The sequence below is a fragment of the Crocodylus porosus genome, unplaced genomic scaffold (genome assembly GCF_001723895.1).
Source record: "Crocodylus porosus isolate Cpor-Errol unplaced genomic scaffold, CroPor_comp1, whole genome shotgun sequence".
Classification (NCBI taxonomy): domain Eukaryota; kingdom Metazoa; phylum Chordata; order Crocodylia; family Crocodylidae; genus Crocodylus; species Crocodylus porosus.
The window spans coordinates 9,061,121-9,128,558 of NW_017728912.1; the positions used below are offsets into that span (position 1 = coordinate 9,061,121).

The 67,438-nt window shown below is 42.5% G+C and overlaps 1 long non-coding RNA gene across 1 annotated transcript; it reads right to left on the reverse strand.

Annotated features, from left to right (window-relative positions):
- Nucleotides 1-34,192: 34,192 nt before the first annotated feature.
- On the reverse strand, nucleotides 34,193-38,051 carry LOC109309549. Its single transcript, XR_002100955.1, has 2 exons — nucleotides 37,892-38,051; nucleotides 34,193-34,306 (listed from the first exon to the last, which is right to left on the reverse strand). It is a non-coding gene; the product is annotated as an uncharacterized LOC109309549 (long non-coding RNA).
- Nucleotides 38,052-67,438: the final 29,387 nt, after the last annotated feature.

The following is a 67,438-nucleotide window of genomic DNA, read 5'->3' on the forward strand; positions in this document are numbered from 1 at the left end:
AGATAAACTCCTTGAAGATTTGCTGGGGGATGGGAGACAAAAGTGATAAAAAATAAATGAAAAATCTCTTTCAAGGAAATGAGAATGAGGTCCAAATCAGAATGTCTTAGGAGAACATTCTCTAGAATGAGTTCCCCAAAGTGCCAAAGTTTTCACATTTCAGTCTGACACAATTAAGTCATAGCATTCAACATGTCTAAACTAAAAAGCCAAAGTAGCACAGCTCTATCTACTGATACAAACCATCTTGCAAAAATAATTCAGTATATTTGCCCTTGGTCTAACTCACAAGATAAAATTAGATTACACAATGATGTCATGATTAGTATAGCCAAAGAAAAAAAATCCCAGAAAAATATGTGAGCTATATTCAGCTTGGAAGCTTTCTTTCCCTATGGCCTATTACATAGAACTGCATGTCTGAGAAACACAAAAAGGCCAGCCAAGTGTATGGCCACCCGTGCAGATCTGTGACAGTTTATGCAGAAGGAACAGGAGGCACTAACATTTGTACGTTCCTGTCATCTTCACCTGCAAAACCTACCTCACTGTGAAAGCATTAGGCAGCAGTGTAAGTAATTTTATATCATTTTTGGCTATTTGTGTTCCTGCACCTGCAAGCCAAGATGAAGACATCAAAGGCAATATATGAAGGAAAAAAGCAGTAAATTTAGGGACTTACTTATTCATGTAAATCATCCGAGATGTGGCCTTGCTCTTTGATGTAGCCACCACAGCAAAGAGTTGTGAGGTCATTTTAAACTGTTCCCCATATCACTATGTTGGTCCTTGTTCAGAACAAGATGTTTGTAAAATACCACTATTTATCCCTTCAGTATTTTGTATATTCAGCATTTGTTAACCCATTATTTCTGTGTTCAGTGAAGTGAACTATATGATTTTGAAAGATTTTAGTGCACAATAAGCTGAAAAAAGGTTGAAAAACTGATCTCCTGAGCTCTTCAAACTGTATCCATGATGAGGGCTATAGTTTCCAGAGCTCAAGAACCAAAATTATTTATCAGATTTTTGATGATGCTCAGCACAATGTGTACTAAAATGTGTTGTTTTTTAAATCTGGCCATAAGCATCATTATGGAAAGGTGCGGAGATTGATTTTTTTTAATCGGGGTGTAGATGTGGTACTGAGAATTTGAAAATGGGCTATTGATGTACATGGATGCAGATTCTATTTTGTACACAGCAGTAACACTGAATAATATACACTTCTACAATGATTAATATTCATTAATCAACATTAAAAGTCTTGCTTTGTTAACTGGACTACATGCTTATGTCTTTGCTAGCTGTTGGTCCAGTTCTACAGCCCTTCTTTCTGAGAAATACCTTGATATATAAGTAGTTCTGTTAACTTTCTTGTGGGCAGGGTAGTAGGCTAGAACCAGATTTAAATAAATGTCATAATCCATCTACTAGCAGAAAGCAGGTCTAGCTCAGAAATGTTGCTCTCAGGTTTGTAGTAAGATGGGAAGAAGTGCTTTCTTGTGCAGTGAGTGCTCCTAAAATATTGTTACAGAGTCAGGCACAGAATCTCCAGGCATACTGAGGAGATACAAATCAGAGTAATCTGGCCTGTGACAAGCTCTTGATACATACTTCTTTGTCTGACTCCTTTGAAAACTACTGCTCCTGTTGGTACTTAACCTTGAAAAGTTTTAGGGGCTCAAGAACAGTGACTGTGATATGTTTGCACACATGATTCTAGTGTACATGCACAGAACGTAAAACGCTGGGTGTGGCCACATTGAAGTCTAGGTGTGACTTCAGTTTACAGGCTTTAACAACAAGAAATTGACATTGACTGCACAGTGGTGCAATAGGATGCTTGAGCATTCTAGGTAGGAACTCATGGGGCAGTGGTGGCTCTGCTGGCAGTGTAGGGGCAGCCATATTGGCAGCATAGATGCTGCTGGTTTTTGTCAAATCCCCTCCCAACCCAGGGTTGGCAGCAAGGGCTGCTGCCCCAGTTGCTTCCCCAACTGTGTTGCACTACTGTGGCTGCAAAACTTACTTAGTCTAGGCTAAGCTTTATCCTGATCTGGATATATTGCTAGCAGTACCCAAGCTAACCAACTGAAATTGAGAGAACATTGTGGGCCATGTTAATACAACTACAGGTCAGTGCACGTACAAATCATACGAATGCCCTGCTAATAGCATGAACCAAAGTAGGCCTCAGTGAATTAAAAACTAGGCATACTATATGGTTAGGGACAGACATTACACATAAACCTGATTAAGTGATTAGAAACTGGTTTAAACCTGTAATAGAACAGATGTTCAGTGTGCATAAATCAGTTTGAAAATGGCTGAAACCAGTTTGAGATAAATCTGGTTAAAAGTAGTATCTGATTTGACTCAAATCTGTTTATGTAATGTCTGTTCCAGACCCCTTCCTGGTTTAAGATAAATCAGACTTCCCCAGCACCCTGGCAGGCTCTCTGGGCTGGGTGGAGCTCTCTGCTCCACAGCAGGGTTGGCTCCTTCCCTCTGCTCCCTCACTGGAGCTCCAGCAGAGACTTGCAGTCACAGAGTGTCTACCTGGCTTCTCCCAGCTAAGCAGGGATTATTCCCCCCACCCCTCTGCCTTATGCAAACACCTCAGCATTATCTAGCAGACCACATGCTGGCTATGGTCCCTGCTGTCGGAGATGACAAAGTTAGACAGGCTTTTTGAAACTAATCAACAGGTAGCTTAATATCCTTCCTTGGAAAAGCTATTTAGGAAGAGCTTGGAGACTGGCTTTGTTTTCTTAATGGGTTGATAAACACTGACTTAGGAGTAATAAATGTTCCCTGCTGGCCTGCTCAGGAGCGGGGGAATAATAAGAGGATCCTGCCAGGGCCTGGCCATGACCCCTCAGCTTAGTCCTGTGGAAGGAAACGGAGAACTGCTCTAGAGCCCCCCACTTCCCCCCAGCTTCTAGCCTGAGCCACTGCAGTGATGTGCCTGCATTATTTTTGGAATGAAACGGGAATGTCTGTCAATCTCAAAATTGTTTTAAGCTTTGCAGGTTAGACTAAACTGCAAATTCAGGCTCAGGCTTTTTGAACGTCTGTCCCTAGCCTATATGACCTGCACAATGAGCTACTTAGAGGTGCCTGCAAGTGCTAGAAAAGTAACTCATTAGTTTTAGAGGTGCCTCAAAGGCCAACAGATAAGGAGTCAGTTAATAAGACCAGTACAGAACAGAGTGATCTGGCAAACAGGTTTCCCTCTCTAGTGGGAAGGCTGTACTAATTGGCGAGATTCATAGATTGTAAGGGCTGGAAGGGACCTTGCAAGACCATCAGGTTCAGCCCCTCTGCACTAGGCAGGAAAGACAACTGGAGTCAGGTGACACCAGCAAGGTGACCATCCAGTATCCTCTTGAAGATTTCTCGGACAGGTGATTGCACCACCCTTGGAAGGAGCCTATTTCACAGGCTGGACACCCTAACTGTAAAGAAGTTTTTTCCTATCGTTAAGCCTGAAATGATCTTCCAAGAGTTTGTGGCCGTTACTCCTGATTCTCCCCAAGGGTGTACTGGTAAACAGTTATTTGTTGAGCCCCTGAAGTGTTCCTCTGATGTAGTGGTAAGCTGCTACCAAGTCCCTTCTCAGCCCTGTCTTTCTTAAGCTGAAGAGGCCCAGGTCCCTCAGTCTTTCTTTGTATGGCTTGCTATGCAAGTCTCTGATCATATGGGTGGCTCTTCTCTGGACTGTCTCAAGCTTTACCTCATCCTTGTTGAAGCTCAGTGCCCAGAACTGGATGCAGTATTCCAGTTGCAGTCTCACCAATGCTGAGTAAAGTGGAAGAATAACTTCCTTGGTTTTACTTGAGATGCATCAATTGATGCATGCCAGAGTATTATTTGCCCTGCTGGCTACAGCTGTTGCACTGACGGCTCATATTTATATTGTGGTCTATTATTACCCCTAGGCCCCTTTCAGTCGTGGTGCTGGTCAGTTTGGTGCTGCCAAGCCTGTAGGTATGTTGGGGATTGTTCATCCTCAGGTGGAGCACTTTACATTTCTTGATGTTGAACTTCATCTGGTTCTGATCCACCCAACTTGTTAGCCTGTCTAGATCCACCTGTATCTGCAGCCTATCTTCAAGTATGACCATGCTCCCCCATAACCTGGTGTCATCTGCAAACTTGGCCAGTGAGCTCTTCACCCCCACTTCCAAATCATTGATAAAGATGTTGAAAATAACTGATGTTGAAAATAACTGGACACCACTGGCCACTTCTCACCAGGATGACACAGATCTATTCATTAGGATTCTCTGGGTCCTACCCCACAGCCAGCTTCCTACCCATCTGACTGTCATGTAGTTAAGCCCTCAATCCTCCAATTTTCCCATGCTTAACATTATGGGATATCAGATCAAAGACCTTTTGGAAGTCTAGGTATACAATGTTGACCCTCCTCCAGGTGGTGAGTTACCTGGTCATAGAAGGAGATAAGATTGGTAAGACAAGACCAGCTTGCAATGAAGCCATGCTGGCTATTGTTCAGAATCCTACCTTCTGCAAGCCTACTGCACATAGACTCCTTAATGAATTTTTTCCAGGATTTTCCAAGGGATAGAAGTTAGCCTCATTAGCCTATAGTTACCTGGGTCCTCTCTCCTCCCCTTCTTGAAGATGGCACAACATTGGCCCTCTTCCGGTCCTCAAGGACCTCTCTGGAGCACCACAAGTTCTGAAAGAGTTTCACCAGGGTTCTGCGATGATTTTCGACAGCTCTTTCAGCACTCTCGGATGAAGTTCATCTGGTTCTGCTGACTTATATATGTCTATTTTTTTAACTGATTACCAGTTCAATGCCAATAGTAGAAAGGTGGTCATTCCCACCATGCCCAGTCTGTGCCTTATCTGACATGATTTTCCCCTGGGCCTGGTGAAATACCCAAGCAAAGTAGTCATTCAGGAGTTCAGTGTTCTCCTGAGTGTCAATAACCAGCTGTCCTGCGTTGTTGAACAACAGCCCCAAACTCCCGTTTTTCTTCCTGTTCACTACATCCCTAAAGAAGGCTTTCTTGTTGTCCTTTATTTAAGTTTTTAATTTAAGTTCAGTCACCACTTTAGCCTTCCTAATCTGCTCCCTACAAATGCAGGCTGTTGTTGTATAGTCCTCCTTGGGGGATGTCTCAAGCTTCCATTGTTTGTACACCTCTTGCTTCTTTTTTACCTTTGGTTAGCCTTGTACTTCCTGAGTCAGGAAGAGCTCTTTGATGTAGGTCAGAAAGAAATGTGACTGATCTGACTTGGCCAAGTGTTTCTCCCAAGAAATGTCTGAAAAAATTGAAGTTGCCCATGACAACCATGTCCTGTGCACTAATGGCCTCTGTCAGTTCCTGTGACAATTCCAAATCAAGGTCCTCCCCTCCCCCTGATTTAGTGGTCTGTAGTATACACTTACAATTAGGTCTGTCTTGCCATGCCTCATCCCCGCTCTCCCCCCTCCCCAGTTTGACCCAGAGGGTTTCAAGCCATTCTTCTTTGGAGCTGACGTCGGCCTCCAAGGAGGAGTACTGCTCCCTCACATAGAGAGATAGACCTCCACCTTTCTTCCCTACTCAGTCCCTTCTGTGCAGGAGGTAGCCCTCTATGGCTACATTGCAATCATGTAAGGAGGCCCACCAGGTCTCCGTAATCCCTACTAGATCATAATGCCCACTGGACAGTAGGAGGGATAGCTCTTCCTGCTTGTTCCTCATGCTCCTAGTATTAGTGTACAGGCACCTGACTCCTCCACTTGAGACAATCAACTTCCTGTCATGCTGAAGGAGAACTATCCCTTCAGCTCCTGTGAGAGTGGATCTCCTAGTGTGCCCATCTATGGAGCTTTCTTGTATGCTGGTCCCTGGGCATGCTCCAGCATTTCCCTGTCCTCTAGCAATCTTAGTTTAAAGCCCTATCTAGATGATCGGCCATCCTGGCCAAGAACAGGGCCTTACCTTTCTGCATGAAGTGGGTACCATCCCTTCCCAGGAGTCTTGTCTCCCTGAAGTGTACACTGTGGTCAAGGGAACTGAAGCCCTCTCTGTGGTACCACCATCGGAGTCATCAGTTCACTTCCTTGATGCATCCTTCCCTCCCAGAACAATGGCCCACAACTGGTAGCACAGAGGAAAAGACTACCTGAACCCCCAACCTCTTGAGTCCAGCCCCCAGAGCCCTGTGGTCACTCATGACCAAGTCTTGATTACTCCTGGCTGTGTCATTTGTTCCTACATAGATGAGGAGCATGGGGTAGTAGTCAGAGGGCCAGATGAGCCTAGGGATCCTCTCTACAACATCCCAGATGCAGGCCCAAGAGAGGCAGCAGACCTGTTAGGCTAGGGGGTCCAGATGGGAGATGGGTCCTTTGGTGTCCTGCAGGAGGGAGTCCCCCCCCACCACCACCTTGCACTTCCTTTTGAGGGTGGCAGCACACTGCTTACCCCCTCCTCCTCCTCCCCCAGTGTCACCATTGGAGCCTCCTCATTCATGGGGAGGGGAGCATAGCTGTTGTGCAGTACCAGGGGAGGAACAGCTCTGGCCCTGCATTTCTTGGAGCATGAGGTGACTGTCTTCCAGGTAGTTCTGTGTGGGTCTTTATGGTCAGCCTTCTTTATGGTCAGTAAGAAGTAGGATACAGATGATGTCACCTAAAGATGTTTTAGTAATTGGTGAGAATTAGGATAAGTAAACTGTAAATGAAGTTGTTTAGATGAGAGTATAAAAAAGGGCCTTGAAACCCTCAGTATTTGTGCTAGGCTTAGGGGTTAGGTTCATGTTTTTACCATGCCTGCAAAGTACCCAGCTGGTACCATGACTCATGGATGTTAGTGTCTAGGTTTGTTTGTAAACAAATAAACCTATCTAAGTGTAACCCTTCTGTTGGGCACTGATTGGCAACAACAAGGGGCAGGGTCATATTTCAGGGTACCCAATAAGTTTTCACTGTGGCTCAAGCCCCCACCCAGAAATCTGGGATTACTGAATTTGGCTGGGGTGTCTTGCATAAACAAAACCCCTCTTTGCAAGCAGTGTAAGCACAGAGGACAGGTTTATTACAGAAAACAAAGGCAAGGAAAACACCAAAAGCAATTTACAGCACTACCAACTACAAAATACAGTCTCTAATTTGCACTCCTTTTGGGGAGACTCCATCCATTCTGTGACATGGGGGGTGGGTGATCACCCATAGGTTAATTCTGGGGGACCTGTGCTACTCAACAGGAGACTACTAAAAGCTGCTCTTTGGATCTCGCTGTGTCTCAGGGAGCTGCTAATGAGTATGGGTCCTTCTGCAATGCAATGGGCTCCTCATTGCTCTCTGGGAAGCTATAGAGCAGCAATCTCCACTTCTACATAATCATATTTAACTGAAATCATATACAAGAATGCACATTGCAATATAAGATGGCTTGTATCTTTTGTATGAGTTCTATAAGCTTTTTGTCACTAAGAACTGAAGCCTTCTGTCTCTTTCTTGTAATAGCGAGATCATTAGGGACACAACATTATCAATGGTATCTTACAGCACGCACACAAATTATCCAAAGTGAGGGATCCTAACACCTCACCCACAAACAGCATTAATGAAGTCAGATAACAACCCTGATGGATTCTGCCCTGACAACACCAATGACTTACAGACATATGTCTATGTGAGATGAATTTCCAAAAATATTGACTGCTGTTTAGCCATATCCTCTGACTTGGACTAGGTTCCACAATCTTGGATCAAGGATACTAAATAGACTCTGTGCCAAGGGATTTCAGATAACAGCTCAGGCAAATTAAGGTTGCATTGAAGTCAGCAGGAAAATTTCACAGGAGTAAGGACTATTCACTGTTCACATCTGCAGCTTTTTAGTATTGCCCCTAAGAAATCAACATTCTGAAATCTCAGAGAATGTAACCCTGAAGTCTGTTTTTTATGCTTTTTATGGTTTTATTCTTGAATGAACAATGCAGTTTGTATCTGCCTGTTCACCAGGGGTAAATAAAAATTAAAGACTGTCAAAGCAAACAGATGGCAACAAACAAAGAAGGAGTTTGTCCAGGGAGTTTACCCAGGAGGGAGCCAGGAAGCAGGAGAGTGTGGGTGGGTGGGAGCATGGGCGAGGACACTCGTGTGGATGCTTAGCATGCAAGTTCTTGTAGTGTTCCTTTTTCCCCCCTTCCCTCCTCTCTCTCTCTTTTTTTTATCTTTACAACATAGTTTCATAGTTTCATACTTGGTAGGATTGGAAGGGACCTGAGCAGATCATCAAGTCCAACCCCCTGCTGTGGCAGGAAAGCGTACTGAGGTCAAATGATCCCGGCCAGGTGTTTATCCAGCCTCCTTTTAAAGACCCCCAGGGTAGGAGCCACCACCACTTCTCTTGGAAGTTGATTCCAGATCCTAGCCGCCCTGACAGTGATGTAGCGCCTCCTGATGTCTAGCCTGAATCTACCCTCTACCAGCTTGTGACCGTTATTTCTTGTCACTCCTGGTAGTGCTTGGGGGAACAGGGACTCCCCCAGTGCCTGCTGATCCCCCCTGACTAGTTTGTAAAATGCCTGCTGGTCCCCCCTCAGCCTTCTCTTGTGGAGGCTGAACAGGTTCAGATCCCATAGCCTCTCATCTGGACCCGATCATGCACAAGGCTCTCCTCTGCACCCTCTCAAGCTTCTCCACATCCTTTTTGAATTGTGGAGCCCAAAACTGGTCCCAGTGCTTCAGCTGCTGCCTCATGAAGGCGGAGTACAATGGGAGAATGACATCCTGGGATTTGCTTGAGAAGCATCTATGGATGTAAGCCAGCGTTTTGCTTGCTTTACTAGCTGAAGCATCATATTGAAGGCTTATGTTCATCCTGTAGTCAATCATGACCCCCAAGTCCCTTTCATCTGTAGCGCTAACCAGAGTAGCACTACTGAGCCCATAAGCATGCTGCAGGTTTTTCCTCCCAAGGTGGAGAAACTTGCATTTTTCAGTGTTAAACACTCTGAGGTTCTCCTCTGCCCATTTCATGAGCCTGTCAAGATCTGCCTGGATCACCCTCTTGTCCTCCCGTTTGGATGCTTTACCCCAAAGTTTGGTGTCAGTGGCAAACTTGGCCATCCCGCTTCTGACACCAATGTCTACATCACTGATGAAGATGTTAAACAGTATAGGCCCTAGGATAGAGCCTTGAGGGACCCCACTGGAGACTGCGCACCAAGAGATTGGTTGTCCACCACCACCCTCTGGGTCCTACAGCGGAGCCAATTCCCCAGCCAGTGGATCATGGTCAGGTTGAGGCTGCAGTTTTGCCAATTACCAGTTTTGATCATGGGATACTAAATCAAAGGCTTTTTTAAAGTCAAGATATATGACATCAATCCCTTCCCTCTTATCCAGGTGATAGGTCAACTGGTCCTAAAAGAAAATGAGGTTGGTCAAGCAAGACCTACCTGTAACAAACGCATGCTGGATATTGCCGTCAGCTAGTCTGTTAAGGGTGGCCTCTTTGATAATCTGTTCTAAGACCTTCCCCAGGATAGAGGTCAGGGTAATTGATGGGCCTGTAGTTTGCTGGATTTACTTTCCTCCCTTTCTTGAAGATAGGCACCACATTGTCCTTCTTCCAATCTTCAGGCACTTCACCAGAGTGCCAAGAGCTCTCAAAGATCTGTGCCAGGGGATGAGCTATGATGCTTGCCAGCTCCTTGAGTACCCTTGGCTTCAAACCATCAGGGCTGGCTGACTTGAAGGTATCCAGCCTCTCAAGGTGTTCCTTTCACAAGGTCAGATTTAATGGAGGGTAAGGAATCTCTCTTACCCAGGCCTCCCTGTCCCACAGTGGGCAAGAGCGTCCCATGGGACTGGTGGAAAACTGCCACAAAGTACTCATCTAGCAAGTTTGCTTTTCCTGGACATCGGCTGTCAGTTGTCCCATCTGGTTTAGCAGGGGTCCAATGTTGCACTTGCTTTTCGTCCAGCTCCCCACATATCTGAAAAAGGACTTTTTATTATCCTTGATATTTGTAGCTATCTGGAGTTCCATTGCAGCCTTGGCTTTCTTGCTCTCTGCAGGTCCAGACCAGAGCAGAGTATTCCTCCTTGGTGGTGATTCCAGTCCTCCGTTCTTTATAGGTCTTCCTTTTAAGATGTAGGAGGTCCACTAGTTCCCTGGAGAGCCAAGGGGGCTACTGTGCCCTTTTGCTGCCTTTCCTCCAAGATGGGATAGACTTTGCTTGCGCATCCAGGATTGCTCCCTTGAGGAGCAACCACTTCTCCTGAACTCCCTTCCCATTTGGGTTGTGGCTCTTTAGGGCCTCACTGACAAGCCTCCTTAGCTTGTCAAAATCAGCTTTCCTGAAGTCAAGGACTTCTGTATTACTGACTGACTTGCCGGCTTTACAACGGTTGGTGAAGGTGATCAGCTTGTGGTCACTGTCACCCAGCTTCCCTTCAATCATTAGGTCACTGACTAGGTCACCCCCAGTTGCCAGTACCAGGTAGATCAGTGCTTTACCTCTTGTAGGCCTGTAGACTTCCTGCATCAGATAGAGGTCATCCACGCACGATAGGAAGCTTTGCAGCCGCTCGGATTTGGCTGAGCACTTCTCCCATGCGATGTCTGGGTAGTTAAAGTCTTCCATGACAACAATACACTGGAAGCACATGGCCTCAGCCAATTCCCTGGTAAACTCTTGGTCAAGGTCTTGACCCTGGATAGGGGATCTGTGGTAGAAATCCACCATAGTATCCCCTGTGCTGTGTTCCCCTTGGATTTTAACTCAGAGGGTCTCAAGTCATCCACCGTGGGTGCCAGTGGTGGCTTGCAGGGATTTGTAGCTTTCCTTGGCATAGAGACCTAGACCCTGCCCCTTTTGTCCACTTGATCCCTCCTGTACAGGGTATAACCATCTATACCTGTGGTCCAGTCATGGGTGGAGTCCCACCAGGTCTCTGTTATCCCAAGATATCATAGTTATTTGTGTTTAGCAGGAGGAAAAGTTCCTCCTGTTTATTCCCCAAGCTTCTGGCATTTGTGTATAAGCATGCAACTCTCCCCTTGGGGGCCCTTGCCTTACCTACGGTTCATTCCAGGGCTGGGGCAGGGGTGGGGTCCCTTAAGTGCCTTGGCCGGCTGGTTTTGCAAGGGTTGCTCAGTTGGCCAGCAGTGGTGGTAGTCCCCCCATCCCCTGGCAGCCTTAGTTTAAACCCCAGTGGAGCAGGTCAGCCAGTCTGGCTGAGAAGAGCCTCCTCCCCAGCAGAGAGAGGTGGAGGCCATCCCTTCCCAGCAACTCACTGCCTTGCTTTCCAAAGAGTGGACTGCGGTCATGGAAGCCAAAGCCTTCCCTATGACACCAGCGCTGCAGTCTTTAGTTCACTACCTAGATCCTCCTCTCCCTCCTTAGCCCGTGGGAGGATCGATGAGAACACCACCTGCACCCCCAACCCCTTAAGCCCCACTCCCAAATCCTTGTAGCACTTCAGGACCTGTCTGGGAGCACTCCAAGCCATGTCATTTGTGCTCACATGGATGAGAAGCATAAGGTAGTGGTCAGTGGGCTGGAGGAGTTCAGAGATCTTCTCCACAATGTCTCAGATCTGGGCTCCTGGGAAGCAACAGACTACCCGGCCTAAGAGGCCAGGGTGGCAGATTGCCCCCTCAGTCTCCCTCGGGATGGAGTCTCCCACGACAAACTCTTTGCATTTTGTCTTAGAGAGAGTGGGGGTGGTAGCTACAGTCAAGCCTGTGTTGCCTGCAGGAGATAGCAATTTAGCAGGCTCTGCTGGGGCTGCAAGAGGTTTATACCAGTTGCAAAGCTTCAGCGGTGGGGGGCCCTTGGTGCAGTGGGCCTTGGGGCCCTTGACCATCTTGGTCCAACCCCTGGACTGGACAGCAGGGGAGGTCCTTGAGTCCTCCCCAGTCCTGGAAGGCGACCGTGGTTGACCCTCTGTCTCCTGAGGGAGAAGGGCCTGGCAGTAGGAGTTGATCTCCTGCTCACAGTACCTGATGGCATGTAGTCTCTGGATTGTGGCCTGGAGCTCCTCCGGCTGGTGTGACAGAGACCCCAGTAGGGAGCAGATCTCACAAGGGGAGGTGGCCATGCTCCCAGGCCCCAGAGCCTGAAAAAGTGAAAGGCAGCCCCTGCAGCTGAGAGCCAGAGGCTCCGTCTGCATGGAGCCTGGAACCATGGGCTCCATCTTGGTGGCAGTCTCTGAGGTGCTGGGTGGGTGGGGGGCTGCAGACCCTGACAAGACCCTTGGGGTGTGGCACATGCCCATCCATGGCATGCTGTTAGTAGGCCGCTTGTGGCTGGGACTGTCTACCCTGGGGGGCTCACAGGCAGGGCCGTGGGCCCTCCTGTGCACCCTCCTGAGCAAACTCCTATGCTAACTCACTCACTGGGCCCAGGAGCATGCCTGTTTGCATGGCCTGTTTGCAAGGCTCCGGTTGTGCGTCTCCCTGGGGGGCTGGGCCAGGTAGAAGCTGGGGGGGTATGACCCTCCTCAGCCCCACTCAGTTTAGGTTCCTCCCTCCATGGGCCCTTGCTTACCTGTGGGTATGCTGGGGCTCGTGAGGGGTCCTGGGGTCTCTGCTGGTGTCTGTATGCTGATGGGAGTGCAGTGGGCTTACACCGGCACGTCCCGCACTGGAGCTGGGGAACAGAATGAGGCTTTTGTTGTTGCTGGGCCCTTTTTAAACTGTGTGCATGTGCAGAAGGGCTGGCCAGTGCCTCACTGCTCTTAGGGTGGGGACTACAGGGTCTCTCCCTGCCACCGATGGAAAGGGACAGGCAAAAACTCACCCCCTAGCCTGGTTTGTGTGCCAACAGCCAGTTGCACAGCTCCCTAGGGGGCTGGGCCAAGTAGGAGCTGTCAGGTGTAACCCTCCTTGGCACCGCTCAACCCGCTTCCAGCTGTTTAGGGCCTTCCCTCCATGGGCCGCTGCTTACCTGCGGGCAGGCTGGGGCTCGTTGGGGGTCCTGGGGTCTCTGCTGGGGTCCCTAGGCTCACGGGGGCACAGAGGGCTTACACCCATGCGTCTTGCACTGGAGTTGGGGACTAGAATGGTACTGATGGGAGACTTCAATTTTCCAGACATCTGCTGGAAGAACAGTACAGCCAAACACAAAATGTCAAGCTGGTTCCTAACTTGTGATGAGGACAACTTTCTCTTCCAGAAAGTGGAGGATACAACTAGGGGATCTTGTCCTGTCCTTGTCTTGGATCTTGGTGGGCTGGGAGCTTCTAAGGGGCACACAGTATTAGAAGCATAACAAGAAACTGTCCCAACAAGATGAAAGCACAAGAAGAATGGCAAGAGGCATATGTGGCTGTACAAGTATTCCTAGAATGCCTCAAAAGCAGAAGGAAAGCATACAGGCAATAGCAGAACAGGCAGGTCATCAAGGACACACACCAGGAAATAGCAAGAATCTTCAGGGACAAAATCAGGAAGGCAAAGATAAAGAATGAGCTGCACCTAGCAAAGAAGGTTAAGAACAACAAGAAGAGGGTCTGTAAGTATGCTGGCCAGAAAAGAAGGACCAAGAAAACTGTGGGTCCACTGTTAATTCATCTGAGAAAACTCTTAACAGAAGATGCAAAGAAGGTGAAGTGGCATCGGGGTAACATGAAAGGAGATGCTACACACTCTACTTCCACCATCTATTTGCTAGGTCTCTAGGGATGATCTAGGCATAGCTATGCCTATGTTCTACCATGGGTATTTCCCATGCTTCTGGGCTTTGCTGGTTGTTCCTCTCTGCCTCCCCCCCCCCCCCAATATCTCTTTTTTCTGCTATGTGTCAGGGTGCTTTTAAGCCTCCCCAGAGGCATTGAGTATTGGCTACAGTTTCTGGCTAAACAGCCCTGTCCCTCCACTCAATGTCAGACCAATTGCCATATCTGGGGTCAAGAAGGAATTTTATTCTATGGTCAGATTGGTATGGACTGTGAGGATTTTTGCCTTCCTCTGTAGGGCACTGTAGAGTTCCAGGGCTCTGAATCTGAGACAGCAATGAAATTCTAGTATTAAAAGACTTTAGATGAGGTGAAGTTATTCTTGGAAGTATCCTTTTGATTTGAAAGGAACTCTCATTTTTGGAAAGTATTATTCCAAGGTTGTTTCTGTAGATTGGACAGAAAATGAAAATGTAGAAATAGAATGGGAAATTGTTAATGTAAGGCTTTCTACCTCTAAGTGTTCTTGCACAGATAATTAATAGAGATGTACAAATATTTTTAATTAATAATATAGTCAATTAATGTTTATTCTCTTCTTGCTCATGAAATACAGCATGAAACCTATGAATTTTTTAAAATTGCCTTTGTTAATTAGCATTACATTCTACCTGGGCCACAAGTGGATGCACAGCAAGGAAAAGTTCCCTACTGCATTGCCAAATAAGGGCCATACAGATTTGAAGTCTCAAAAAAGTGACAAAGAATTTGAGTCATGGTGTGCCCTTCTCCTCCTCTCATACTTGCACTAGCTTGCAGAATTGAATGGGTGATCAGCTTAAGAAGTGTGAATTTCATCTGTGTACTGGGAGTTTCAAGGGATGTCTCCCAGATAACCAGTCATCCACCTTGAAGAGATTGTCATGCATAGGTGGCAGAAGGAGGTGGCTAATGGTGTTTATCCCCCCAAATGTAGGGCAGTGGTAGGGCCACAAGGCAGCCTGGCTGCAGGCTTCCAATGGCTGCAGCAGAAGTGGGGAGGGGTGCACACACAGTGGTGAAAGAAGGAGTAGGGCTTAAGGCTGGGTTAGGTATTGCACAGCCAGGGTGGAGCATGGGACTGAGCCATGAGAGGCTTGTCTGGGGGGGAGCAGCTCCTGCTGCTGAGCTCACTCCAGAAGGCATGGAGGCCATGTGCTGGGGACCTGCACTTGGGGTGAGGGCAGGCTGTGCTGGGGCTGGGGCTGCACTGGGCTCTTCCCACTGTGGGCTCTGGGCCACACTGAGCTTGGAATGGGCAACAGTGGTGCTGGGAGATAGGGTTATAGGGGGGCAGCTGTAGCCACCCCAAACTTCACCGTAGCTCCTTGAACCCTGCTTCCAGCACTGCCGCCACCCACCCCAAGCACAACAAGGCCCAACCCTGCCCCACTGCCGGGAAAAGCCCAGCCCCAGCCCACAGCATGCCGTCACTCCACACACAGATCCCAGACACACAACCCCCACCACCGGGTGTGTGCAGTGGCAGGACACACCACCCCCCTGCATGCTAGGTGCCCTACAGACAAGCCATTCATGACTGCATCTCACGCCTTGCCCTAGCTGTGCAGGGCTTTCCCTACCCTAGCCCCACTCCCTCCCTCACTACAGTGGTGAGGGAGGGAGAAGGGCACAGGCAGGAACAGGGACTAGGGTGAGTGCGTCCAGCCTGTGTCCCGCTGTCTCCCTCACCATGGAGGCCTCAGTCTATGGTCCCCCCCACCCCACAGCCCTGGGGCTCACAGACTTAGCTGCTGGGGGGTACATGCACACACATGCTCATCCCCCCCAAATAATTCTTTCTCCATCTGCCTATGTTGTCATGCCAAACTCCATCCTGTCACCCCTCCAATCAGGGAGCTGGTAATAGAATTCTGTCTGATGTGGCACACAGATACAACTTTGTTTTCATTGTATCAGTCACAAACAATATGGTAAACAGGATTTTCTGACATTTGACTCAATGAAAGCACCATGGTTGAAAATTATCCATAAAAAAAATCCAGGGTGATTCTGGTTATCTGAGGAAATCAACCTGATGGACATGACATTTGCTCCTCTATGACTCAGGGGAATTAACCTTCTTTTAGCCCATCACATTTGCATTTTAGAAGTTTCCTCTGGAACTCCTGGCATCAGCAGATGAAAGTATTATTTCCTATTTTTGTCAAAAACTGTTCACATATGACTAATTCTGTTTAAAATTATTTTAAACACATCCAGATCCACAGACATTATGCCCATGCCTTGAATTTAAATGAACACAAATTGCATAAAAAAGGTTTAAAACATTGACATTTACAGTTGCTGTAATATCTCTTTTAGGAAACAAACAGATTTCTGAACTCTCCAGATCCTAATTTTCATTGCTTTGGGTATATTGTGGCTAGTACACACGACTTTTACATGAAAGTCTATTACACTCTTGTGTGATATACAAAAATAAGTTTGGTCTCAACTTGTGTGGCTTTAAAGAATAGTAATAAAAAATAAAATAGTTGTTGGATAACTGGTCTGGACACAGGGGGATTCGTTCTACATCAGCTTTTATATTTCAGAGCAGAAGGCAGTGACTTTCTGTTATTCATTCCAGTGACCTGCTTCATGCAGAGAAGGGGTAGATTAACTAATACGCATCAAAGTGAAATAGAGCAATAACTTTTGGTATTACTTTAAAAAAATATCCCTTGATGCCTAGAAAGGAACCAGACTGTGTAACACCTATGCAGAAAAAAAAGTAAAGATATCAAAGGAGTCAAGTAGCGAGGATTAAATTTAAATTCCATCAAAATTACAACTAGGAGAAATATGATATGGCATTTTTATTCCCACATTTATTTATTTATTTGTTCCAAATCCTTTTATTCTCATGTGAGCATCTCATTAAAGTTAAAATCTAGATATAATCCCTAACAGATTGAAATGGAATCATCAGCAGGTAAACTCCCCTCATTCACAACCCTCTGACAACCCTAGAGAATAGAAAGGCAGTGTTGAAAGCATACCTGTTGAAACCTTTCTCTTCTTCGTAGAGAATTGTCTGATTAAATTCATCACAAGATTAAGGGGTTATGTTAGTAAAGCCCACCATAATATAAAAGTGATGAAGTCTTTTCTGAAGTGCTGCGAGAGAGTGAGTGTGTGTGTGTGTGTGTGTGTGTGTGTGTGTCAGAGAGAAGAGAGAGAGCATCATTTTTCAACAGCAATTTACAAGAAATCATAGCTGATTTTTTTCAGTGACCAAACTTGCTGAATTTGTCTACTTTAGATCTGAACTTCTGTTCTGAGATCTTACAAAACTCAACAGGCTATAAGTTTGTTGTAATACTAACTGTGAGAAAATTCAGAGCTGGCTCAGATTGTAGTGACTGACTGTTTCAACGGTTGGTTTTCCATACATCTGTTGTGTTACCCTCTTTTTCTACTGATTGGTGCTTCTGGATGAGCTGATTTAGATAAAATATTTTATGTGATCAAACTCAGAGTGAATCTTTGCATTTCCATATTATCAATAGCTTAATTAAATAGAGGTGAGTTTATGAGCATAATTAAACTTGATCCTCCTTTGTAACTGGAATTTAAAAAGGAGGGGGGAAAGTCTGTAAGGTAACTCAGAACTCCCATTGTGCAATTCTTAGGGTGCAGATTTTGGAACTACTTTTGCTTTATTATATTGTACTAATCTTAAGGGGTTGACAATACAGAACAGAGTATTTACAGTTACATTATATTGACTCTACATTGATGTTTTTCATATTTAATAACTGATTGTATAAAGTTCAAAAACTATTTTGCCTTTCTCACTATTATTTTTGCTAATAATAATGTCTAATAAATATGTTTTAATAAGCCATAAAAGACGAGACAGCTATTTTGGAATATTCATGCATTTAAGGCTGTTCAGATGGAAAAATATTATCGTTTTTAAAGATTTGGATTATTTGTACTCCTACAGTAAAAGAAATTGATACACTACCCAAATAATTGGCTTCATGTAAATGTCTCACATGTGCCATGGAACAGACGCAGTCAGTCCTTCCAGAAAGCCCCAGGGCAGGCTTTGGGGATTCAGTACTGCCACTTTGCGTCTGCTTTTTCAGCCATTGGGCTAGAGTAGCAGCTGTTACCTTTGGCATCACCACAGAAGACTTTCCCAGCCAGTTGTTTTGCATACTCACAAATACAAAGGGCTTCTCCTTGAAATCTCCCCTCAAAGCCGCCTGTTAAGATCTGGCTGGAAGCCCACCTCTCCATTCAGAATATATTGGGATGCCTTCCTTCTATTTCTACTAGGCTACTGGGAAGCTTTCACAGTCCTGAAAGTCTTGTATAGATGCTCTGTAGCGGGGGGAGATTTCACTAACATTACTTACTTATCTCCCTCACTCTGATTTTACACAGTGTAACTGACTCCCAACCCAAATTAGTGAGCAATATCAAGTTTAGGGATATTCTCAATAATTAGCATTTTAATTTTTATTCCAGCAAGGCAATTCTCTACTAAGTCATTGGACAAAAGCTCTACCATTTCTGCTGTACTTTGAGTAAAGTTTGACACTATTTGTGGCAAGCCACTTAGGTGCTGTAGGACTGTCAAAGTATAACAATATTACATCTGGCATTTGTGTATCTACTTGCAAATAGCAAATGGTAATATACCAAATATGTGCGTATAAAAATATCACAAATTGTCTTATACCTATACTTTGTATATTCATTCCAGTACCAATATGGGTAAGTTGGTTTTGCCTTTGTTCAGATATGGAAAACTGCTAGTCTCTGGATGAGTATAAACTCACGTTCCTGAATATCTGTCTCATGTAAATCCTGTGATATTTTTCTCAAGTGGGGTAGTAAAATAGTTGTGTTATCCCAACTAGCGTGTGCAATTAAATTTTGTCTGCAAAACCCCAAAATCACTACAATTCACTTTATTTGTCAGGCCAGTGTGCAGTGTTCTTGACAGATAATGTCTGCTGCTTTCCACCAGCAAAGGTCTGTTTGTAGCTCATTGTTACTCTACAGCATTTGGGAATTCTTTAGGAAGATAATATGAAATATTATTATTTGCATCTTATGTAATGGGTATGATCTTCATAGTTCCTCATTTTATTTGGTTGAAGGAAGTTAGTATATGTGCGTATATATAACTGATGTATAATTTACCACATATTCATTTAGGTCAGTCTTGATTTACAATAGCAACATATGGAGATAAAACCCTTCCAAAAATATAAGTATGTATAATGAGAGAGAAGAAAATCTTAATCAGAATATATTAAAACCTGTGTTGGAGCATGAATGTATTCCAACGTTTCAATAGGAATAAATAGCATTATGTTTTAAACATAATTGACCAGATGTTACTCTGAAGATTCTTTTTCAAGAAAGAAAATGTTCACAGAAAAAAGTGAATTTTATGGCAAAAATTGAAACATTATAGAACCAGAGACTCGGCATGCATTAAGTCCTCTTTGTGCTGCTCCTCCTCATCCAGAAGCTCATCTGTATGAATGTAATTCTGTGCCATGGTGGCAGTACACCTTTGGGTGCCTACCACTTTAAGGGCTGGAGGCAGCCAGCCAGCCAGTGCTTGATTAAGGTGGCCATTTCAAACTTTGGCAAGGCAGACAGAAGCAGCAGTTTGCTGGCAGCCACCGCAGGAGTAACACTACCTGGCTGTGCTACTGCTCAGGAACATCTTGGAGAAGAGGACAGGAGCTACAGAGAGGTTTGGAGGCTCCTGTCCTGGGCATGACCTTTAAAACTGCACCCTGCCAGAGAAGTGGGGTCTGGCAGAACTGTCTGTGGTGGGACACCCCCCAGGAAATACCAGACTGATTACTGCTCCCAGTGAAAGGCGGGTAGGGGTGCCTTAACCCTAGCCCCCACCATCTGGTGGGTGAGTGTTGAGAATGAGAAGGGCCAGGCACACCTGGAGACGCACCTAAGCCCTGCAGGGGTATGAGACCCCCGAGGCCCCAGAGGGGGTAGTGGTGATATGGGGGCCTGCTCAGAGTAGGGCACAGTGAGAGGCACCTGAAGGACTGAGTATGTCAGGTGCAGAGTGGGGCTGCTGAGGGTGGCCTGATGGGCTGCACCAGGACTGTACTGAGTACAGCTGCAAGGGCAGTTTTAAGGGCTGTACATGGGCCAACCCCATGAGTGAGAACAGGAACAAATTGTCCGGTGAAGGGCTAGGGGCAGAATCAGCCTGGTGTTCAGCACAAAGTCAGGCCATGTGGAGTAGGGGAGCACAACCAAACCGAAGGTGCTTCATGTGCTGTGCCAGAGAGTTAGTAGGCAAGCTTGATGACTGAGAGAGATTGCTCAAGTAAGCAGGGCAGGTTGTATGTGGCCCAGTGAGGGGTGGAGTGCAAGAGGCCCTAGTGAGAAGGGGACAGTGAGTGTGACTGTAGAAGAGGCCCGACAATGGATTGAGTCTGGCCCGGTGTGAAGGAGTGAGACAGAACTTACAACATGGAGGGCCAGCAGGGCTGCAGGTGCAGCCCGGAAAGGAAGGAAAATACCCACCCAATTTCCAGAGTGGCATCTCGCTCAGGATTGGCGGAGGGAGGCTGCTCAAAGGTATTTCTGGCCTCAGAGAGGGGTCAGTTCCCTACAGGAGGCAGGGAGAGAGGAGCAGCTGAGTAGCTCGGCAGGCAGAAACTGCAGAAGGTGCCTGAGGAACACTGCAGGAGTGACCCTGAGGCAGGCAGAGGCCTGCAAACAAGTGGCTAGTGGTAATCTCCGGAGCGGAGCTGCAGCTGAGGATCCAGAGCGAGGGAGTCCACAAGGCCTGAGAGAATCTCCAGACTGGAATTTTCCAACTGAAGATCTGAAGGAGGGCCTGAAGGAAAATCTACAGTCACAGGTAGAGGCTTCCTGCACAGGGGAGAAACCCCAAAGAGACTGTGAACATTTGTAGGGGTGTAGGGCAGGCTAGCACACAGCAAAAAATGGACTAAGGGATTGTTTGCCTGAATTATAGTGATTGAGAGGTTGAGCACCTGATCAGGAGAAAAGGGGACATTGCCAGAGCCTAACAAGAAGGCTGAGAAGCAGCCAGGGTTTTCTGTGATTTCTTTTTTGCTGTCTATTTTGATTTTTTTGAGGACAGGCCAAGACTGGCCCCTGGTGTACCCAAAAGAGGCACTAGGACACCCTGGGGTAGGAGCAAATAAGGTTACAACAGGCAGCACTGGAACCTGGCTGCGGAAGAATATCGTAAAACACCATCTGGAGAGGCTAGGCTGGGGTAAAGGGGAGGTTTGGAGCCCCGCAGAAGACACAGGGATCAAGACCAGGCAGGATCACCGTGGGCATTGCCTCCCGGGAATATATAGGTTATCAAAGCCATGGCAGGTGAGAAAAACATAAGATCCACTCCCTGGCAGACCTGGTGATCCAGAGCCAAGGTCTACCCTGTCACCACCTGTAAACAGACGAGCGTAGGGTAGTACTAGCAAGCCCTATAATACCTACAGGCATCACACCCGGCCTAAAGCTGGGAAGCAATAATATATTCTGGATGCCGAGTACGAGGCAGGGGCCACAGTTTAGGGCAGGTTCAAAGCTCTACATAGTGCACCCTGGCATTGGGGTAGTGAATTGGCAGCCTCCCACTTAATATATTATGAAAACATTCAAGTCGTGGTAGACGAGTTAGGGTAGACTGCACTAGGCAGGTGGGCAGGCTAACTGATGATCTAGCCCTGGGAAGGCCCCCTGTTACAGCCACCTTTCCCAATGTTTTGGTATATGGATTATGTCAGAGGTTTTTCCCAAGCAGAAGAGATGGACCTCTCATCTCTTTTGTGCTCCAACTACCTCACTATCCTGGCAACCCCAAAAGGGCTATAAGAACAACCTTGTAAGTGTTCTAAATTGTGTCTTAGCTCATACTGGTCCCCGGAAGTCCCAAGGTTGGAAAGGCATACAAAGATATCAGAAAGACACCCATCTCTGAGTTACGTCTAGTTCTGCTTTGCCATACCTACAGATCTGTCCTTATAGTAACAGTGTAGCCTAAAGCTCTCTACTTTCACTTTATGTTCTTTATAAAAAGGAATTTCTATTACAATTAAAATTAACAAAATGCAGAACTATCCATCTGGCATCAATCTTGGCCAAGAATCATGCTACATTACTTGTATCCTCACATATGCACTGAAAAAATAGTCATGCCCATGCGAGCCACAGGTACATGGTACCCAACTTGAGCAAGTAGGGTTTTTTTATTCTACACACAATATTATTTGCACTGAAATTGGCCACTTATCCAATTACTATGTTTATGATCAAACCTCAAAATAGCAATTTAAAAGTATCAGGTACACATATCCAGTTAATCTGATAAACTGTCAGTATACCTTTGTGTACAAGATAGTCATCCTATGACTGCTTCCTATGACTGCTCTCTATGAACAATGGTACCCTTGTTTGGCGAAAATATCTTGACAATACAGTACTTTGAGGCAGGTAATCTTTAAGGAAGGTATTCTGACATAACAAGCTATGTATTAGATTGAAGCTGTAGCTTTATTGTTCCACTAGAATTTTACATGGATGGATATGGAAAGAAGATTTGCATGCTTGCAAAAAAAAATGATGGGCCAGTTCTTTAGCTCTAGTAAATTGATATGGTTTCATTGTCAATTTAAACCAGATGAGTTTATGATCTAACCATATTCAAACTTATGCAAAAATACCATAAGTTATGTTATAGGTAGTTAGCCAATACTACATATTATTAATGCTACCCATGTTAAAACCTTGTTTTTAGTTGTGCATGAGGTTACCAAAAGTAAACCATCTTCTCTGAAGTCATCCACGCTGGGTATTACTCTCAAACAGAATAATTTAGGAAAAAAATAACAACAAAAAAGACAAGGAAAGATACAGCATTTTGCCTATATTAAATTGTTTTGGCAACCTATTCTATGAAAAGTTCTAGCCTACCCATGCTTTGGGAGACAGATTTGATTGAAATCTGATGTAGAGGGGGAGAGAGGCTTTGTCAAGAATCTTCCCGTCATTGACACTATGAAAATCTGCCTAAAATCTGCTAAATTATAAGGCTTTGAAAAATTACAGTTTGCACATACCTATTAGAGACCTGCTAGAGACAATTCCCCAAAATTTAGTCCATGCAGGATTTCGATAGAGTTTTATTACAGCTCCTAGCCCTAGGCAGATTATCATGCACTATCCATAAGTTGAATTAACATCTTCACGTCTTATCTGTAACCAAACCCCCAGACCAACTGGATATTAGCCTTCAGCTGGGACTGCTTCACCAGCACATTTCTGGGTTGTAGGTGTACAGGAAACATGTTATGAGTGGGCACCCCTGGCAGTGCTCGGGAAGTTGTGCAGTTATGTCCTTAGTAGCATAGAAAAGGAAGCCATCTGATTTGCAAAGGGGACTAAATCTAGATCATGAAGGAGGGAAAGGAAGTAATAGGGACTGGTGTGGCAGAGACTTGGAACTGAGGGGAGGCTAGGATTAGTTGGGTAGAGAAGCTGGGATTGGGAGCTGCTGATGAAAATTGAGGGGAGAGGGTTTAAAGCTAGCTGAGTGAGGATAAGAATACTGAGATCAGATGAGCAACTGTCAGAGCAGAAAGACTGAGACTGAGAAACACTATACCAGGAGTCTAGGGCTAACAACCAATGTGGAGAGAAACAAGCAAAGAGGATAGAAAATACATCTGATATCTGGGATACTTGGAAAATTGGTACTGGTCAAACAAAGAGACTGGAACCAGGGGCAAGAGCTAAGGGTGAGAGAGAAGCAAAATTAGAAACAATGTCTAGAAAAGGAAAGTATAATTAAGTGCCTGAGATGTGGCACTGAGGAAAGAAAAGAGGATTGAATGAACAGTTTAGAGGACTGGCTGGGCAAGGACACTGCATGGTGAGGGGATGGAAAGAAACTGTGTGGGCGGTGGTCTTGGTTGCTGGACAGCAAGCCCAAAGATGCAACTCAGACCCAAATAAGATGGCAGAGGTGAGGAAGAGAAAGTATTGGGACAGGAACTGGTTGAAAGGGACAGGGCACAAACAGTCAATCAGGTTTAGGGGAATTGGCAGAAGAGTCTGTACCCATTAAAACATATTCCCCTTCCGAGAGCCTGGGAAATCATATGAAAAAGGCTATATTAGAAGACTATTGGTTTTGAACCTGTTCTTTGAACATAGTTTATTGCCAGCAGCCTTTAAATATTGGAAGACTGTCCAGTTTTCTCTTTTGTATGCTGCACAAAACCAATTCCTTCACACTTACCTCTTAAAGACTCTTGGAGGTTTTCTAAACCTCTTATCATGCTTGTTGCTTTCCTTTGGACCCTCTACAATTTGTCTATATGCATTTTTGAAGCATGGCATTCTATTAAAAATGCCTCATTCTTCCAATCTCTTCTTAAAAATGAAGTTTCTTTTACTTCTATAGAATTTTTTCCACTCTCAAAACTGTGTGACACAAAACTGGACACAGTGCTCAAAACTGGACACAGTATTCTACGTGAAGCCTCACAAGTGCTGATTAGAATAGTTCTGAATATTTCTTGGCTTGCAGGTGATATTCTTGTCAATATAACACAGTATGCTATTGATTTTTTTTTTTCAGAAAGAGCACATAGTTGACTCATATTCACCTTGTCATCAGCTATAACCTCCCAGTTGTCTTCTGTAGTACAGCAGCCTTACCAATCATTTCGCAATTTGTAATTGTGCATTTGATTTTTCTGTCCCAGGTACACAAATTTGCACTTGTCCTCAATAATTTTATTTTGTTAATTCTGGAATACTTATATGGTTTATCAAAGTCATTCTGGATCCTAGTACTCTCCTCCAAAGTGTCTGCAATTCTACCCAGCCTGGGGTCATCTGCAAATTTGCTAACTGCATGCTCAATCCCATCCTCTAAATCATTAAGGAAAGGTTTTGGCAGTACCTAACCTAAGACACATACATGGATAACTCTACTTAATACCTCCTCTCAGAAAGAATTTGAGGCCTCAGTGGCCATGTTTTGAGCACAATGATCCAAACAATGATGTACCCACTTTACATCATTTTAATTTAGAAGGTATTTCCTTAACTTGCTAATGCAAATATAATGGGAGACAGAGTTGAAAACCTTTCTAAAAAGTCCATCTACTGTTCTCTCCTCATCTACAAAGCCTATCACCTTGTTGTTAAAGGAAGTCAGGTTGGTGAAGCATGACTTGATCTTGATGAATCTATATTGGCTTTTCCTCATTACGTTGTTGCCCTCTAGGTGCCTAGAAATAGATTCTTTGATATCAGGGTCCATAATTTCTTGATAGTAAAGTACTGACTTCTTTACTGAATTTTAACCAGTTATGAACCTATCTTGTATGAACCTAATTTAAACCTTGTTTGCTTAGTTTGTAGTTTCTTCTGAAATAAGGAGAAGGGAATGAAGCGTTTCGTTTTTTCAAACGAGCAGAGCTCTTGTTATGCAGGTTAGATTCAGATCTGATTATTGCAAAGTTTAGGAGTACTAAATTCTAGAGTTCCAGTTGGGTCCATCTCCATAAAAAGTTTCTATAGAGCTGCAACAAAAACAAATGAAAAACATGGTAAAAGACACAAACTTTTTTGTTTTGGGACAGATACAAGTTAACTGTTTTGATTTTGTTTTTTATTAAATCCATCATAGTCATCTTATAATTGCCTAAATTGCCTATTGAAGGATTTATTACAGCTTCTCTCAACTAGTTCCTGTCAGACACTGCATAGAGAATAAAGAAGAAAAATTATCGGAAATAGTACAATATTTTTCCATTTTTCTGTGATTCCATAATCCTATGATTGTTTTATTATTCCTGTGCATACCAACTTTATTTTGAATATATACGGAAAGCTTTGAGTTTTGACAAATTCTGAATTGAAAGTGAGGTTTCTGTTTAATTCTCATTGTATTAAAACCAATTCAACTCATAGCTTCAAAGACCCATCTGGTAAAACTCAGACTTGAATTTAAGATCTGGTTTGTTATCCTGGCATAGCCTGAATTGTCACTAATTTTTGTTTAAATAACAGTATAAAATTATAACTTTTAGTACATCATAAAAATACTCAAAAGAAGATTCCTCTATTTCAAAATTTACTGCTTGGAAAGAAAACCTGCTTTTCCAATGCTGAAGTTATTTTTCTAATTTAAAAGAAAGCTCCCTCTAAATCCTTGAGGATTATTGCTATAGTTCATCATATGGGAGAATTGCATTTATTTAGTATTGTAGCAGCACCTGCAAGCATAGGGTAATAAGCAACAAACTAGTTGAGTCTAGCATCTCTGTTATTAAATCTCCTAGACTAGTGGCAGTGAATAAAATTAAAAAATCCTCACTTGAAGCTGAGATTCCAGAAATATTTGTTTAGGTTTAACTCTCTCTTTTTTGGAACAGCTTGCAATTGCTCCTATGGCTAAAAAGTGAGAGAGAGAGAGTTCAGCTTAGTTTTGCTCTATTTCCTTTCTGTATCCAAGATTTCCTAATTACTCCCTTTGAGCATACACTTCCTTTTCACAATCCCATCTTTCTTCTGCATCCTTTTTCTGTTTCCCTAATAGTATGCTTTCTGGTTCAGCCCTGTGTCTGCTGCTTGATGTCCTTGTCCTGATTTATTTTCTGGACTGAATTCATTTCCTTTCCTGGCCACATTTTTTCTGACTCTTCCAAGGTTTCTTACACCTGCCCAAAGGTATTTTCTTGCCAAGTGCAAAATACTGTAATTGCACTTGAAAGCCTCTTAGTAATGACAAAACTGGAAGACACAGAAAGTAAAGGTACTTTCCTTTATGCGCTTTGCTGCTTTCCATTGCATAGCTTCTGGTTATAAAAGGTCATTTGCCAATGCTGTCTATTATCCCATGCATCAAATGAAGGGTAGCTTGGACACCATAAACATTCATAGACACCTGGAGCCAGATCCTTCACTTGTGTAAATTGTCACAGCTTGACTGAGTCAATGAAGTGGTGATATTTTCCTCTAGCTGACAGTCTGGCCCCTGAAATTCGCAGTGCAGTAGGGATTATGAAAGAAAATTTCTTTTCACCAAACTCAATCTAATAACTTTTCTGAAACCCTTTTTTTCCATGTCAGATAATGTTACTAGCAATTATGAGTCTTCTAGTCCATTGAAATATGATCCCAGTTGGTAATTTTTTTCTGATTTAGATCTACTTTGGGTTTTTGCACTATTCCTATTTGCTTTATTTGCAGACCTTTCATTTATTTAGACCCCTTCCTTATTCTACTCGTGAAGATCACTTAAGGTGAAAAGAAGATCACTTAAGGTGAAAACAAGCATTCACCACAGCTAGTCTAGGTATAGGTGGCTTAAAGTACTTTAAGTTGCCTACACCTAGACAGGGAGTGGGAACATGTGGCAGTTCACTATTCCTAGGAGCTGCATACAGGCATTTGCCATTTCTAGGAGCTGTGGGACAAAGCCAGTGTAAACAAGTCAGGGTAAGAGGAGGGGTGGATAGGTCCAGAGAGAGTTTGGGATTGCAGGGGGGTGGAGTGATGGTCAGGATGAGGAAAGGGCCAGGGGACTAAAAGTAGCCCACTTGGGGTTTATGTTCAGGGGAGGGAAGTATTAGCACAGCCCTGGGCCTGAGGCAAGCAGTTGGGCTTTCCCAGCCCTCAGACTGTGCTGTGAACACATGCAGGTATTTGAGATTGGGTTGTCCCGATCTAGGAAAGGGTTAACACAGTCCTGATCTAAGTTAGTGCACCTACTCAGGTGAATTAAATTTAGATTGGGCATGTCATTTTTTTACCTGAATGAATGCCTCTGAACATCTGCATGCTTGGCCATTTAGATCAACCAAATCCTGCTTAGCTTGTTTTAAACGTAACAGTGTAGTGAGTTCAGGGTTATTGCTTAGCTCACTGAGTCTTTAAATATGATATAGTTCTTAAACACAGTTCATAAAGGGGTGACTTGCAGTCCCAGAGTCCCTTCCCAGGCCCCAAGAAGGTGCTGCTGACTGTGCTGCTTTCTTAGCATGGCAGCACACTCTTCCTTTTCTCTCTCAGGTGAGCTCCCTCTCCTGGTCTCCTTGCAGGCCTGGCTCTTTTGCCAGACCCTGGGAGAGGTATTGCAGTCACCAGCCAAATTCCCTTACTCTATCAGCTTGATCCCAAGCCCCCTTCCCTAGGAGCCTTTAGTTTCCTGTGGCCAGCTACTAATCTGCATCAGCTGCTCAGTCCTCCAAGGCAGCCTGCAATCCGACTTTACTGCCCACAGATGGGCTGTAGTCCCTTCCAATCTGCAGGCTACAGCCAGGAGTGTGCAGGCTGCTACAAATGGCTGTATGTACCCTCAGTCATCTGTCTTCTTTCTATCCTTTCTATCCCAGTTCCAGCTTCTCCAGTAATTCTGAAGTTTGCTTATTCTGAATCTGCTTTTTATTTTTATGGATTAGCCCTTGCAGTACCTCCTATTTTGCCTGCTACGAACAGGTTAATCATCAGATATTAGATTCAGTTTATAGTTTCAGTTAAATATCATAAAGTCAAAGATTAAACCTTTGTCTATTTTAACCAGATTTAAAAGAAACAGAGAGAATGTCACAAAGGTAACAACCTTTCATGGCCTAACAAGCTGTACTATATTTATAATGTAATGTGTGATGATGATTGCTGATAGTAACATGTGTTTCAGCTATATGGTCTGAGGCTATGAACTTTCAAATATTTAAGTTATGCATCACCAGGACTGATCTGTACTGGGGAGACACTAAAATATTTGGGTTTTCTTTGGCAAAGTGAAGTTGGTGACTTAGTAGGCGGCATTTTCCTTTCTGAACAAATCTTAATCCAATGCCCCAGCATGATGTTGGGGAGAATTATGTTACTTAAGGCATTATGTCTTGGAGAAGATGCAAAAATCAAGATCCTTAACTCATGTCTTTAGTATTAATACATGCAGCATTTTTATTCTGTTCCATTCACCAAATATTTAAGAATAAGCATTGAAGAGTTAGTCCTCACAATGCCTCTAGTATGGAAAGAAGTGTTATGCCCAGCTTATAGACAGAAGAACAGAGAAACTGGGGGCACATCTATACTGCATCCCTGGCACCATCATGAAGGCACATTCTTGTGGACACCCAGTTTACCTGCCATATCTGGAAATGAGCTGTGAAGCCACTCAGAGGGTGCCCCCTATAGTTGCTCTCAAGACCTATGTTTGTGACATGCATCAGGAGACAGTGGGCTCTACCATGTACAGATGGCTATATGATTATAGTGGGAATGATTTTATTTATTTATTGCACTGATGTTTGAAAAATAAAGCCTCTTATGCCCTATGGGAATAAATCTTTGAAAATGGTGTCTGTCCTGCTAGAAACAGGTAATAAATTATGCAAAAAAACCCAAGGCAGACACCTATTTAAAGGGTCTAAAAATAATGAGCCTATGAGGTTGTCACTTTACAAGACATGGACTGAGGGAACAATAATTTGTTCTAATTGCTTTTAGTAGAGGGATGCTGAAGATAATTGACAGGTTATAAATAAAATCTTATTTACTCCTTATGAATGAATAAGTTGTACACTTAGCAAACACTGAATAACAAAATAAAGCAAATGGTGAATGAGATTATGCACTTTTTTCTGAATTCTGTGTGCTGTTCAGTATGCGCATGTTTTAAAGGGCTTTTCTCTTGCCTTGAATGCTTGCTGACGTGGTCAGATCATATCCTCCTAGATTGCACATTGTTTGCTATGTTTCCTTTGCAACATCAGCACCTCCATGTGTAAGCGGAGACAATCAGCTGCAAAGTTTCCCAGCCAACATCTTGTTCTAAAGTACAGGTCCCTCAGTGGACTACAGGGTAACTGGGATTTCTTTCTTTTTTTTATTACCCCCCCCCAACATTTTCTCTCCTAAATTAAAAAATGATTGTGTTTTTTCAAATTTTCAAAAATACTTTTCTGTTCTTCTTTGAGAATGGGGCTCCAAGTATAGTACAAAGTTATATAAAGCCTTAAGTAATGCATTTCCTGTGAATGTATTTATTATTTATAAATAATTTCATGCTGCTCTAGCATCTAGTGTCCTCAAGCATCAGAGGACTGCCATCCTAGGGGCTGTATAAACCCCTAGCAGGCAGTGGCATTCCAGTTGATGAGACTATGAAGTGTGGGCAGAGGAAGGGGTTGGAAAACCAAAAGCATTTTACAAAAGAGTGTCCTGGAAGGAACAATAATGACAGTCATTCTATCTAAAGAGGGAATCCAATTTACCTCATAAAAGTGAGCCTTGTTCGGTAGGTTTCTTAGAATCATAGAACCAGACGGGACTTGTAAGATCATCAAGTCCAGTTCCCTGCCACAGACAGGAATTTATTGGGCTTAGACAAGCTCAACAAAGTGTCTGTTCAGCTTTATCTTGAACACCTCCAAGGAGGGTGACTGCACCACCTCAGCTGGGAGTGTGGTCCAGATTCAGGTGACTCTTACAGAGAAAAAGGGTTTTTTTATGTCTAGCCTGAATTGACCCTCTATTAGTTTATGCCCCATAGTCCTCATCCTCCCTTAAGGTGCCTTCCTGAACAGTTTCTCCCCTAGTTCTCGGTGCTCATCCCTGGTGTACTTGTAGGTAACGATCAAGTCGCCTCTCAGCCTTCTCTTACTGAGACTGAACAGGCCCGGTTCCCTGAGTCTCTCCTCCATGCCCTTGACCATACGCATTGTCCTTCTTTGTACCCTCTTGAGTTTATCCACATCCTTCTTGAAGTGCAGTGCCCAGAACTGGACACAGGACTCCAGCTGAGGCCTCACCAATACCAAATAGAGAGGGAGGAGTACCTCCTTGGATCTATTGGCTACACATCAGCTGATACACAACAGAGTTCTATTTGCCCTGCTGGCAACCTCACCACACTGTTTGTTCATATTCATCTTCCAGTTGATTGTGACCCCCAGGTTTGCAGATCACTTGAAAACCTCTCTCTCTCTCTCTCTCTCTCTCTCTCTCTCTCTCTCACACACACACACACAGACACAGACACAGACACACACACACACACACACCCCGGCGCTGATACCGATAGCTGATTTTTAAGGAAGCATATCGGCCAATAACGACCTGATATCTGATACAGCTGCTATCAGGTAGTAAGTCCATAGTGGTGGAAGGGCAGGGAGGGAAGGGCTGTGGGGGCATAGATCAATGCCCCCTGTGGTGAGGGAGGAGGCAGGGGCAGGTGCTGCCCAGTTGGGGCATGGGAAGCACAGGACAAAGGTGCGGTTCATGGTGTGGGAGCAGCTCCCACCACTACTTGCAACCTGGGAAGGTAGGGGTGGGGGAGCGTGTGCTCCTGGATCTGCATGGCACAGGATGGGCAGGAGGTGCAGGCTGGAGCTGGAGCTGAACCTGGTGCTGCATGGGGCTTTTCTTGCAGGGGGCTGGGCTCAGAGTGGGCTCCAGCAGCACTGGGAGGAGGCTGCAGCCATCCCAAATTTGGCGACAGCTCTGCTATCAGCCCTGCGCTGCCACCCAGCACAGCCCTGGCTAAATGCCCTGCCTCCACCCAAGTGCCGGGAAAAGCCAGGGCTGTGGCAGCATGGGGCTGGGAACGGAGCTGTGGTGAAATTTTGGGTGGCTGCAGCCTCCTCCCAGCAGTGCCAGAGCCTGCTTCGAGCCAAGTCCCTGGCACGAAAAGCCCCATGCAGCCCCAGCTCTGGCCCCAGCTTTGGCCCTGGCTCCAGCTCCACCCTTGATATAGAACATTTTTTATATCAATACCGATCCAATATTGGACTGATATATCGGCATATCTCTGATATATGTATTAGAGTTTTTTACTCCATAGTAATGCATGTGTAGATGCTGCCCCATTTAGCTGGGGCATGAGGGTGCTTAAGTGCGGGAGCTGCCTGCCCCTCTGTAGGTCATCGAGCTGGGAGGCACAGGCCTGGGCTGGCAGGCTGACCCCTGGGGCCCTCTGCCAGCTGGGGCTGCTCTGACCTGGTTCAACATGCTGCAGTCCCTGGTGTACTTGAAAAGAATACAGCTGGAAGCAGTAAACTCTGGTGAGAGAAGTACTGGAATTTATTGCATCTTATTAATATGCAAATGTAGAATATAGAATTTTATAAAGAAAACTTTAAAAAGAAAGTCAATGCAGGGTGTGTGTGTGTATATATATATATATACTTATTACACGTGTGTGTGTGTGTGTGTGTGTGTGTGTACACACCCCCTGCATTGACTTTTTTTTTAAAGTTCAGATCCTTTCTGTAATGGGCAGCCCCAAACCAGATACAGTATTCCAGATATAGCCTCACCAGTGCAGAATAGAGTGAAATAATTACTTCCCTTGATCTATTGGCAAGACTCCTACTAAGGCAGCCCAATATGCCCTTCTTGGCTACAAGGGCACACTGCTGACAAATATCCATTGTATTGTCTGAGGAAACCCCATGTGTAGATGCCTGACATTTACTGCAGAGCTGGTCTACTCTGCAGTAAACATCTCTTGTAGACGTGGCCACTTATTGGTGAGAAGAGATGGCTTTGAACATTGTATGTGTGGAAATAGCATGGTCATTACAATTCTCCATATCTAACAACTAGTGGTGGACTCTGCACTGGCCTCACCATGAGTTCAGAGTAAAAGAGTATTGCTGGAATGTTCAAGGAGTGGAGTCATGATCCTCCTCCTACTCTGAAGAGGGAGTAAACTGTGCATCGGTGAGACAGTGCATGTTCCTTGGTAGGCTGGCCTGGCTATTTTTCTTGGTAGTTTGCTCAAAGGCGAGCTCCTTGTCTCTGTTCTACCTCCTGCCATCTGTGTTAGTAGGAATGTGAAAGCAGTACAGTTTGCTTCCCCTCCTGTTTTGCTACCTGTGATATGGGTGACCAATGCAAGGATGCACACATGACCTTTTAAACTTCTATGCTGCCAGGCTAGCTAAACCACTCTTAGACAAGGAAGGAGTTTATACGTTGAGGGTATAATTTATGTAATATGTTGTATTTGGATAACCACATTCACCGTAGGTCTCAGAATGCTGTATAAAGTGTACACTTATTACATGCAGCAACTGCCAGACCAAACAGAACAGTTAGCAGTTAATCTAAAATGAATTGTCAGGGCAAAAGTTCTACTGGCAAATTTTTCACTATTTCTAGAATCAGGTAATGAAGATTTATACTAGCTGCAAAATAAAAAGCAAGTCTAATCCCCTGGTAAATCAAATCCTTGATCTCACTTAAGGTTGTTTCAAATCTTCAGATGTTGACCTCTATTATCCTATTACTCTTGCTGGAGGAAATTCCACTTATATCACTGACTTCCTGCTGCTATGGAAAACAGCCATTGTAAATGGATGAAAGTTAGAATAAGCCCAGATCTGGCTTGCTCCTTTTCTTTCAGCTTACTTACCCTGAAATTATCGGTGCAATCTTTTTTTCCCTACCATTACATCTCTATTTACCAACTTAAGTTTTGAAAACGAAGTAATATTGGGGTTTAAAGCAGGTGATGCTACTCAGAGGCAAAATCTCCTCAAGTAGTAAAATCACTACAAGACGTAGGAAATCCTACAACTGTACAGAAAAGCATTGGGATTACAAGCTGTTAAGTAGGTCATTAATGTGTGCATTTCCAATGTGATGCCAGGGGCTGCCTGAGCAAAATGACAACTGTCTCTTCACATTTTAAACAATCAAGATGTGAGTTGACCTTCTTTTTGCTTGGTGTTAGACCATACATAGACATGCCATGGCCTTAAGTGGCAGATACACTGTTGGAAAATAAATGTTATTAAGATACAGGATAATAATCTTCATGCACTTTTAATAATTAAAAGTATGTGCTATTAAAGCTTTATTACATTTGTATCACAAGGCATTTGTGATCAGTACTTTTAGATACTATATTGCTTTCTTTCCTTCATACCCCTCATACAATACAAGATGATGTATTGTTACTCCAATCTAAGAAAGAAGGAAAAGAGACAATCCCTGGGGGCACTGGCAACAAGGCATTCTCTTTGACACATTTCACATATCGCTTTCATTAGGTCATCAAGAATATTATCTTAAAACAATACAGCAGCAAAACCAAGTCACCTTTTCCCCCTTTATCTGCCAAGAACAGACTTTGAGTCTAAAATAACAAATACAATAGGGAGCTTTCACTCTTCTTGGAAATAATTGTTTTATTTGTCCTCAATTAGTGCACATAGTGACACACTTAGGGAAGATAATTGCCCATATCAGCTTTAGGACATACCTTGTGTTCTTCTTAATGAGAATTGCACAGCCCCTGAAATAAAGTAACTTTAATATGGAGGAAAGAGGAATTAGGTCCTTTTATTTTCATTAACTTCTGTTTCAAAGTGCCTGATGAAGTAGACTGTAGGCTCATTCCTCTCTAAATTAGTCTGCAAGGTGCCACACTCAACCTTGTTTGTGTCTTTTTTTTTAATTGTTCATTTCCTGACTTGCCTGTGAGAGCTCTCCAAGGGAAAGTTTTGGGTGCTGTGCATATTCTCTTTATATTCCTTATGCTTACTGGATCTCACAGAGAGAAGTGCCCTGCTGTGATATCAAAAAAGACGAAAACGAAGTAGGAGATTTAACGAACAACCAAAATAGGTGATTTATTAAAACTACTCACTTTTGTGGGGTGAAGAAGCGTTAATGATGGGGGAAAAGAATGAAATGAAATATATAAGTGCTGTGAGTGCTTATTACAAAGTTATTTTTGTGGGGTTTGATTTAATTTTTTAGAATGGGGTTTTAATTCAGGCTTTCAGATGCAGCTCATTAATTGTGAAACTAGGAAACTGCCATTTGTCAGTTTACATGGTTAGTAATTAGCTATTTTAATGCATTCTTATTTTTGTAATTAACTTTATGTCAAAATTTTGCTTTTCATTATCTGTGAATAATGCACACAAAACAATTAGCATCTGTTTCACTAGACATACATACTAGCAAAGGTTCTTAGTTTTCTGCAAGTTCTGTTGCTTCACTCCTGACATTACTACAAATCACCCAACAACACATCACCTACCCTACCACAATGGTTTAAAATGGAGAGTGGCTGCACCTGGAAAAACAAACCTCAGTCATGAGGAAACAAAGCACAACTCTTACAGTTTATTATTTATAGTTATAGAAGTGTCAAGAGGTTCTTAGACTGGTACCTCATGGTGGTAGGCACTGTACTGTAAGGATGGAGTGAAAGACAGTCCTTGCCTCAATATACTTACAAATTGAAAAAAATAACAACAGGAGAGAGAAAATGGAGTACTGTTGTTGAGGTATAGAAAGACTGGCTTGTTCCTGGTAACGAAAAAGTAGTCAATCAAAGCAGCTTCTCTCATAATGCTCTAAAATAATAGGAATATAAAGTGTTCTAGATGTTGTTGATCACAACAAAACCAAATGTTCTTGAAACGTCTTCCTTTTGTTGAAAGAAAAAATTCTTATTCATGTCTTCAGGTACTGTGCAGGTCTCCAAAACACTTGATGCATGCTTATCAAATCAACATGACCACAAAAACATCTTCTATCCCATCTACTTTTCAATGCTATTTTCTCCTCCTCACCACTGGCCATAAATGAAGAGTGATGCAGACAGATACAGGATCAAGACTGTCGCAGGACCGAGCCTCAGAAGTGGTTGTGACATCCCCTGGTGGTCACATGGCTCCTGCCATGCTCTGGCTCCTCAGGTACACTCTCCTTCCACTCTCCTGCCATGCCTTGATGGAATTATGTGATTGTAAATAGGGAGACTGCCCCAAGGTCGCAGAGTGAGCCCTTATCTTTTCTTTGACCAGTGGGCACTTTCCCGACCCAGCTGACCCCAGTCCTTCCCCAGAAGCACTAAGTGAGGCAGTCCTAGCACCATCTTTACCCCTGGGCACCAGTTAACTTGAGGACTATTTGTGGCCTCCTTTCCTCACTCCAGTCATGGCCATGACTTACAGATATCACTCAGTTGCTAGTTACTCCTTTCTATAGGTTTCAGCTTTCTTAACCTTACCCTACAGGTTACTCTGGCTGTAGACTGGTAGCCTAGACTCATTGGCTCTGGTCTGGCCTTTTCAGTTTCAGCCTCTTGATGGTCTCAGGTCACTTCCGTATCCCGCTCTGGTCTCAAGTTCTGGCCCTCTCAGCTTCCGGCCACCTCCGTTGCCCACTCAGGGCTCAGGCCCTAGCCCTCTTGGACACAGCTTGCTTATGCCTTGTGCCCCTGCCCCTGGCAGGGTTCAAAACCTAACATGTCCCTCAAGCACTCCTGTGGCTCCTTCTCTCCCCTATCAACCACATCCAGTCCTCCAGTACTTAATCAGAACAAAAATGCAAGTCTTTAAGCTGTATACCTAAAAGCTCTCCCCAAACTGAGCCAGTAACTTCCCCTACAGGCTATAAGTCCCACTTAGCCCTAAGTGTACTTTTAGCTCTTTTTATACAGTAACTTGTTGATAAATGTTGATAGGAGGGAACAGAATTGAGGAATTTTACTTTTTAACAGGCACAGCAATTTTTTAGAAAGCAAAACCAATATTTTCCACAAATGTAATCACCATGTCATTTCCCACAGGACAGTGTGCAGCTGTCAGGTGCTACTCAAGCTACTTTTACTCAGTTGAAAGCTTATGTAGCTCATTGCCAATCCAGCCAAAAGCCACAGGGACAAAGGCATTTCCTAAATGGATCATGAGAGACATTCATTTAGTCGAGACTTCTGTCTCAGAGTTGCTTTAGAGAAAAGATACAAGAAATTCTGAATTAGACAAGTAGTTGGGGAACAACTTAACCCCAAGAACATCTCCTTCTTACTTAAGTAGCTGGAAGTTAGATTATGACCTGAGCCATGATGGTTTCTTTCCAAAACGCTTGATTTTTGACAGTTTTTTAATTATAATTTGGACTTGTTTCTGCCATGCATATAGATAGGCATCCTTTTGTAATCTTGCTAAATTGGTGGCTGTCAGAGAAATTTGCTCTGAGTATGCTGCCAAGACAGAAGCTGCCAGGCATGCGCCATGGTGACGGGCCTTGCAGGTGTCCTTTGTGTGACCTCTTGGCCTGTCAATCAGGGCTGACCTAGTTTTTCTCTGGTGCAGACTCAGTTGCCTCAGACAGCTGGCAGCTGGGCATGCTCAGAGAACAACTGAAGTGAGGTCACCCTTCTAGAAAATTCATTCAGTCAAGCAGCCTGATTGGCCACAGGACTCCTTTAAAAAGTTAGTCAGCCCCTCCCTCGGGGGAGACCCAGGAGCTCTGTGGCAGAGACTGGCTTGCCAGATACTGTACCAGAGATGACTCGCGTAGCTAGAGTCAGTGACTGCTTGTCACAGCACTGTCTTTTAGCTAGACCCTTAGGTCTTTTGGTCTCCTCCTTGATTGCCTCTCGGTTCGTTTCGACTTTGCTTTTCGGTTCTGATCTACTGGCATTCGACTTTCGGCTCATTCAACTCGACTACGATTTCGGACCACCCTTTGAATTCTCGTTATACCTCGACTGGCTCTTCGACCTCGGCATCCATTCATCGATCATCCGATTGTCCATCCTGGACTGGCGTCACGACCGTGTCTTACAGTTTACGTCCTGTTCGTTTTATCCCAGTTTATGAGCTGTTGACCAGCCCTGGGAGTAGGTCTTTGGACTGGGCCAACAGACCCCCTCTGTTGTATTCGTGTTGTACAACTGTAACTGAAGACATCAATACCTACGCCTTCAAAGCGTAAGTCAATAAATCTACTTTATTTGCAACCGTTACGCCTTCGTGCCTCAGACTCCATCGCACCAAACTCCCACCTGTCCGTGCCAATAGCCACCACCTGGCCGTACCACTGTGACCGCGACCCCGAGCTTGGCTTGCCAGCTCTGCCGGGTTATTCGCGACAGTGGCCAGCAATGATATCTTCAGGCAATGTGTTCCACAGGCCTCCATGTGAATGAATATCTCTTTTGATTGAAATATGGCAACACAAAATCTTATGTCCAACCAGTTTAAGAGACATTTCTTGATTTCTACTCTCCATACCATTCAGTATCCTGTATAATTTTATATTTTATGTTTCGTGGTCATCTTCTAAATTAATCAGAACAGTCTTTTTAAGCCCCTGAAGCATGGGAGCAGAGACACTCTCACTAAGACTGACCACACAAGAAGGGTGGATCCTGGCATACTCCATCACTTTCTTCTGTGCAGGGACCACTCAGAATCTGGCCTCAAATCTGCTTTCTTACTGTGAAGTATGCTTCATTCCTTTCTGACCTGGAACACATAGCAATAATTTTTAAGAAAGAAAAATTTTGGCATCGAAGGAACAATCTCCTTTCAATTTTTTCCTACCCCATTCTCCCAGCCAATATGACAATTTTAAATAAAAAAAATCACTTCACTTTTACTGAATAACCTCCAGGGTTATTTTGCGGAATCATGTGAAGGACAATAAACCTTTACAAAAAAAGTTCTGCAGTTTATTACAGAACACCTTATTTTCCTGTTACTGAAACGACGGCAAGAAAACAAAGCGACTGTTACTCTATAATCATGTTACAGCATCACAATATGGCTCTCTTTACAAGGGTCATTAGACCTTTTATTTGGTGAAGACAGCTTTTTCCCTTAGCTTTGGAGAATGAGCTCTTTTATCTGAAACAGAAGGGTGCTTCCCTCAAGCAAACTTTTTTAGGTTGTATAGAGCAAACTAAGCTGTGTCTACCTTATGTGTTTATTCTACTTCTTTTGCCATATAAGTACTACTTCTTCCTGAAAAAGAAAGTAAACAAGTATTACACAAAGTAGGTGTAACCTAAAGAGCCCCCCTTTAGATAGGGTCAATATAATTCATTAGACTTTAAAGAACTGGAACAATATTCAGACCAGTATAAACCTTTGCACAACCCTGCAAATTGGTGTGTGTAACCCTAAATCTGTAGAAGATCATGAGAAAAAGGAATTAATGTATGCATTTGTATCAGTTCATGCACCAAAATAATAAATGTGATGAATGGTTCATTTATTGCCCAAAACAGTGCAATACTGATTCTGTTTAAAACATGCAGCTGCTTCTGGGTGCATTAGAAACTTTAGGTCTAAATCTAGTAAAATACAAGAAATTTTCTATCCCACGTGTTTCCATGTTGTGCAGTTTTCTTTTCATACCAGGCTATTTTCTGCAACTCTATTTCCCTCTGAGGATGTTTTCTTTTGGTACTAGCCAGGCAAAAAGAACGCAAGGAATTGTTGTTTTTCCAGGCATATGTTTTTAGCTTTCCTTTACTGTTGAAGACCTCCTCCACACAAAGCAACACTGAATTAAAAGAAATGTTAAAGCTTCTACTGAATTGAGAGAGATCTGTATATCATATGCATTTATTAATACAGAAATGTGATCTCTGTTTTTTTTTTTTCATTGCTAACAAAAGGGTGATATTTTTCCAAGGAACAAAACACAACAATGAAGCAGTACCTTTTCTAAAAAAAGGTTCAATATGATGATCAAGTCACAAAGTAATTGTTTTAAAAAAGATGCACTGACCTTGTAAGATCCATAATACTGAAACAAGTGAATCAAGATTAACACAAGACAACATAACAGAATTAACACATTTTACTGTAACCCCAGATGTTGTGTACAATGGAAATAATGTCTCATTATTTAGCCACCCAATGTATATAAAATTAACTTGTGTCATCATCAACATATATTCACTGTAACAAACAGCAAGAATTACAAGCTGCTGAAATAACCTATAATTTTGTCTCAACATATCGTTAGCAGAGCATTTAGGACCCTGAGAACAAAACTATGATGAGACCAAACCTGTTGGCTGCTGAGACATCAGAAGGTCAGCTGCATAATTATTTTATGTTCCAGGAAGAAACTTTCCAGCAGAGTTCCACACGCTCTAAGCATTTGAAGGAGAAAGAGGTTAATTAAGAACAGTCAGCATGGATTCACCAAGGAAAGCCATGCCTGGCCAACCTGATTGCCTTCTATGATAAGATGACTGGGTCTGTGGATGCAGGGAAAACAGTGGACATGTTATATCTTGACTTTACCAAAGCTTTTGACAGGGTCTCCCACAATATTCTTGCAAGCAAGCTAAGGAAGTACAGGATGGATGAATGGACGGTAAGGTGGTTAGAAAATTGGCTGGATCATCAGGCTCAGAGGGTAGTAATCAATGGCTTGGTGTCTAGTTGGCAGCTGTTATCAAGTGGAGTGCCCCAGGAGTTGATCCTAGGACTGGTTTTGTTCAATATCTCCAACAACCTGGGAGATGGGAGGGAGTGCACCCTCAGATAACATGAAGCTGTGTGGAGTAGTAGATAGGCTGGAAGGTAGGACTAGGATTCAAACAAACCTTGACAAATTGGAGGATTGGACGAAAAGAAATGTTATGAAGTCCTGCACTTAAGATAGAGTAATCCCATGAAATAGTACAAGCTGGAGACTAACTGGCTAAGCAGCAACTTTGCAGAAAATGACCTGGGGGTTACAGTGGACAATAAGCTACATATATGCCAACACTGTGCCCTTGTTGCCAAGAAAGATAACAATATAGTGTACTGAATTAATAGGAGTATTGCCAGCAGATGGAGGGAAGTGATTATTTCCTTATATGGCTGAGGCACATGACTGCTGAGTAGAGGCTGAAGGAACTGAACTTATTCAATCTGGGAAAGAGAAGACTGAGGGGGGATTTAATGGCAGCCTGCAACTACGTGAAGGGTGGTTCCAAAGAGGATGGAGTTAGACTGTTCTCTGTGGTGGTAGATGACACAGCAAGGAGCAGCTGTCTCAAGTTCCATCAAGGGAAGTTAAGTTAGATATTAGGAAAAACTCTCACAAGGAGGGTGGTAAAACACTGGAACAGAAAGGTGGTGGAAGTTCCATCCTTGCAGGTTTTTAAGACCTGGGTAGACAAAGCCTTGGCTGGGATGATCTAGTTGGGGCTGGTCCTGCTTTGAGCAGGGGGTTGGACTAGATGCCCTCCTGAGGTCCCCTCCAACCCTAATTTTCTATGATTCTGTGATTGGCTTCTGGTGACATTCTGGAGACCAGAGGAATCAAGCAGGATTTATATTGCCTATGGCAGGGAGTGCAAATGTACATCTCCCAGTGTGTCCTGGAATTGCAGGTGTATTGGTCAAAATGCATGCCTATTTCCTTAGGCATCTGTGTATTGGGTGGAAAGGCCAATGTTTTCCCCACTGCCTGTACAACAATAGGTCCATCTATACAGTTGGAATCATCTCCAGGGAATTCCCTCCTTCTTCCCTTTCCTTTCCATGTCAAAGAATACTTTCTTGTGTTTGCTTTTCCTGAGACATTTTAGGCCCTCAGTCATTATGGACTCCCAAATGGATTTCCACTATTCCCAGATCCCACATTTTTTGGACTACAGACATCATGACTGCTTACTTTGTTCACTCCCCATGAACAACACTGCCTGACGGACTGATGAAGAGGCTTCACTCCCCTTGTGTTAGGGACATAATGGAAAAAGCCTCCATCCCAAAGACCTTGCAAATTAAATGTAAGGCAAGAAACAACAGCTTCATAGCACCTGGGTGGACACAGTAATGATCTGTTTATATATGGATTAATACACTGAGGACCATTAAATACAATAAAATAAATCACAATCATAAATACAATTATTATTACATCTTTCTCACTAGTACAATAAATAGCTTAATAGTGTCCAAAAACTAAGATAGGAAAGAACATGATAAAGATGTTAAAGACATTTTAAAACAGCTGCACTGACCTTGTGAGGTCCATAGTAGTAGTTATTCAAGCCATTAAGCCACTGGCAAGCTATTTATGACAGAATCCATCATACATATTGGAACGTACAATGACTACAGAGGGTGTTCTGAGCTTGGCCTCCTTGACAGAACAGACCATCAGACAAGCTGTGCAAAACAAGGTTTTGCAAACCTCACTTCTTTTTCAAGTCATGTTGTCGGCTTGTCTAGTTCTACCATATTATTTTGATTGGACTTGCTATAAAATTTTAGGTCATAAGGCGCTATTCCAGATGCACATCAAAGCAACTATAGGAACTCAAAGAAAAAAGGAAAAAAAATCAAAACACTCATCACAACACGCACAACCTTTTATAAAAAAAAGTTTTTACTGGCTACATTTTTAACATAAACATACATTGTGTATGTCAGTCTCACATCTATCTATCTATATATCTATAGATATATCCACACAGAGAATTAAATAGACACTAACTGGTAACATAGACCAAATTGTAGATGTTGTGCAAAACAAAGGGGAAAAGGATATTTTAATTATTTGAATGTATTGAAGAGTTTTCTGTTTGCATTTAAACTGTCCTCTGAACTATTTGCAACACATTTTTCATTTATAATCAATGGATAATAATAAGTAGACAGCAATGAGGTAGGTTTTCCCTCATAGGGGTCAGATGCAGGGATCAGAACCCAGCATCCCCAAGACTCCATTCCTCAGCAGTAGCTATCATACTGAGCCACACTCCCTCTATCTTGTTCTCTTTCTTGTCCCACACACCTTTCCCTGTTGGCTACCCAGTAGATCTGCTTCACCTAGGTGACTGAAGGGTACTCTTGCCAGAGACTTCCTTTCCACTTTGCTGAAATGTTCGATATCATTTCAAGTCCTCCTGGACATGGGAAATGGGGGCTAGAAACTGGGGGTGGTATTCTGTAGATAAGTGCCCCAATTAGTAAGCTATTCAGCTATAAGGTAGGAGGTCTTTTTGTTTCCCCTTCCCATCTTGAGCTGGGTTTTTTTCTGTGGCTAGCATTCTAGGGACTTACAAGTTTACATGCTTGCCTAGGACCACTACAGAGCACAAGGGGCTGGAACAGATCCCTTCTACACACATGCAGAAGGGCAAGGTGAGTTGTACAGGGGGAGTAGGATCTAAAAGTGGTGCACTAAGTGGAGCCTAAGTACAGATGTTCAAAAAGCCCAAGGCGGAATCGATCAAACTTATGTAGGTTTCTGTAAGAAGCATTGGCCCAGGAGAGAACAGAGCACACAATCACCTTTTGGTGGAGTACAGTGCGGGGGTGGGCATACAAGCTGCCAGCACGAGCCACAGCAGGTTGGGGACGCTTTTGTATGTCTTCCAGGAGCTCCCTGGACAATGAGCACAGCTGAGTGGAGCTGAGCACACCTGAGCAGCCAGACCACACTGATTGTCTGCTGGGCACAGGGAAACATACCCAACTCCACTGTAATTGTCAGCCACAGGCATCTGTTAGTTGCAGTCAGGCATTGGAGGTACCCAAGCTTGTCCATTCCCTGTGTCCATTCATATTCCCTGGGGCTGCACCTGCTCATAGCTGCAGGGGGAATGGGAGTCTGATTTAAGTTAGATTGATTAATCAAACTTCTTTTGCACACCCACTCGGGATCAATCCCCGTGCTCCCCACAAATGGGCACAACCCCAGGGATCCTGACTGGGCTGCAGGGCACTGCTAAGCACCTCCTCCTCCTCCCCACCATCATTGTCAGCAACAGGCATGTCAGCTGCAGTCAGGCAATGTACGCATCAAAGCTCAGTCATCCCCTGAAGCACAGGTGTGCTTCCTGGGGCTGTACCCGCTTGGGGGAGGCAGAGGCCTGGGGTACCTGGGTACCCTCGAACACACCCATCCAGGGACTCCTATCTCCCTCATAAGTGGGCACAGTCCCAGGGAGCCTTACCAGCTGCAAGGCATGACTGAGCACCCCTTCCCCTTCACTCCCCATCATCATAAGCTATTGTGCTGACTTGGCTCTGTGACAGCCTGAGAGCAGGGGTGGCTGAGCACTCGGTCAAAGCAGCTGAGCATGGAAGTATCGTGTCTCCCTGTGAGGGGGACACTAGTAGGGGGCTGCAAAGGTACCTGGGATGCCAGCAGACACTGACCTAATGTGAATCAATAGGGGATCTGGTACAGAAGTTTTATTCTCTGATCTAATCTAAATCAATTAAGTTTGAGTGCACATTGATCCAGGTCTATCTTAGATGAGGTTCTACCATTTTGAAACCAGTCTATATGCACTGAACTTCTGTCATCTTATGGGTTTAGACCAGTTTCCAACCACATACATAGGTAAAAGTGTAAGGTCTATACCTGGCCAAAATGTTCAAAAGAATTGGATTTAGGCCTTAATCTAATACCTTATCCATGAAGTTATGCTTTCTACCATTCTACCATTTCTAGCTTTTGTTAACACCTATTACAAATGGTGTCAGAAACTAATCAATCCTGTTCAGACATGTCAAATCCAGTCTGGTAACATTAAATAAAAAGCCATGCCATGTTCTAACAACCTTATAAAAAAGGTGGGGGGAAGGCCTGTTCTTCAAAAGTATTTAAAGTCATCTTTACTATAGTGTATTTATATGATATATATTTGACTATATATTTGATAGTCATTTAAAGAATAACCCTTTTCTGCAAATACTATGTTGGTAGGCAAATGTGGGAATAAGTTAATAAAGATCACGATATCCTTTAAAAACCTTTAGAAAAATACTTGTTTCTCTTCACATGCCTGCTTTTGCATATCCCAGGACTCTCAAAATATAGTTCTGGATTTTATTTAAGTTGCATTACAAATAAGGTCAATTGATATTATTTTATTAGTCAAAATTTGTTCCAACTTTGGGCTTATTTGAGATGCTCATTCAAGTGTCTGCAGGATGGAGAATGACCTGCTTGATTTTTTTTTTGGAAGTCCATCAAAAATCTGTGCACATGTGTTGTTTCTTTTGTGGCCTGTGTGTTGTGGTTTATGGAAGATTCTGTAACACAGTCTGGGATGAGGGAAAACCAGTGTATATTACACAAATTTTGAAAAGAATATAAAAAATACTCCCTCTTGTTTCACGTGATTTCAGCTGTAATATTTTACATCTGTCATGTAAGTATCATTTATATGTTACATATCAGATCTACCAAAGGTCTGGGGCTGCTGAGCCTCTATATATTTGGAACCAACAGAGAGGCTGAAGCCACATAAAAATATAGTACCTCATCCAAGATTTACAATGGAAAACTGCACATTTACCCAGTTAGAAGAATCAAGTTGTAAAGTTGAGAAAAAATAACACTACAAGCTATTTAAATTATAGACAAATAACGTTAGAGTGGTTACATGTACTGTTAGAAACAGAAATACATAATCCTAATATATGCGAAGAACCCATTCGTCAGGACTAGTTCCTTTAAAGACACTGTTTCCCTCAGGTTATTGGCATAAAACTGAATAAACTCAGGCATAGAATCCTCTCAGTTTTAGAATACCATGCCTAAGAAAATGTTTCTTCTACACAGAATAACTTTAGCAAAACTGCCAACAATATAATCTATAAAACTACAATTTGAAAGCATTACTAATTTAAGAATATTTGGTTTACAATCAATGTTTACTGAAGTCAGTAGACTTGCTACTGCTGTTGTTGGATATTAGATTGGAGTCATTTTGTGTTACATATTCTAATCAAAAATAATAATCATTCCTGTTTTCAAGACAAAGACTGTCTTTTGGTTAATGGACCTAACATTTTTTATGCTGGATTTTTATTTTTTCTTAAATATAGATTAAGAAAATGCAAGCAGAAAACACACTCTGCTTTCTACCATAGGAAAAAATCAGTTCCAAACAAAAAGGGAATGACCAATTTTTCCTCAAAGCTTTCATTTTCTTCCTTAATGAGACAGTCATGCTGTTCTGATCTAATGGCTGTGGTTTATTATAGTGAATAATTTCCCTAAAATAATTCATTATCACAGTTAACCTCAGATTTACTCTATGGTGTTAACAAAGAAAGCAGTCAAAATGCCTGTTAACAATGACTTCCCTGAAATTATTGCTTAGGTATTTCTTATGGAATTTTCTTTCCACAGAGCCTCATCTTCTTCATGGAGGAATATGAAAATGTATACTTGATAATGCAATATGGCCTCAATGCCTACAAATATGAATGTAAACAATTTAAATAAAATGTCAGGCCAGTTTTTCAGCTGGTCTGAATAGTCATAGATCCCCTGACTATGTAGTTTCTTCATTAATACATAAGCTAAGAATCAGACCTAATATGCATATTACCTTATGATCCAACAACAATACTGAGACGATCAATGTTATTTTTACTTTTTGTTTTAAATCAATTGCAAATTTTTCTTTCCAAGGAAAGTATGACTGAAGATACCTTACTCCATTAAATTAAGCAGTCAAGTTTCCTTCATTTTGGAAATCACAGAGATCAATAAATCGAAACCATGACAGATGAGCTACACCTGGGATAAGCACAGCTTCTGATAATGATAACTCCTCTACCAAATGACTACTGGTTTCTCAGTTTTAATTGAAAGGAAGGAATGTGTGCTGATCTGGAAATAAAAATAATAGCCTTGTTCTGGAAAAAATCCAAATTTCTGGGTATTCTACAAAATGTATGAGCTACAGATGGGTAATAAGCCTTGAGTTAGTCATAGAATTATAGAAAATTAAGGTTGGAAGAGACCTCAAAAGGTAATGTAGTCCAACTCCCTGCTCAAAGCAGGACCATCCCCAACTAGATCATCCCAGCCAAGGCTTTGTCTAGATGGGTCTTAAAACTTCCAAGGATGGAGATTCCAACCTCTCTGGGCAACCTGTTTCAGTGTTTTACTACCCTCCCTCTGAGAGAGTTTTTCCTAATATCTAACCTGAACATTCCTTGCTGCATGTTGAGACCATGGCTCCTTCTCCTGTCATCTGCCATGACTGAAAACAGTCTAGTTCCATCCTCCATGCACTTTAGGTAGTTGAAGGCTGCTGCTAAATCCCCACCTAATCTTGTCTTCTGCAGACTAAATAAACCCAGTTCCCTCAGCCTCCTCATAAATTATCTTCCCCAGACTATATCAAAAGTCTTGCTAAAGTCAAAGTATATCACATCCATTGTTCTCCCTGTATCCACAGAGCCAGTCATCTCATTGTAGAAGGCAACCAGGTTGATCAGGCATGACTTCCCCTTGGAGAATCCATGCCGACTTCCTAATCACCTTCTTCTCCAAGTGCTTAGAAATGGATTCCTTGACTGCTCCATGATCTTTTCAGGGACTGAGGTAAAACTGAGCAGTCTGTAGTTCCCCAGATCCTCCTTCTTATCATTCTTAAAGATGGACAACATATGCTGTTTTCCAATCCTCCAGGACCTTTCCCAATCTTCATGAGTTTTCAAAGATAATGGCCAGCAGCTCTGCAATCACACTGGCCAGCTCCCTCAACATCCTTGGGTGCATTGCATCCAGCCCCATGGATAGTATATGTCCAGCTTTTCTAAATAGTCCCCAACTTATTATTTTGCCATTGTCAACTGCTCACCTTCTCCCCAAACTGTGCTGCCAGGTGCAGTAGTCTAGGAACTGACCTTGGCTTTGAAAACTGAGGTAAGTGTATGCACACTGAGGTGCACTGGGGTGTGCATACACACACCCACACACACATACTTCTTATATATAGTGTGTGTGCGTGTTAATATATACATATATTAATAAAAGAATTGTGTGCATTTAGAAACTTCTGTTTCTCAAATGTTTTTCTCCCTACCCATTAAATATGTCAGATTTCAATATTTCATAGAGCCATATGCCTCCTGGGCCTCCACCAGGGTGTGTGGAGTGGCAAGAGCCCCCCAACACTCCTGGATGAGCTGCCCAGGCTCCAAGCCTCCCAAAACTGCACCAGCCTCGGCTCCAGGACCCCATTCCCCCCACTCCCTGCCCCTGCCCCATTCCCTCCTTCACTGTGGGGGCATCGATCTGCACCCCCATGCCCTTTCTCTATGATAGACTTACCTGCTTGGGGGGGGGGTACACCCAACACAAGCACGCACATGCCCGGCCTCCCTAAATACTATTTTCTCCCTCTGGCTATGCTCCCAAGAGGAGATCTACCAATGGAGTAGATACTGCTTTGATTATTCTTCCTCTTTCTTCCTGGCTTTGAAAAGCAGCAAAACAACTGACATCTGAAGTGTTTGCACTGCAAACATTGTCAGTGCTGAAACTTAGGCTTCTCTTCTTCATATGCCCAGAACAGCCCCAGTCAGAGCAACTAGGCATCACTGGAACACAGTGATGAGGGTATTCTTTGAAAAGAGGCAGTCCTCAGTTCTAGTGCTTCATGCCAGGGTTATTTTTGTTTGTGTCCAAAGATTATCTAATGTAAAATGGATAAACATTACTGTAAACCAGCTATAAGTACTTTCTTGCTCAGTACCTAGTCATTCTGTATCACCCTACCAAAGTCTCCCTCTCCTTCTAGATCATCCTCCAGTGTCAGAGTATAACCAGAATGTGAACAGTCATGAGGCAGGAAATCAGGAGCTGGACATTCAGAAGACAAAGTCTGTAATGGGCCTAGATATGGACAGCCACCATGACAGAACCATGATCCAGGAGGTCAGGAACAATAAACAGGGACTCAGACCTGAGTATCTAAGTAGTCCCTGAAACAGAAAACAGAACCCATACCGAGAGTCTAGTCTGGCTCCCTCTTGTGTAAGAAAGATCATACAGGAAGATTTTTAAACAATTTTACCTAGACCTCAAAATACTGTTTTCAAAGACAGAACCCAAACACGGACAATCATTGTGTCACCGAGAGTGTAAAAACACAAAAGGAATGTAATCTATACATTTTTTGAAAAGTTCAGATTGGAATAATGTTGCTGGAAGGCAAATAGCAATGTTAAGGATGTGATTAGAGCTTATGAGCCTATAAGTTACATTATTCTTTTAAAAGGGCTGGTTTGAGTGTAAGACCATGATGTCTCACCAGACTGCATTGTTACAGTTAGTGACACAAGTTCATTTTCTCAGATTATATAGAGAAGAAATACGTGCCAGCTGTGACGATCATCAGCAAGATCTTGCTCTGCTTGATTTACTTTTTAGACACAGCTGTTGCTCATTGCAGTAAAGAAACAAAATATGTAGCAAAGAAACAATTTCAGCAAAGAAACAAAATACGACATGGTGCTAAAATATTGCAAGGACCCTTTTTATGCTTGGGTAAAACACCTTACTCTACTGAGAATTTCAATAAATAGTAACCAGCCACAGAAAGAAAGGCAATGATAATGAATATTAATGAAGAGAACAGCATTCTTCTTTTAAGTTTTAACATTTTTTGAAGTGTACAAGGAAACCCTACACAACAGTACTTCAGCCCTCTTGCTTTCTGAGTGCTGAAAAGCTGTTTTTTGTTCTGGCATCGGTCGTTCACACAACCATGTGGCCTGCTTCCTCTCCAGCCATGTTTACAGCAGGCTCATGGGATGTGTTTGCTTTCACTAAATGGAATCACTTGGCTCTCTACTGAGGTGGAGAGCAGTGGGAATTCAGATGCATGGCCTGAACAGCAGCTGCTCTCCTTTGCTGGCTCGATCTCACAGTGTCATATGTCAGGTCCTGAACATAGAATGTATTATTGTTTGCAGCTGAAAAATTGGGACTGGAGTATTGTAAAATACCAGAACATTAGAAGTAAAAAAAATTACATGCATGCTTGCTCTCTCTTTCACACATACACGTGCTAATGTTCATGTGAAATGTCTAAGTAACATGGTAGGTATAAACAATCAGCTTTTTCAAGATGTAGCAATTTTGTACACCGAAATTCACCTTTTTGTGTGAACTACATCCTATAGGTCACACATCAAATTCTGGTCCTGATTATAAAGAAAACCACTTTAATGAAACTAGTGTCTGGTATTAAGCCATTCCACTGTAGTATTAATTCACTGAGTCTGGGGGTTCATAAACACTCCCAAACTATTTTTGAGTTCAGAGCTTGAGCTTATTTTCCTGTAAGTTATAGTAATTTTCCTGCAAAAAAGTGATTCTGTTACAAATACGTGTTTCTAGTAAGAGAGAAGTAACATTTGTGATTAATAGAATACCTCACAGACCTGGGCATGCATGTGAACACCCATGCTTTTCTATAAGTTTTCTCTCCTTATACTTCTTTCTTTTCAGTTCTTGTTTTACATTTCTGCTGCAAATCCTTCAAATGTGTTCTGTGCACATAGAGATTTATTCCTGTATAACACTTGAATGTTATTCTTAAAAGCCCATGGTATTTTAGAGGTATCAAAATTAGCCCAACTGAGTTAATTATCAACAGGCTTTTGCCATGTTCACCATTGAAAAACATAGATTTTCTCTTTTAAAGACACAGGAAACTGTGGGTTTCCCCTTGTAGGCTGGCAGAGTTCCAGTCTGCAAGGGGCTGCTGGGGGCTGGGAGAACGGGACACAGGGGGCTCCAAGTGCATGTGTGTGCACACACACATGCACACTGCCAGAAATACAGCCAGGCAGTGGAGAGCTGCTTCTCCAGCTGCCTGCAGGTAAGTCTATGGGAGGGTGCTTAGGGGATATGGGGAGAACAGCGGGGTGGGGGACAGATTAAGATGCTGGGACAGTGCATGAGACCTGGGGCCCATATGGGAATGCGAGGCCATGGGGCCAACCAGGGAGCAGGAGGGGGCCACAGGTGACTCTTCCAGGGCACGGCGGGGGGGTGGCTGACTCCCCACTGTTGCATGTACTCCTGGGAAGGGGGATATGGGGAAGATGTGCCCCACCAGATTTGTGTGCAGGGCAGGGGCAGATGTGGACTTCTTGCTGTCAGTTTGGGACTCCCCTCCTGCTGCCCTCTGCCTGGGGGCCTCTGCAGCCCAGCTGGTGGGACTGGGCATGGAAGAAGGGGGAGGCTTGGTGCTGCCACCACTGCTCTTACTGCCAGACTCCCTGCACCTGCCACACTGCCTGCCCAGCAGCAGTGGGGTAGCTGTGTAGAATGTTTTCCCCCACTGCTGCTGGGAGAGCAGGGGCTACCTCACCATGGCAGCATGGCTGGCATGGGGCTCCCGGTGGCATCAGCAGCAGCACAAAGCCTCCCCACCCTCTTGTGCCCAGTCCCACCTGCTGGGCTGTGGAGGTACCCACAGGGAGGGCAGCGGGGCAGGGAGCCCTGAGCCTGAAGTGGGCAGCCTGCATCCTCTCCTGCCCACCATGGGCTCTGCTTAGTTCTGCTCCAGCTGTGTTGCCCACGGGCCAGCTGAAGCTCCTCACTCCACTCTAGCCATAGCAGCTGCTGCCTCCTGCACATATCACCTGGAGCTTGGGTGCTGCTGGAGGGGGTACCAGGGGCTGCCGGCCATGGCTTTGGTACCATAGTGGCTGGGGGTCCCCTTCAGCAGGGCTGGGGAGGCAGAGATCTGTGGGTCAGGAGTGAGGGGCACCAGCAGGGCTGAGGGGTGGAAGTGAGGGGCACTTACAGGGATGGGGGACCATGGGTTGGGAGTGAGGAGCACCAGCAAGGGTGTGGAAGTGGGGGCCTGTGGATTAGGAGTAAGGGGCACCTGGAGGGGTAGGGAGATGTGGGTTGGGAGTGAGGGGCACTGGAAGGACTAGGGGGCTTTGGATTGGAAGTGAGGGGCACCAACCTGGGCAGGGGCAGCACCACAAAGCAGCGAGGATGACAGACGCAGCTGGACCCACATCATGGTAGCAAAGCAGGCAGGGGCATTCTGATATTCTATAATACAAAAACCAAAATCAAACACCAAAATACGTATTTTGAATGTTTGTTGTTACAGTGTTTGAGACACTGGTAGGCTTCCAAATTGCTTTAAAATTGTAAATACATCAATAAAACTGTGCGTTCAACTGATTACATATATAGTTGCATTTCATTTTAATCATGGGGAAACGTGGGTTTTGGGTTTTTTAAATCAGAGAATTTGTGGGTTTATCAGAGATTTTGCTATTTTTCAGCAGAGAAAACCAAGATCCCTGACCAACAACAACAGAGATAATTATGCTTACTATTCAGCCAGACCAAGACAATTGCAAAATATCATTATCATTATTGTTGTGTTCATTGTTGTTATTATTATAGTAAGTTTTCTGTCAGGAAATGTCATTATTTGACCTTTCCACTCAGATGACATAATTTTCAAAACAATTTGGTTTTGGAATTTTTTTTATGAATGTTATTAAATAATTTCAGCAATTTAGGACTCACACTCGATTTCCTACTTTGAAACAAATTTTCAGTTTGAAATGCAGTTTATTTTACATTGAAATGTTTTAAGTGACCCAAAGTATTTTTTCAGAATTTAATTTTACTAAATATTTAGAATTTTTACTTTGGATTTGAGATTTTAAGAGGTCAAACTTTAGTATGGACAGAAAATACATTTTTTAACTAGGCCTACATTTTTCTTTTTATGTTCATATTCAGTCTTGCCTCCGAGTGACAGAATTGTTCCAGACAAATTATGGAGCTCTCACAGCTCTTGTTTCAGTAAACTCTGCACCAGTAGCCACTGTTAGATTTGGTAATGAATTATGTAAGATAGAGGCTGCCATTAATGACAACTTAGGAGCCTCCTTCTAAAAACTGAAAAGCATTCCTAAATAGACATTGTTTTTTCTCATTATGCTATGAAAAACCTGACACTACTTATAGTATTGTTGGAGAGACAGCTATAGCAAATTATACAAAAGTGAATGATCCCATATTTCTGCCAGGTCATATACTGCAGCACTGAAGAGAATTGAAGTGTAAGTGCTACACAAATACCTATAGTCCAGATAGAGGTATAAGTTTTCAATTAGTTATGTTATACTCTTGTCTATTGATACTGCCTGATAGTATCTAGGAACTCTAAGCTCCACAGGGAGTTTTGTAAGTGAAGTAGCCTTCAAGATGTTTGTTCTAGACTGAATATGCTGAAGCAGACAACTGATAAAGAACCTACAAGCTTGACATCAATACACAGTTACGCTGACATAACAATACAGCTGTTAACCCAACCTCTAGATTACAACTCCTCTGAAATAAAGCATTCCCACTAATGTGAATGATATTTGGAAGCAGTTTCCTATAAAGTAACTTCACCTCAAAAAGCTAGCATCTATAGAGTGCACACACACAACAGTGACATTCTTCGGAATCCATTTGCATTTCAATTTTATTAAATGTTGTTATTTTGGACATTATTCTTGTTAGTCTGATAAATGGAGGAAAACAAAAACCCAAATAAAATTCATTTTAGTTGAACAAAAATTCCATGGGAATCTGCTGTATTTCCTTTCTAAATACAGTTAACAATTAATTTGGTGAAGGCTCACTCTTTCACAGATGAAACAGAGCTACTTTTCTAAATGACATGTAACATTAATGCCACAGTTCTTGATATATCATCTCCTCTGCTGGGTTTGTAAGAAGAGAATATTTGCAAACAACAAAAGTCATATGGATTTAAAGTACTAGAAATATTTTAAAACAATAAGTATAACTTGAAATACTATGATTTGTTTTCACTTTAAAATATTTAGAGACAGATTTAAATGAAAACATTTGTTTCAAATGTTCCTTCTCATCATATGCCTCTTGCCTTTTCAATATTTAGAGGTTTAAAATAAAATTACTTGTTTTAAGAAGAACACCTACATATGTCTGAATAGAAATGTTTTATTTAGGAATTGATCTCATTACAAATTCTTGACTACCTATCTATATAGCTAAAAAAAGAAAAAGAAATAAATATTACTGGTGTCTATGTTTAGTAAATAATTAAACGTTCCAGACAAGCAATGGTGGAGTTCTCAGCCATAATCTGCGCGCCATATCCTGCAAACATGTATATATTCCACTTACTGATTACAATGCAACACTTTCTGCTTGCTGAGTGAGACTACTTATAATGTTGAAAAAATGTAAATGTTATTGGAAACTTTATTGCCAGGAAATTATGATGGATCATTGATCTAATCTGTAATGGCACCATTTCTATTGTCTAATCCTCAGTATGGATTGCATGGATCAGGGGATTTGTGATGGGATATGGAGTCTTTGGCCTCAAGGTCATTGTGTAAAAATCAGTCCAAGTCAATATTGACCACTAATTAGCACCTTTACAGGCAGTCTCAACCAAGAGAGCAAACAGCTGTGGATGCTCCTCGCTTTTTTGTAAAGGTGGCCCCTCCAGAGTCAGGTAAGAACACATTGGTGGGACATCTGGTGGAAATCTGTACTGACACTATTCACCATGCTGTAAATTTTCTATGAATAAACAGAGAAATTAGGTCTCCAGAGATGACAAGTTGGACCCTTTAAGAACTATAAAATTCATATAAACAATACTGTTCAGTAGGTGATACCTCTTTTCTCCTGGGCTAGATTCTAATACCACAATTTATGTAAAATCATTTAAAATCATGATGGCTTTACATGTTTTGTATGTATTTGTAACTTTAACAAATCCTTTACTTGCTAACATACACCTTCACATTTACATTATTACATGTATTTACATTATATTTACATTATTAAATTCCTGCCCCACCCCCTTTACTTGCTAACATACACCTAGCAAAACAAATGCTCCTCACATGGACCTAACTTTTAATTGAATACCTATCACAGAAAGTTAGGGTTAGAAGGGAACTCAGGAAGTCATCTAGTTCAACCCCCCTCTTAAAGCAGGACTATCCCTAACAAGTTCATTCCAGCTAGGGCTTTGTCTAGCCAGGTCTTTAAAAGCCCTAAGGACGGAGATTCCACAACCTCTCTAGGTAACCTGTTCCAGTGCTTTACACCCTCCTTGTGAAACAGTTTTTCCAACTTAAACCTCCCTTGCTGCAGCTTGAGACTATTGTTCTGTCATGGGTCTTGTTCTGTCATCTGCCACCCCTGAGAACAGTCCAGCTCCATCCTCTTTGGAGTCTCACCCTTCAGATATTTAGAGGCTGCTATGAAATCCCCTCTCAGTCTTCTCTTCTGCAGACTAAATGAACCCAGTTCCCTCAGCCTCTCCTCATAAATCACGTTCCTTAGCTCCCAAACCATTTTTGTTGCTCTCCGCTGGACTTTCTCCAACTTATCCACATCCACTCCCTTTTGCAGACAGATCCAGTGCATGGTGCCAGGCCAGTGTGCAGGGGCCATATCTTGGCCATATTCTGATGTGCAGGACAGGGCTAGTATGCCAGATCACACATACAGATTGACCTTGAATGCTCACCCCATCCTAGATTTGGCCTGCAGACCACTCTGCACCACTCAGCCAGCCTGGGAGTTAGAGTTGGGGCTGGAAGTTAAAGTTACTGATTCAGAAGGATGTTTGCAAATGTACAAATAGCTAGGCATGTAAAAGAGACATTTGTGTGTTTTTCATCTTCATTTTTAAGGCAGAAAACCCTTTAAAAATTAGGGGGAAAGTTGGTCAAAAATATTCCCTATTATATTCACATTCAGATGAACGTAGGTAAATGTAATGAGGTGCACACGTGGACACACACACACACCAATTTTCTTTTAGCCAAAATGAGAGGAATAGAAATAAAGTATACCAAAGAGTACTGTTGAATATTTAAAATTCAAAAGCAAAGGTATTTTTTGCGCTTTGTTGCCTATTTTTCCTGAAAAAATATAAAACTAGGAATTTGTGTGTTTCCTTGTCAACTGAGGTCATAGAGCTTGAATAAATCACTATTTGAGAGATAATTGTTTCTATATGATTAAATATTTCATAAACAGAGAAATACAAGTGAATTGAAACTTGTTCCATATTTGTGACAGAGCCGTAGAAGTAAAAGGAAAAGCTATTACAGTATTTAAGCCGTTCTCCTCTTTTCTGTCCCGGGATTGTTTCAATAGACATAACAATGAAATAATCAAAAACAGCATGTATAAATTAAAGATGGTTACCATAAGTCTATTTTTGAAATATAGAAATTAATTATTTAGAGCAGTATGGTGGTTTATATTTGACAATGCCATCAAATATAACTAGGAGTGACTAAATACTGGTACTGGTCAGGTGAGCTTTTGTGCATATGTTGGTTGAAAGCACTATTCTTTTCAGTTATTTGAGCATGTGCTGGCTTTGTCTTTCAGAGGCTAGCAAGGCATAAACAGATTACATCCCAGGATTACTGACTACTACAATCAAAGAAAAACATAATACTCTGCCCCTTCAAACTTTCTTTTCTTTTCTGAGATTTATGAAAGGGATGATTTATTGCTCAACTCATACATTTAAGCATAGAACATTAAGGTTGGAGGTCATTGATTCCAACTCCATGCTCATGGCAGGAACAGCCCCAGTTATATCATCCCAGCCAAGCATTAGTCTACCCAGGTCTTAAAGACCTCTAAGGATAGAGATTCCACAACCACTGTTTTACTACCAGTCTGGTGAGAATTTTTTCCCTAATATTTAACCTAAAGTTCACTTGATGCAGCTTAGGACCATGGCTCCTTGTTCTGTCATCTGTCACCACTGAGAACAGTCTAGCTCCATCCTCTTGGAAACCCTCCTTCAGGTAGTTGAAGGCCATTATTACATCCCCACCATAAATCTTCTCTTTTTTAAACTAAGTAAGTCCAGTTCCCACAGCTTCTCCTCATAAGTCATGTTCCTCAGCCCCCGAACCATTTTCACTGGAATCCACTGGATTCTCTCCAATTTGTCCACATCCTTTCTATACTGGGGAGCCTAAAACTGGGCATAGTACTTTAGATGTGGCCCCCACCAGTGCTGAATAATCACTTCCCTTGATCTGTTGGCAGCACTCCTACCAGTGCAGCTCAATATGCTGTTAGCCTTCTTGGCAACAAGGGCATACTGTTAGCTCATGTTCAGCTTATTGTCCACTGTAATCCCCTGAGTCTTTTTTGCAGAGCTGCTGCTTAGCCATTTATGAACCATTCCTTTATTTAACATTAGAAAAGGAGGCTCCTGGAGGGAAAAAAAATCTCTTTAGGGATTCCCTTCTAAGCATTTCTGAAATTAAGTCAGTTCAGGGAGTAGCATCATCACTAGGACCTGTACACAAACATGAAGATCTAAGGCAGTGGCTCTCAAACACAGTACTGCTGCCCCCTGGGTTGTCAGAAAAACCATTTCAAGAGTGTTAAAGTAGCCAGGTAAAACTGTCCCTACATGCCTGTTTCAAAGAGGCACATGTAGAACCAGACTAGGAAGCAGCTGCAGCAAGAGCAAGCATTCCTGCCTGCAATATGTTTGTCTGATTAAAGTAGGTAACCTGGCACAGCACAACAGTAGTTCTCAACCAGGGTGCCAATATATTCACCAGAGTTATGGTGGAGTGCTTTAAGTCTAAACAGGTTGTGAACCACTCCTTTAAAAGAGCAGTAAAAAGCCAAAAACATTTATTTGGATGCCTTGCATCTCTACAGGGGTGTCTCTTTCACCTGACAGCACAACTCCTTTGGATAAGACCATCCTTTTAAAACCAGGATGAGAACAGAAGATTTTGTTGAAACTAAAATGAATCAAGGTCTTGTGACACCCATTTAACTTACTTTTGGTTTCTGAAGCAAGCCATGTAGTAGCCATGGGGCCTAGGAGCCCAAGGAGTCCTGCAGTTGCCAGCAGATGGTGCTGAAACTCAGATAAAAATGCTAGTGCTTGTGTCTTGATTCTTTCAGATTACAAAAGAAAAATCTAGGTTGTCTCATGCCTCCTTTCCCTTTCCAAGGCCTATTTTGTGACACATAACCTACATAAAACATTGTCATGGTGGTGTAATTGTACTGAGAATTATGCTCTCAGGAGCTTTCAGTGAATAAGTTTGTACAAATCTGTTATTTCAGTATAAAGGAAGATTGAGTACCTCTGCTAGCACACTTCCCTCGTTATAAGTACTGAGGTTATCCATAGCCCCATCCCCATTAGCTTTTCCCCTCTGGCTCCATAAACTACATATGGCTTACATTATGGAAGACCACAATGACACTAAACAACTATAGAAAAGTGTTACAGCTTTGAAACCCAGCCATGATAGCAAACCACTGTTTAGTCTTACCACTAGTGTCATTGGGTCAAATCCAAGGAAACTGCTATCCTCAATTATACAAAAGATTCCCCCTGCCTCCAGATTTGATATGTTCATGTCTTTGACTCAGGAAATGTGCACTATTCCAGATTTCCTGCTTTTATTTATTGGCTTCTTCACTGGCCATAAATAAATCTAGACTGGAACTTAGAAGAACGTTTCTAATCATAAGAACACAAAGATTCTAGAAAACTCTTCCAGTAGTAGAGGGAAAAGGTCCAAACACCTTTAAGATGAAGCTCAATAAATTTATGAAAGCAATTATGTGACTTGCCGTCTATGATAACAGGGAATGGGACTCAGTAATCCAGTTCCTTTCTCGTCCCATCTTCTTATGTTCCCAAACAGCTGCTATGCCTGATCACTAACTGCCAAGAAATGTTTCCTGCATATGTTCAGGGAAAAAAATGTGTTTCTAACTATTCCTTCTTTCAGCTTCACCTCTGATCACCATTTTTGCAGCTTAAAAGAAATTGTAGTATAAAAATAGATGGGTTGCGTCATATTTTACATAACTGCTAAGCTTTTGTTACTGTTGCATAAGGGACCAATACTTTAGCACAAGAGGAAGCCAGTATCCTTGAATGGAACTTCAAGATAAACAGAGAAAAGCAACAACATTATCTGCCAAGGAAAACAAAAGCAGACACAATTTGCCAGTCAATGGCAAAGTGACAATCTTTTTACCATTTCAATGGAAGGGAAATGAGGTATAATGCATTGGAATAACAAGACGAGTGCAAGAGGAAATGGATTGCAAACCAGTCTTTGTTTATAAGAGTGATGAATTAACTTTAAGTTTATAATGTCTAAAACTAACTTGGTGGCTTTAGAGTGATGCTGTAGCTATGATGCTCCACAAATTATGCCAGAAGCAAGGATTTCTTTGGTGATTTCTTTTTCTGCATCAACTGCGTGGTTGGGATACATTCAACAATCTTTTGAATTCAGGCATTCTTCTTCAGGTCTGCCAATGGAAGCAAGCACAATGATTGTTAAAAATTGTGCAAACCAAGCAGGTCATCACAAGAGCCACATGGAGCTTAGCAGAACAGCACAGGAGCCATATGGGATGGTACAGAGAAGACTGGGGTGGTATGGAGCCAATTGGGGTGGCACAGGGTCAGTCAGGCCAGCAGAGAGTGGCAAAGGGTCATGCAGGGCCAATCAGGCCTCGACAGCTCCCAATCCTGGCATGTGGGACCCAATCCAGCACTCAGACTAACATAGCACTTCTTATCCAGTCTGCAGGGACAAAAAATTGAACACAACTGCTCTTGAATAATAAAAATATGTGACATTGAATTCATAGCTTATCCATATGGAGAACATTTTGTAACAACATATCTCCAAAGAGTGGGTAAAGAGTTAAAATCCTATGAGTTTTGCCTTTGGCTTCAGAAGGGTCCAGATTTCACCTCTGAACTGTAATTCAAAGATGCCAAGGGTCTAGTCTTCTCAAGCACATTTCTCTCTTTTTGAGTCTTGATTCCATTTTCAGTCCTTTGCTCGTTTATATACAAAAACTAAGTTGAAGGTTTTTTTTAAAGAAAAAAACATTGACTGTTTAGTACTGTTAAAAAAAATCACACCTAAGTACTACATAAACTAATCCTATATTCAAATATATCTGTTATTTTATTACAACTATTTTTTTAAGTATTTTTAAAAAGACACTACAATACTCATATTTATTAAAAGTATTTTTTAAAATACACCACAATAATCTAGGTTCATAACTATGTAGAATTTAGATTCAGTTTTATGTTAGCTTTACAGCCTACTCTAGAAAAATAGCAGTTGTCTTCTGCATTCCCCAGCCACCTGCCACTACCTTGGAAAGTATTTGATAAACAGCAGCTGATTTTATAAAATGCTTTATAGATTCCTACATTGCAGTGGAGCTTTGTCAAAGTTATACTGTTTCAAAAAAGTAGTTTTGCCTGGTAAGGTAGAAAAAAGTACCAATATTCACAGGGACAACGAAGTAATATAGACAAAAAAAAAATTATCTTCCATCCTGAACAAGGAAAGAGTATTTCTCAATTGATTGGAAGTAGCAGAATTCAATTATGGAAATCATGTATTGGATATGGAAAAAAAAATAGGCCTTCCAGCACAGAGACATGTTTTTTGTTGTTTTAGTAAGAAATATAGCAGTATACTCTTTATCCATATATGATTTAATTTCAGATGCTCTAGGCAGGTATCTCAAAAAGATATCCTCATAGAAATATTTTAATGATTGTAGTTTTTCAGTAGAGACCTGAATAACAGAAGTGGACAAACCATTCCAAAGTCCATTTAACTTCTAAAAATGCTGGTGTTTTTATAGAAGAAAGTTGATCTGTCAGGATTAACTTAAATTACAAGAGGAAATGAAGAAAACTAGTGACCAAATTGCAAACAGGATATTAGACTCAACTGTATAAATTAGAAGTCAGGTGGTCCCAACAGATTATGCTAGGGAGAAAGATAGTTGATATTAATGTACTAAAAGCATTCTGCTTTCAAAACAGAGAGAGAGCAATGTTGAATTTTCATTGGAGTTCATGATGCTTGTTGCATTTTTATATAAACAATGTTTAGCATAGAGTGATAATAAGTCTCGTAGGCAATAAGCTTGTTTGGAAAGAAGCCAGGGACTAGGAAGTAGTTATGCTTTGAAGCGTCTTCTCATCAATATTATAAGATAGGTATGATCAGTATAAACTCAAATATGATGTAAAGCAAGAAAACGTTTGATGAAGACAGCTTTTTAATTCCCTCAGTGTTTGCTGAAGTATGCAAACAGCTTCTCATAGTACATGCTGATGACATATTTGTTGGCGCTGGATTCATGACCCAGATACCTTGTTCCAGGCAGACCCAAACCCTTGGACTGAACACGACCTCTCCATCTGATAATAGGGTAATGTTATTGATACAGTAAGAGCAGATAAGAATAATGCAAACTATTCTATATCTACCAGTCCCAGGGTTCACAGAGTCACGGTATATTTGGCCAGTAGAAGAGCTTCACTCTGAGGTTCTCTCTTGAATGTCAGATGGCAGCAGCTGAGGCCCATCCCCCCAGTGGGGTGAGTGAGATTGGATTGACTGGTGGTGTGACCCCTGTCCATGGTGGCCTCAGGTTCCCCTCTTGGGGCCCCTTTTCTACTCTGATATCCTTTCTTTTGTATTTTTCTCCCCCTCTGATGACTCTTCATCTCTGGGCATCATTGACTGGTCTGCCTGAGGTCATTAATGGCTAGACAAATAGAGCCCCAGGCAGCATGGGGTGCAGCACTCACTCCAACCCTTGCTGCAGTGGCCCTGAGCATGGCCCGTTGCAGCTGTGGAGGGAACTGTCAGTGGGTGCACCTCTTGCTGCTCTGTGCCCCCTGGGAAAGCTGCAGGCTGGGGAGCTGTGCCAGGCTGTTCCTGGAGGCCGCATGCCCCCAGATCTGCACGTGGGATGACAGGCAGCCCTGGCCTGCAGCCCTCTCAGGGGGCACAGATCAGCAAGAGGCACACCCTCTGCCTCACCCAGTGACAGTTCCCTCTGCAGCTGGTGCGGGCCACTCCCGGGGCCGATGTAGCTGGGATGGGAGTGAGTCTGTGCCCTGTGCCATCCAGGGCTCCCCTTGTCTGCACTCACCTCAGCCCATGCTGGGGCGGCCCTAGGAGCAGCTGACACCAGCTGCCTGAACCATGGCACGGCACAGCCCAGGAACAGGGGTGAGTGGGGACAAGCAGAGCCCAGGCATGGGGGTGGGGACAGGTAGAGTATGGTGCAGCTGGTGCCAGCTGCTCCCAGGGCTTCTGCAGCTGGGGCTGGGGTGAGTAGGGCCATGGCCATTTCCTTTCCCCCACAGACTTACCTGCTTGGACGAGGGGAAGGGGGGGCCATGCTGATCACACAACAGCAAATTTACCTCGCATGTAACAAATTATGGGTCTAAATATGCTTACCACATAAGAGTGAATTCACATATAAAGAACCCGCACAAATTGAAGGAAACCTTTACCTGTTTTTGCAGGTATCAAATTTAGGCATGAATAGCATAAAACATCCATTGTTAAGGTGCATTAAGGGTGCACGTTTAGACCCATGCCCTTAATGCACCTTAAAAATGGCTAATGTGCCTTAAATCAGCACATGTAGATGCACATGTAGATGCACCCAATGAAACATAACCTATGCCAACCTTAATAACAGTGAGAGGCCATTCAGATAACTAAGCTCTTTAAAATTCTGTTCAAATAATCAGTCATAAACTGTTATTTTTCTAGAGTCATGTCATCACAACTACCCCCCTTATCCATTCCAGCGGATCATGTTACACAGTTGTGAGAACATTGCTGCAGAAGTATTTTGTTGTCTGCAGTGTGTAATTGTGCCTTACGGGGATTCTCTTTGGTCAGTGATTAGCTGGACATTAATCCATGTAAGATTTTTAAACAATCTATAAATAGTTATTTGAGAATTGCATCGAGCAAGAACCATTTTCACTTATCGTAAGTCTGCTAGTATAAAGCCTTCTGAAAGTCAGGAGACTTTGAAGGCCAAATTACTTGCTGACTGACAGTATAATATTATTTTCAAAAAATTATAAAATTATTTTCTGAACTGGATTCAGAGCCTTATAGCCCATATCCAGGGTACTTGCCGCTGGTGGGGAAAAGAGGGACAGCATAGCAGTTGGCAACTGATCTGTACCAATTGCTGGTAATTAGCTGGTTTGAGTTGTGGAGACAGGCAACAGAATTACATGTGCAAGTATTACTATAATAGGTGCATCATAAATAAATTTAAGGTAAGTAGTGATTCCTAAGCAACTATTTACAACTATGGTAATTAAAAGTATTTAGAAGACCATAAAAGCATCCTATTCCCTACTGAGAAATAATCTAGCGTCTTTATAATCAGGAAAATAATTGCAAGCAGTTTTATAAGAATCACTATTCCACACACATTTATACTGCATCCATTATTGCTATCTTCATACATATCTTGAACAAAATATATTGGTATTGCCAATCAATATTGCTCAATTGCGGATAGTCACTGTTGTCTTTAGAAAGCAGGTTTTTAAATCTAGTGCTCCGAGAATTGACATAACACTCGGCTGATGAATAGCAGAAAGGCTTGTTTTAACCAACAAACTAGAAAACTAAATAACAGAAAAAAACTCTTTCCCAATATAAAATGAAATATTAGTCCTTGGTATTATCTTAGATGCAAAGAGAACTTTACCCAATGTGGGCAGGAAATAGTTCTTGTACAGTCCCACAGCATGGATCCTTCATTTGTTGGCTGGGTGGCAGGATGTCTTCTTGGTCTTCCCTGGACTGCACATACCTTGCTGGCAAATCTGTTTAGTTCTTATATGGTTTAATTGTATATCTTCAAAGCATTCTTCTTTGATAGCTGGCCGGTTATTTCCAAACAAACAGGGAGGAAAAGGGTGACCATCATATTACAATTGTTAAATTGCCTGGCTCCTGTTTTGGATGTCTAGGTGTGAAGACTGGTGTTTCTCGACAGCCCCTGCAATTATAGGTCAATTACAGGTGATGGGCCTTGCCTGGTCAGACAGGATGCTTAGAGGCATTGGTTACCCACATGTCTTTGGATATTTGTTTATCAATGGGGCAAATTTGCAGTAACATGTACTGGTGATGGTTTATTTACCAAACTCCAGACATACTTTGAATGGTTGAGACTTTTGTAACACCTTAGAGTGACATTGGATGCCTGTTTTGAGAAATGTGAAAAGGGTGCATCTGTCATGTACCGGACATCTTTCCTATACCTTTTACAGATTTCTCTTGAGATGCATGTTCTGTCTTTTGTTTTCTTTAGCTGCTAGGTCAACTGAAATACAGATGCCGTTGCATTGCCTTCACTAGCTACACCCACCTGGCCTTTTCTTGGCTTTCTTAGCTTGGAAATACACATGATGAGTGTGTCAGGTCTCTGACAGCAATTTTAACCATTGCTTTTATTATTTTTGGCATGGGTTTGGTACTGGGTACCACAAGCTCCACTGTCTCAACGCCTAATGGATTGCAAGCCATTAGCAGAGTTTGATTTTCTTGTGGCAGTCTTGTTACCACAATCCAGTCTTGCCCCAGCCATTGTCTTGCATTTTTGTGCAAGAGACACTGTCCAACCTTTCACAATTTTCATATGCAGCAGCCTTTTCCACCTCAGCCCAAAAATCACAATACAAATTCCTTTTCCTGATGGCAAGATTTTTCCTCATTCTAGTTTTGGAAAATAGCTTCATCATGTTTGTGGATCAAAACAGGTGCAATAAGGACTACTCAGCATGGGTCAGGAAAAGTCAATCACATAATGCTTGTTTATATGGTACAGCCTTGATTATCCAAATGTCAAGGGGACACTGAATAGATTTGCATAATCAAGATTTCGGCTAAAGGTAGTTGTTTGCAATGTAATGAATAGCTTTCTAGGAACATGACTTTTGGAAAACAGGGAGACTGGGGTAACTGAGGTTCAGAGAACTACAGTGGTAATATGGTTAGCATGAAACTTTTTTTTATTATAATTCAATTTTAAAGATGATTTCTAACTTTCTAGAATGTCTGTAGCTATGTTACAGCAAAAGATTTAGCAGTCACATTATCTGTTGAGTTTGGTACAAGTGCAAAATTAAAATAAATGTTATAAATAAATAAATTTCAAAGTGAGCTCTTATGCTACAACCTTAAGAAAACTATTGCCATAATTGTTGTTTCCTGTGTCATTTCTTTGTTCTGAGTAGGCTAATAATCTTAAAGATTCCTTCTCATGTTTGTGATTTACATATGAGGGCTGCTAGTTAATAACATGATTTAAATTTTAAACATTATACACATACCAGTGGTTATGATTCAACAGAAGGTTTTTTAATGTTAGATACATATAATGATGAATATGCCAATGGTAGTCTTTTGTTTGAAAGACATATCTAGTTTCAGATTAAAGAATCTCAGACATTTTTAGTATTCCCATATAGGTTTTTTTTTTAAATAAATGACAATAGCGGCCTCCAGTGTTACAGAATTAGTACAGCAACTTCAAGAAATCTGTAATAAAACCTTGGGGGAAAGAGCAATTAAACGCAGTGCTCCACTTTGCATAAACAGTTAGGTGAATAAAGTATTGTGTACAACTCTACTTTGAAGAATAGGTTAAGTTTTCATATGCTTTGCTGTAGGCTACTATAATTTAAAGGCATTAATATATGCGCTCAAAGAAAATACTAAGGATATTCATTTTTAAAAAATATTCAACTTTGGTCCTTTTTAAAAAAATTACAGAGAGCTACTGTACCCTGCTGAGTTCTACATCTGTGCAGACAATTATATCCTGTTAAACTCTGAATTGGGGAAACCTTGAGGAACTATTCTCTTTTCTACTACATCCTTGGAGGAATTATAAATAAAACAGTTTGCAGATTGCTGAGCACATGCATAATTACAAAGAGTTCCTGCTGATTTATTTTGAAATAAATTTGATTAACAATGAAGTGTAATTTTTTCTGAAAAATACCTATTGGGGATGCATTGACACTCGGTTCTAAAATACTGTTTTAATATCTGTTGTTTAGCCACCCTTTAAAATAAAATGATATCTGAGAAGAATGAGCAATCAGTTCAACAACGTGTTTGTTTGGGTTTTTTTAATTCACAAGAAGTAGTTTTGCAAAACTAGCTGAACTACTTTAACTACAAAAACACCTGGGGGTGTTCAACCTCCAGGTCACAGGCCAGGTCCAGCCCTGGCATCTCTCATCCAACCTGTGGTGCTCCCTACAGATCTGTAGGCTGTGGCCCTATGTACTGGATGGGGTGTGCAGGATCCTGGTGTATGGGGGCTGGGTGGGGGCAGTACAGTGCTCTCAGAGAACAATCCTGACTGGGTGGAGTCAGCATAGGACCCCAGAGCCTGATTCTTGCCAGGCAGGGGTTGCACTGAGCCCCAGGGTCTGACCCCAGTGCGTGGGGTAGTACCGGGCCAAATGTGCCCCATGGACTGGCCTTGTACCATGCATATGCCCATGGGGCCAAAACTGAGCACCACTGCACTACAGTATTTTGGCTTTTCACTTGAAATGCCATTATTTCTTGTCATCTTTTTTCATGTTTAATATTCTAAAATCTAGACAAAACTAGGCGAACGCTGCGAAGTGCTTGCATAAATATCAGTTCAAATTCAAAAGAGAAGGAAAACAAATAGTAACTTGATTTAAGCATTGACCAAAGCCTCCAACAAGATCAGGGCCCTACTGTGCCATGTATTGTATAGCAAACAGTACCATCTCTGAAAGGCTTGCTGCCATATTCTGTCACATACAACATGCCCTGGAATAAAATGTACACCTTTTTTTTAAAAGACAACAAAGAAAAAAGATCCTTCCTTGAAAATACTAATAAGTAGCAGTAAGCAACAGAGCAGCAATGTGTGCAGAAGGAGCTGCTGTTGTGGGAAGGAGAAAGAATCCACAGCTTATAGCTAGGGAGCTCTGTATGCAGCACTGAAGCATTACTTTTCTCCTGGAAGAGGCAGAAACTGCGATTACCATATTTTCTTGTTTAAAATGTACACCCTGGTTTCCAACAGCTGAATTGTGCAAAAGGCTGTCTATGTGAGAAAATAATGCTTTATGCTGTACACATGTTCCTGGAAAACAGGACATAACTCAAATTTGCATAAAGGGAGCCCTCTTTACAATGTAATGGATAGGGATACGTTCCAAGACCTTGACTGTACTCACCCCAAGACACATTCTACCACTTCTACAAGACAATTTTGGTACTCGCCTACAGCATACAGTACACACAAGCACAGGTTGGTGGTGAACGTTACCATAATGGGGATGGCAACTACAGAAACACTTGTCACAGACAACAAGCAAGGAGAACAGATCCACACAGGAGACTATATTTTGGTGAGTGTCACTCCCACAATGCACCACACAAAGCATCCAACTGCGGGCTTCCACCACACCCATCGCATAAGAATGAATTTACCTTGCATATAATGAATTTTTGGTATAAAAGGGTCATTCCATAACAGTGAAATTGCACATCCAGAACCTGCATAAAGCAAGGGAAACCTGTATCTAAACAGCAATAGAAGAAACAGATAAAGTGGCTTGCCCAGCTAGGAACAGAACTCAGGTCTTGTGATTCCTATTCTACTAATACGGATTGCTTCCTGATCATGTTCTTCTCCTTTAAATGTTTAATTTTTGTGAATATTTGAATAGTTGACTATCACTACCAATGATCTTTAACTTTAACTTAAATTTTGCCTTCTCACACTTTAAATTTACTTTCAGGGATCATTCATACCAAAAATGGGACTATACTGCTCTAGTTGTAGAATAAAAATCACATGTGAATATTTGGAATTTGCTTACTTACAAATTCTAGTTAAAGTTAGGAAGCTGTTGTTATGAAGAATGGTTGCACCATGGACTTTTGCAGTGTACGTGGAACCCACCATTTGCTGACATGCCCAATGGGCCAGGTACAATGGACAGTTATTAACTTGGCTGAAGCCATGAGAATTAGCTTTCTCCTACTTACTTGCAGGGAAGTGGAAAGAACTTCACTTGGGGGCTGTCAAGGAAATGGTTAAGTAGGCAATACGCCATTGTCCAATCAGGATGAAAACCATGCTAGGACTGTGGAAAAAAGGGGGCCAGAGAAGCACTCAGGCAGTTATTAGGCTGAAGGCCAACTAGGTTGGAAGAATAGTTAGTGGGGC